The 64,156-nt window shown below is 42.0% G+C and overlaps 1 protein-coding gene across 3 annotated transcripts; it reads right to left on the bottom strand.

Moving 5' to 3' along the window:
• Positions 1-27,175: 27,175 nt before the first annotated feature.
• Positions 27,176-63,224, bottom strand: ADTRP (androgen dependent TFPI regulating protein). 3 transcript variants are annotated; one of them, XM_035317239.1, is made up of 6 exons: positions 62,692-63,203; positions 55,767-55,901; positions 54,235-54,336; positions 38,536-38,651; positions 34,301-34,452; positions 27,176-27,313 (listed from the first exon to the last, which is right to left on the bottom strand). In XM_035317239.1, the coding sequence occupies exons 1-6, from the start codon at positions 62,842-62,844 to the stop codon at positions 27,270-27,272; spliced, it is 702 nt and encodes a 233-aa protein (XP_035173130.1). In that variant the 5' UTR covers positions 62,845-63,203; the 3' UTR covers positions 27,176-27,269. The 3 variants fall into 3 exon arrangements, with proteins under 3 accessions (XP_035173130.1, XP_035173132.1, XP_035173131.1); XM_035317241.1 differs by lacking the exon at positions 55,767-55,901 and having other exon boundaries at positions 62,692-63,224; XM_035317240.1 differs by lacking the exon at positions 34,301-34,452 and having other exon boundaries at positions 27,182-27,313; positions 62,692-63,215.
• Positions 63,225-64,156: the final 932 nt, after the last annotated feature.

Here is a 64,156-nt window from a genome sequence, read left to right as displayed (position 1 = left end):
TTATTTTATTTTATTTTATTTTATTTTATTTTATTTTATTTTATTTTTATTTGCAGGCTTTGTATCACTGTTCTAATGTGCTATTTTTATTATTATTATTATTATTTTTTCCCAAATGTATTAATCTCTGCTAGTGTGCCTGAACTGGAAAATTAAGTCTGAGCCACTCTGAATGCTTGGGAAAACTCAGGATGCAAATCCAAACCAAAGAAATCATATTCTTCCCCAATGTGTGTGGAAGAGTTTTCTATGGCTTTGATTGGAAAAGCAGCCCAGGAGATTTGGAGTTGGCATGGGACAGAGGGAAGGTAACCAAGGCTTCTAGATAATATCTTATCCTTGCACAGCTCAGGTACTCACAAGGACTGTGTTCTCTAGTAGTAGGGAAAAAAAGAAAGGGGATGCAAAATGTCTCAAGTTCCCAAACCATCTAGTACTCTTACCTGCCAATGGGATGGACAGCTTTGTCAGTGAGCATGCCTCTGTGAACAGACATATGGGAGGAAGGGAAGGAAGGGAGAGGGAGACATAACAACTAATGTTTATTACTATGGCTCTGCCTTTCTTCAGACACACAGACTGGGAACGGATGAAATGGAGAAAGCACTGTTAGTATATGGATTACTGGTGAAAAAAATGACAGATTATTTTATATGTTCCTCTGAAAACAAAGTAAAATTAATGGCAACCTTTGGGTGTTTCTTCAGGAGACAGTTTGTCCTGGTTTCAGTTAGGACAGTTATTTTTCCTCCTAGTAGCTGGTAGGGTGCTATGTTTTGGATTAGGATGAGAAGAGTGCTGATAACATGCTGATGTTTTAATTGCTGGAGAGCAATGCTTACACTATGCCAAGGACTTTTCAGCTCCTCGCTCTGTCCTGCCAGCGGGCAGGCTGGGGGTGCAGCAAAAGCTGGGAGGGGATAAACCCAGAACAGCTGACCCAAACTGGCCAAAGGGGTATTCCATACCATCTGACGTCATGCTAAACAATATATAGGGGTGGCTAGCCGAGGTGGGGGGGCCGGCTGCTCGGGGTTGGGCTGGGCATCGGTCAGCGGGTGGTGAGCAATTGCATTGTGCATCACTTGTTTGTACATATTATTATTATTATCATTATTATTTTCTATCTTAATAAGCTGCCTTTATCTCAACCCACAGGCTTCACTTTCCCGTTTCTCTCCCCCGTCCCAGAGAGGGAGGGGGGAGGGTGAGCGAACGGCTGTGTGCTGTTTAGCTGCCAGCCGGGTTAAACCACAACAGCTCTTTTGGCGCCCAACGTGGGGCACGAAGGGTTGAGATAACGACAGATCTAATCAAAATGTTGATTGCTTTAATATCAAGTCTGCTGTGGCTGTATTCCAAACTGAATTTTATAGCACGTTACTTGCTGTATGTGATCCCTGTCGTGCTGTTTATCCTCTCCGGGCCCTGGTTTAAGATCGTTATGGTACTGTGCTGTGTAGCAATAGCTTACGATATGATGAAATATCTGGCCATGACTCTAACTTGGTATTTGTACGCAGCACTGTCGTCGACTCTGTACTTTGGAAACTATATCTCGGAAACTATTAACAATTACACCTACTGCCTTTTTCCATCAGGAAGCCAGTCTGTGAAGGGGACAGGGAAAGATATTTTTCCTTACTTGTTCACTCTCCCTTTCTCCTTCAGCACCCTCTTATCCCCCGAGCTAGTTACGATAGCTCTCCAAGATGTTGAATATCCTTGGGATACTCAGACCAGCATGTTCTTGTTGTTATGTCTCTTGAATGCGCTTCAGGTTTTGTTCAAGGTTAAACAACTACTTAGGAATCTCATGCAGAGATCTGTCCTGAGGCGGGATAATTGTGAGTGGCAGGGAGTGTGGGAGGATATGGGCAGGTGGCTAGAGCAGTGGGCACCTCCGATGTTTTGTAGATTCACCCCTGAACAACTGCAAAATCCTAAGAAACTGGTAGAATGCTTGCAAAAAGAGTGTCATGACTCTGGCAGTTCCAAAGTGACACAACTCACTGTAGCATGTTGGGGCCTGGCCTGTGCCTATCGAGCTGCAATTGATGCTACTATGAACCAAGTGACAGACCCTGCAGCCGCCCCAGCTCCAGCTCCAGCTCCTGCTCCTGCAGCCACTCCTGCAGCCACCCCAGCTCCTGCTCCTGCAGCCGCTCCTGCAGCCACCCCAGCTCCTGCCCCAGCTCCTGCTCCTGCAGCCACTCCTGCAGCCACCCCAGCTCCTGCTCCTGCAGCCGCTCCAGCTCCTGCCCCAGCTCCTGCTCCTGCAGCCGCTCCTGCAGCCACCCCAGCTCCAGCTCCTGCAGCCGCTCCTGCAGCCACCCCAGCTCCTGCTCCTGCAGCCGCTCCAGCTCCTACAGCTCCAGCTCCTGCAGCTCCAGCTCCTGCAGCTGCTCCAGCTCCTGCAGCTCCAGCTCCACCTCCTGCAGCCGCTCCAGCTCCTGCTCCTGTAGCTGTTCCAGCTCCACCTCCTGCAGCCGCTCCAGCTCCTGCTCCTGTAGCTGTTCCAGCTCCGGCTCCTGCAGCCGCTCCAGCTCCAGCTCCTGCAGCCGCTCCAGCTCCTGTGGCTGGGCCAGAGAAACGAGCCGTAGCAGTGCAAGTTGCCCCTGCAGAGGGTGTTCCAACCCCTGTGGCAGACCCTGTGGTTGGGTCAGAGAAACGAGCTGTAGCAGTACAAGTTGCCCCTGTAGACAAGGTGAAAAAATGGTATAGAGACTCAGGTCGTTTAGAACGCAGAGAGTCTTCTGCTAGGTCTAGGTGTAGAGAAGACGAGGTCGGACTATCAGAGGAGCAGGAAGATGAAGATGGGGATGTTGAAAAATCAACAGTAGTTACCCGAAACCTATACCAGCGTGAGCTACGAGATGTGCGAAAAGATTTTGGTCGCTGCATAGGTGAGCAGCTTGTCACCTGGCTGCTCCGGTGCTGGGATACTGGAGCCAATTGTGTGGAATTAGACGGCAAGGAAGCCAGGCGGCTGGGATCCCTTGCTAGAGATGCAGGCATTGACAAAGCAATTGGAGATGGAGCACGATCTCACAGCCTCTGGAGGCGTCTCCTGTATGCTGTAAGGGAAAGGTTTCCCTACAAGGAAGAACTTGTATGTCTGCCAAGCAAGTGGACCACTATGGAGAAGGGAATCCAGTACCTGAGGGAATTAGCCGTACGGGAGGTGATTTATGAGGACCCAGACAATGGACCCACAGATCCAGATGGACCCACAGATCCAGATGAAGTCAGGTGTACACGACCCATGTGGCGGAAGTTTGTACGGAGTGCACCATCATCATATGCCAGCTCATTGGCAATAATGGCCTGGAAAGAGGATGAGGAACCCACAGTGGGTGATGTGGCTAAACAACTCCGGCAGTACGAAGAAAGCCTCTCCTCTTCCCTACAGGCCTGCGTCTCGGCTGTGGAGAAACTTTCTGAAAGCGTCCATCAACTAAAAGAGAATACTTTGGATAAACTCTCTGAAGAGGTCCAGCAACTTAAAGAGAGATTATTTTCTTCCCCACCTGAACGAACCAGGGTCCACCAACTAAAAGAGAATACTTTGGAGAAACTCTCTGAAGAGGTCCAGCAACTTAAAGAGAGTTTATTTTCCTCCCCTCCTGTACAAACCAATGTCTCTGCTATTAGGGGTAAGCGCTCATCCGTGCAAGGAAGACGATATGGTGGATACACACCTCGGGCCATCCTGTGGTTTTACCTATGTGACCATGGAGAAGACATGAGAAAATGGGATGGAAAATCCACCGCGACCCTAGAGGCACGGGTACGTGAGTTGCAAAAGAAAACAATTGGGAAAAAGGGGGTCTCTGAAAAGTTTGCTGCTCCAACTTCCAGCAGGCAGTCCTTTAAACACAGGAATGAAGATTCTGACGAGGATTAGAGGGGCCCTGCCTCCAGCCAGGGGGAGGAAAGGGACAATCGAGTTTATTGGACTGTGTGGATTCGATGGCCTGGCACATCAGACGCACAGAAGTATAAGGCTTTAGTAGACACCCGTGCACAATGTACTCTAATGCCATCAAGCTATAAAGGGCCAGAGCCCATCAGTATTTATGGAGTGACGGGAGGATCCCAGCAATTAACTGTATTGGAAGCTGAACTGAGTCTAACTGGGAATGAGTGGCAAAAACACCGTATTGTGACTGGCCCGGATGCTCCATGCATCCTTGGCATAGACTATCTTAGAAGAGGATATTTCAAGGACCCAAAAGGGTTCCGGTGGGCTTCTGGCATAGCTGCCTTAGAGACAGAGGGCGTTGAACAATTGTCTACCTTGCCTGGTCTCTCAGAGGACCCTTTTGTTGTGGGGTTGCTGAGGGTCGAAGAACAGCAAGAGCAATTGCTATTACAACTGTGCACCGGCGGCAATATCGCACCGACCGAGACTCCCTGATTCCCATCCATGAGCTAATTCGTCAACTGGAGAGCCAAGGAGTGATCAGCAAGACTCATTCACCTTTTAATAGTCCCATATGGCCAGTGCGAAAGTCTAATGGGGAGTGGAGACTAACCGTGGACTATCGTGGCCTGAATGAGGTCACACCACCACTGAGTGCTGCAGTGCCGGACATGCTAGAACTCCAGTACGAACTGGAATCAAAGGCAGCCAAGTGGTACGCCACAACTGATATCGCTAATGCATTTTTCTCCATCCCTCTAGCAGCAGAGTGCAGGCCACAGTTTGCTTTTACTTGGAGGGGAGTCCAATATACTTGGAATCGGCTGCCCCAGGGGTGGAAACACAGCCCTACGATTTGCCATGGACTCATCCAGTCTGCGCTGGAGCAGGGGGAAGCTCCTGAACACCTGCAGTACATCGATGACATCATTGTGTGGGGTGACACAGAAGAGGCAGATTTTGAGAAAGGGAAGAAAATAATCCAAATCCTTCTGAAGGCCGGTTTTGCCATAAAACAAAATAAAGTTAAAGGACCTGCACGAGAGATCCAGTTTTTAGGAATAAAATGGCAAGATGGACGTCGTCAAATCCCAATGGATGTGATCAACAAAATAACAGCTATGTCTCCACCAACTAGCAAAAAGGAAACACAAACTTTCCTAGGTGTCGTGGGGTTTTGGAGAATGCACATTCCAAATTACAGTCTGATTGTAAACCCACTCTACCAAGTAACCCGTAAGAAGAATGATTTTGAATGGGGCCCTGAGCAACGACAAGCTTTTGAACAAATTAAGCAGGAAATAGTTCATGCAGTAGCCCTTGGGCCAGTCCGAATGGGACCAGATGTAAAGAATGTGCTCTACACCGCAGCTGGGGAGAATGGCCCCACCTGGAGCCTCTGGCAGAAAGAACCTGGGGAAACTCGAGGTCGACCCCTAGGCTTTTGGAGTCGGGGATACAGAGGATCTGAGGCCCGCTACACTCCAACCGAAAAGGAGATATTGGCGGCATATGAAGGAGTTCGATCTGCTTCGGAAGTGGTCGGTACTGAAGCACAGCTCCTCCTGGCACCCCGACTGCCAGTACTGGGCTGGATGTTCAAAGGAAGGGTCCCCTCTACACATCATGCAACTGATGCTACATGGAGCAAGTGGGTTGCACTGATTACTCAGCGGGCTCGAATAGGAAACCCCAGTCGTCCGGGAATCTTGGAAGTGATTATGGATTGGCCAGAAGGCAAATACTTTGGGATGTCATCAGAGGACGAGGTGGTCCGTGCTGAGGAAGCTCCACTGTACAACAAGCTACCAGAAAATGAGAAGAGATATGCCCTATTCACTGATGGGTCCTGTCGCATTGTGGGAAAGCATCGGAGATGGAAAGCTGCTGTATGGAGTCCTACACGACGAGTTGCAGAAGCTGCTGAGGGAGAAGGTGAATCGAGTCAATTTGCAGAAGTGAAAGCCATCCAGCTGGCTTTAGATATTGCTGAACGAGAAAAGTGGCCAGTTCTCTACCTATACACTGATTCATGGATGGTAGCAAATGCCCTTTGGGGGTGGTTACAGCAATGGAAACAGAACAACTGGCAGCGCAGGGGCAAACCCATTTGGGCTGCTGCATTATGGCAAGATATTGCTGCCCGGGTAGAGAACCTGGTTGTAAAGGTACGCCATGTAGATGCCCATGTGCCCAAGAATCGGGCTACTGAAGAACATCAAAACAACCAGCAGGTGGATCAGGCTGCCAAGATTGAACTGGCTCAGGTGGACCTGGACTGGCAATATAAGGGTGAACTATTTGTAGCCCGATGGGCCCATGAAACCTCGGGCCATCAAGGCAGAGATGCAACATACCGATGGGCTCGTGATCGAGGGGTGGACCTGACCATGGACACTATAGCACAGGTCATTCACGATTGTGAAACATGTGCTGCAATCAAGCAAGCCAAACGGTCAAAGCCTCTTTGGTACGGGGGACGATGGCTGAAATATAAATATGGAGAGGCCTGGCAAATTGATTACATCACACTCCCTCAAACCCGCAATGGTAAGCGCCACGTACTTACAATGGTGGAAGCAACCACTGGGTGGCTGGAAACATATCCTGTGCCCCATGCCACTGCCCGAAACACTATCCTGGGCCTTGAAAAGCAAGTGCTATGGCGACATGGCACCCCAGAAAGAATTGAGTCAGACAATGGGACTCATTTCCGAAACAACTTGGGCCAAAGAACATGGTATTGAGTGGGTATATCACATCCCCTATCACGCACCAGCCTCTGGTAAAGTTGAGCGATACAATGGACTGTTAAAGGCTACACTGAAAGCAATGGGTGCTGGGACATTCAGAAATTGGGATGCACATTTGGCAAAGGCCACCTGGTTAGTCAATACTAGGGGATCTGCCAACCGAGCTGGACCTGCCCAATCAAACCTGCTACGTACAGTAGAAGGGGATAAAGTTCCTGTAGTGCATGTAAGAAATATGCTAGGTAGAACAGTCTGGGCTACTCCTGCCTCAGGAAAAGGCAAACCCATTCGTGGGATTGCTTTTGCTCAAGGACCTGGATGCACTTGGTGGGTAATGCAAAAGAATGGGGAGGTCCGGTGTGTACCTCAAGGGGATTTAATACTGGGTGAGAATAGCCCATGAGTTGAGATGTATTATGTTAATTATTATATAATACTGTGTGTCATCACTACCATAGATGAAAATAGTGATTAACTAGAATGTATTGGAAAGAGTGTAACCTGAGCATGACATAAATGGTATGGAATAAGGGGTGGATATATGTCCTGGTTTCAGTTAGGACAGTTATTTTTCCTCCTAGTAGCTGGTAGGGTGCTATGTTTTGGATTAGGATGAGAAGAGTGCTGATAACATGCTGATGTTTTAATTGCTGGAGAGCAATGCTTACACTATGCCAAGGACTTTTCAGCTCCTCGCTCTGTCCTGCCAGCGGGCAGGCTGGGGGTGCAGCAAAAGCTGGGAGGGGATAAACCCAGAACAGCTGACCCAAACTGGCCAAAGGGGTATTCCATACCATCTGACGTCATGCTAAACAATATATAGGGGTGGCTAACCGGGCTGGGGGGGCTGGCTGCTCGGGGTTGGGCTGGGCATCGGTCAGCGGGTGGTGAGCAATTGCATTGTGCATCACTTGTTTGTACATATTATTATTATTATCATTATTATTTTCTATCTTAATAAACTGTCTTTATCTCAACTCACAGGCTTCACTTTCCCGTTTCTCTCCCCCATCCCAGAGAGGGAGGGGGGAGGGTGAGCGAACGGCTGTGTGCTGTTTAGCTGCCAGCCGGGTTAAACCACAACACAGTTATGCAGGCAAATTGTGCTTGCTAAATAGCTTTTTAACATTTTATCTGATCAGGTTGACACTTGGCGTATTCTTAATTAGAAGATGCTGGAGAGCTTGAAGATAATTTTCAATCCTTGCAAAATGACAATGACTGTTAACAAGTTAATCTTAATTTAATTTAAAAAAAATGATGGTCTAAACTGTGTCCTTTGAGGTCTTTTAGAGATCTGTCATGCAGTTGGAGTTGGAAATAAAGCCCTGCATAAACAGCAGTACAATACCCACAAATGGCATAGCCAGACGAAAAGATGTGTTAAGAAACAGTGCCAGAAATGGAAACTATTGCATAGGAGACTCCCACCTGTATTTAAGCTTTGATTTTGTGGTCTAGTGGTGTCATGCCCTTGCATAGCAGCTTCTTTTACAGTACCTTTTTTGTAGCTTTTTTTCTTTTTCATGTAGATGCGTTTCACACTCAATGTATGAATTCTGAATACCTTTGAGAAGCAAGAAGGCAGTGTTTACCTTAGTTTTGTTTAATGACTGTCCTAGTTCTCGGGGTTGCATGTGAGAGAGACTGCCTTGATACAGATGGCTCAGCTGTTGTCTTGATGGTTTTCCAGGCACTTTTTTTTTTTTTTTTTTTTTTTTTTTTTTTTTTTGGTACACAGTTTTTCTATCTGGAATGGAGCAGTTCTGATTCTTTTTTTTCCACATAATTTTTTTCTGTTCTTGATTTTTATTTTTTTTTAAATTCAGTGGTGATTAATTATTACAATTCACCTAATCATCTCTGGCTTCAGGTATTGACAGGAAAGCCTTCCACCCGCTGTGGAAGTGGTGTGTTGTGAGGCATGCTGTGACACTCTGCTATGGAAAAGTCTTTGACATCAAAGAATTTTTACAAAGCAACGCAACAAAGATCTGTTATTTACATTGGTACTGGCAGGAATATCTGGAACAAAGAAACAAATGAGCTCTTGAGTGCTTCAGATCTGAAATAATCTTGTGGTTTGCTGCTTCCAGCACTGATTGAAAACAAGGTGAGGTACTAAGATTGATCTGATTCACAGAAGTGCAATGTAATTCCTTTATGAATTCTGGAATGCTCTTGATCTTTCCTTCCTCAGTTCACAGGACACTGTGGGCAGTGGTTCTGTTAAATCTCATGCTCCCCGTATTTCATACATGAATGCTAGAATTTTGTCTACCAACCTAGAAAGGGTGTTTTGTTTTGGTCTCCCATTACCTCCCCCTCCTCTCCTTCAGCCTATGGTACTTAGCCAGTGACCCAGAATAAATAATTAACAACAAATAAATAGTTGCTGCAGCCATTTCATGATCTGTTTGTTTGCACAGACCAGTCACTGAACAATGGCAAATAATAAAAAACCTAGTAAGTATCTCGGGCTGTTTTGTACTCAGTTTATGAGCAGCAGTGAAGGGACTAAGTCTAAGGGAGCACTGCTTTGCAGGGACTCTTGCCGCTTTTGTTTTGAGTCCTCAGGAATGTGACATATTGTTATTGCAGTTGCCTAGGAATGCTTTAGTTGCAGGTTTATCATCTATTTCAGGCACATGAACTATTTCCCTGGGAACCACACTGCATTCTTAATTTGCATGGTGTCTCATTGCTAGCCAGTACCATTCAATTCCTGTCCTTTTGGCATCCTGTCTTAGAGACTGACCTTCTACTCTCTTTTAGTAGCTGTTAAGGTGCTATTGAAAAAATGTCTGCTGTTCAGAAAGGCGCACAGTGGTGTCTGACATGGGAAAACAGCACTGGAGTCTAGGAAGTTTCAGTGATTCATGCACATACATACTGACAGTCATCTCAGGAAAAGCAGAGATGTTTATGTTCCTGTCTTTGAAATGATAATACAGAAAAATTCCAAATGTGTACAGTATAAGACAGGTGCACAGAAATGCAGTGGCAAACACAAAAACAACATGTAAAACCCCAGCTTCCCAAACACTTGCTAGATTTATACTTTGCAAAGTGTCAAGTCATAATTTGTTCCCAACATACATTTAGGCAGATGCCAGTGTGTAGTTCTGTTTGTTTGTTTGTTTGTTTGTTTTTGTTTGTTTGTTTGTTTAATTTTATTTTTGTCTCTCATTTTAGTTTTTTAAATGATTAGTTTCTGAGATGAAGAATATTCTCTTTTTGGAAGTACATTGCCAAACAATCAAGGTTTCTTGCAGTTCTTAAATAGTAGTAGTGTAGACCTTAATTTAGGCTTTTGGCCACTTTTAGGCTTTGTAGGATCACTGTGGAACAACACTTTTAATCCAGTGTGCACTTTATCTTAATTGAGGACATGGGTAAAGCTATGTTACATATTTGGGAACAGGTGCACACCATCTCTTCGTTGAGGAGTGACCCTCTGGAAGTCATGCTGATAGGAAAAGCTCTTATATCCTAAGCATCTCAGAAAAAGTGTACAAATTGCAATTTTTCACCCATGAGAGTTTTTATAATGGGCACAGAAAAAAAACGTTTATTTTCATCTTGCATTCATTAAGCTGTCGTTCCAAACTAACTACAAAGTCCCGCTTGAGAAAGTAGAACAAAATTTTTGTGACAAGGTGATACTCTTAGTGGATGAGGGAAAGGCTGTAGATGTTGTCTACCCAGATATTTGTAAAGCTTTCGATACTGTTTCCCACAGTCTTTTTTTTTTTTTTTTTTTTTTCCTGGAGAAACTGGCTGCTCATGGTTTGGATGGGTGTATGCTTTGGGTAAAAATCTGACAGGGTGGCCAGGTCAAAAGAATTGCAGCGAAGAAAGTTAAATCCAGTTGGAGGCTGGTCACAAGCAGTGTCCCCCAGGCCTCAGTATTGGGGTCTGTTCTCTGTAATATCTTTATCAATGATTTGGACAGGAGGATTGTGTGCACCCTCTGTAAGTCTGCAGATGACACCAAGTTTTTCATGAGCCTTGCAAATCTTGCAGTACCCAAATTATCAAGGGAGTTAAGTGAAAACATGCATGCAACTGAATATGCAATGAGTTAAAGGTAGGTTTCATACTTAAATGCCTTGCTGATACATGTCTATCTTGTGCAGTCTAATCAGATTGCTATTGTCAAGAAACACAACCTAGCTAAGTCTTCTAAGAGCGTTGCTTGTAAGGAAACAGTCTGTAGGGATCATATACATGTGTATGGTGATTTTTAGAGTTTGTCTACATGGGTATGCATGAAGTCTCTGTAGCATGTAGACATGGTCACTTTAAAATATATATATATTTTCAAACGAGTCTAGGCTGAGGAGTGTCCTAGGGAAAAGAGAGCAAAGGAACAGTTTATTCCATCTATTGAACTCCTATGGGCAACACCCCTACCTGGGCTGCATAGCTGGGAATAGAGGTGCTACTAAGTAGGTTAGTGACCCTAAAAGAGCAGTTTGGCAGGTCTCTGACTGCAGCCCATTTCCTTGCACTCTCATTAAGGAGTGTCCTGAGGCACAGAAACAAGGCTTCTCCAGAGGGCTGTGTTTCCTTCTGTGGGGTGCCAAGTGCATAGGGTGCCATTTCTGCTTCTGTAATGGGGAATGCCATGCTTGTGTCTCAGCTGCAAACACACTTCTCCCCACAGGTTTGGTTCAGCCTTATTGAGAGGCATTGCAGTGCAGCTCTCAGTGTTTTGCACCTTTATTGAAATAGAAATATATGTTTTTTAAGTGTTTTTTAGAACATATAAGAGCCTGTCTGAGGAACAGTGGCCTAGGAAAGCCTGGCTTGCTACCTAAGCATTTCTTGTTCATGTTTCACTTCCAAAAATAGCTCTTGTTAAGGCTAATTTCAAGACAATAACATAATAACAATAATAATAATAAATCCCCACCTTTCTCAGAGATTGAGTGGAAGTTCATACCTGATTTTTCAAATATAGCCTTTCCCCATCATATCTTTAATGTAATTTGAATGTTAGTAGTGACAGAAAAAGATCTCATCATCATCCATAACTGAGCAGGATGATTTTCCGTTATCATTTTAATGTTAGAAAAATTCCAAACCATACACTTTTACTTTTTTTTTTTTTTTTTTTTTTCCAGATATTTATCTTCAACACTGACACAACCTACACCAAGAGACAGAGGCTTATGGGCTCACTCATGTATTTTTTCAGCCTCTGTCTCTGCAAGTTTTTCGCTGGTAATTAGGAAGATAAAACTAGCTGATATCAATCACCTGGATTACACTGGGAGACTGCTGATGGTAATTAAAAAATAAATAAAATGAAACAAACAAACAAAAAACTAAACACCCAGCTGGACTAATCCTGGCTCTCTGTACAATAACTTTTCATTCCTGACAATTAGATGATCTTTGCTGGAGATCTTTGCTTTTCATTCATCTGCCCGGGGACCCATGTCCTCATGTAAGTTTTTGGGCATGTCCAGCTGAGGTCATGGTAATTAGAAACAGAAAAGACCCTTTTGATCACCATGTCTTTCCCCCTGCCAATAAAATTCTATATTTTTTCCAGAGATCTATTTTCCAAACTTTGTTAAATCAACTTTAAAGTGAGGCAATTGTTCTTTGTTATCGAGACTTTTCCACATCTAAAAGACCCTAAGAATAATCTTTTCAATGATGTTTTCTTATATTTTTATTTGCTACAATTTATTTTTTTTCATCTGAAAAGCATGTGAGAATTCCACATAACTCAGTTTTGAGCTTGGTGTGTCATGAGCAACTTCTTGTTTCATCATGTTGTGCATTAGCTCTCTCCCTGAGTAGACGTTTGGTTCAGAGCTTAGCATGATGTAACCTTTCTTACCCTTTTACTTTTTTTTTTTAAAAAAAACAAACACACAAAGCAAAACAAAAAACAAACAAAAAAAACTTTTTATCGTGCTGTTGAGCCACTTTATTTCTTGGGGAACCTTATGCTCTCCTGGGCTTAAAGTCAAGTTTGCTATATGATCAAATGCATGCCAAACAAAGACACATCTGTAAGTGAAGATTTTGGTTTGCAAAAGGTTTGGGGAGGTGGTAGGGTAGGGAAGAGGAATGTTTTACTTCTATTTCCTGAGTTTCTCTGCTAATTTGTGTTAATAATACTGTCTTAGCTAAATGTTGTTACTGGTCAAAACTCCCTTTCTCCAAAACCTATTCTGACTAAGTTTAAAGGATGATTTTAAAATTGGCTGACGTCATTGTCATTCCATCTGATAAAATTATAGCCATATTGAAGGCAGTAAAAGTGTTTTTTTACATATTAATTTACCAGAAGTTAACTGGTACATCAGATGTGTTGACAGTTGAAAAATGTAACGTCCTCTACAGTATGTGCTGATGTATCTCTTTCCTGAGAAAGGTTTCTCTTTCCCTGGCTTCTCCACTGGGTACTAGAGGATGGGAAAGCTCCACGTTCATAGAATAGCCATAGTTGGACAGGACCATAAGGATCATTGAGTCCGACTCCTGGCTCCAAACAGGACTACCTAAAAATTAAGCTGTATGTCTGACGACATTGTCCTAATTCTGCCTAAACTGCGGCAGGCTTGGTGTCATGATCACCCCCCTGGGGAGCAGTTCCAGTGCCCAACCACCCTCCCAGTGAAGGGCCTTTTCCTAATACCCAGCTTGACCCTCCCCTGTCACAGCTCCATGCTGTTCCCTTGGGTCCTGACGCTGTCCCCAGAGAGCAGAGCTCAGCACCTGCCCCTCCGCTCCCCTTCTGAGGGAGCTGCAGACTGCCATGAGGCCTCCCCTCAACCTCCTCTGCTCTGGGCTAAGTACACCAAGGGACCTCAGCCATTCCTCATATGTCTTCTACTCTAGACCCTTCACTATCTTTGTAGCCCTCCTTTGGACTCTCTTAAATAGTTTTATATTCTTCTCATGTTGTGAAGCCTGTTTGGTCATTTTTAAATAAATACCCTTAGATTCTGTTCTCTGTATAGTAGGTATCTGAAACCCACACTATTCTCTGCATGGTGGTCATGCCTGTGCCCCACACTGTTCTCTGAATGATTGGTTTTCCTGGGCCCCACATTGTTTTCTGAAGGTCATGGTGACATAGCCTCCAGCCATTACCCCGTGGGTGAGAGAGATATGGCTAGGAGAAGGGCACTGCAATGAGGGATGACCACCACCTCTCAGGTGAATGCAGTCATGCATAGAGCCTTTTTCCTGGTAATGGCTCCCCCATGCCATTTTTCTAGCCAGAGAAAAAGGCTTCCCTTCTGGCAGTGGGACTGCCTTCCAACTTCTCTCATATGGCCTGGGCTCCAGCTATCAACCTCATCCCATGTCTGGAGTCCCTTGACTAAATAGTTACAAGAGATAACTTCTTTTTAATTTACAAACAATAAAATCGTAACTTAATTTCTTTTTATGACAAGTTTACCCATCTGTTTGACCAAGGGAAGACAGCATATATAATGTTTTTTGATTTCAGCAAAGATTTCTGTTCTCTCAGAACCTGCCTGGACAAAATGTACAGCTGGATAAATATATAGTATGATGTGTGAACAATTAGATGACTGTTTGGGCTCAAAGAGTTAGAATAAGTGAGGTTACATCAGGTTGGCAGCCAGTCACTAGTGGGGTTCCACAGGGCTCCATTTTAGGGTCAAATCACATCAAAGTTTTTATACATGACCTGGATGCATGACTTGAATGTATACCAAGTAAGTCTGGAAACAATACTAAATTAGTAGGAACTGTTGATTCCCTTGAGGGTGTTGAGGCCTTGCAGGGTGATCTTAACAAATTAGACAGCTGGGCAATCACCAGCAGCATGAATTTTAACAACAATAAGTGCTGGATTCTGTACCTGGGATGAGGTAGGGGATAAGAGGCTGGAGAGCAGCCCTGTGGAAAGGGATCTGTAGTTTCTAGTTGATGGCAAGTTGAATGTGAGCCAGGAGTGTGCCCTGGCAGCCAGAAGGGCCAGACATGTCCTTGGTTACATCAGGCACATCACTGCTAGCTGGCTGAGGGAAGGGATAGTCCTGCTCTGCTCTGCCTGGTGCAGCCTCACCTTGAGTACTGTATGCAGTTTGGGGCGCCACAGTATCAGATGGACATAAAACTACTAGAGAGCATCCAAAGCAGGGCTACAAAGGTGGTGAAGGGTGTAAAGCAGAAGATGTAGAAGGAGTGGCTGAGGTCACTGTGTTTGCTTGGCCTGGAGAAAAGGAAACTGAGGGGAGGCCTCATGGCGGCCTGCAGCTCCCTCACAAGAGAAGAGGAGGGGCAGGCACTGAGCTCTGCTCTCTGGTGATCTACAACAGGACACGAGGGGATGGCATGGAGCTGTGACAGGGGAGGGTCAGGCTGGGTGTTAGGAAAAGGTTCTGCACTGAGAGGGTGCTCAGGCACTGGAACAGGCTCCCCAGAGCAGTGGCCAAAGCACCAAGCCTGTCAGAGTTTAAGAAGCGTTTGGATGACACTTTCAAATACATTGCCTAATTTTTAGGTAGTCCTGTTTGGAGCCAGGAGTTGGACTTAATGATCCTTGTGGGTTCCTTCCAGTTTGGGATATTCTATGATTCTTTGATTGGCACTTTGAAGGTACCCATCGGGTAGCCTTCTCATCCTCTGACTGAGACATGTGCCATTCCTCCACTCCCGTGTCTACAGTACCTTGTGATGATTGAATGTTACATGTGAGGGCTAACTCAATCAGAGTCTAGATTCATTAAGTGAATGTTACTTATGCAATAATGTACGCCTGCCACTGCTCATTGAGAAGCAAAAAAAGCCTGAAATTGGAATATCCGATATTCTGGCCTTCCTCAGGAACTCTGTGTTATACTAGTTTAATGTTAAATTTTTGTGTCCATCATATTAAATTATGAACATTGTCAAAGTACAGAAATGAAATAGCTAGCAACAAGTCTCCAGCACAAAGCTAATCTCTGCCACTCATTTTTCATTCTGATGTGAATTTGATACAGTGACAGACCAATTTTATTGGAAATTGTATTTTGTTAGAAATTGTATAACTAACAATCAAATGAGTGCTACTCATTAAGCACAAACTGTTTTGTGATTTGCAGGAAACAAAAAGTTTACTTGGAATATGCAAGCTAGGGGGTGTTTCACTTATATTAAGTTAAATGAAATATGGGTGTTATTTACCACTGTGAGGCTATTTTGAATGTACTTTTTGTCTCAGCTGCCCAGTTTAGATATCAATCACTTTTATTAGTATTAAAGTGAGGGAAAGAATTTAAAAAGTAGGTATAATAAAGAGTATTTTTATTAAGATTAAAATAGTGTTTTATTTTAACTTCTGAACTGGCAAATTCCAAAAAGTCACAATACTGCTTGGTACCCACTAATCTAAAAGGATATTGCTGCTTATTTGTGTTTGAGGAGGAAAATTTGACCTCATTATGGGTGAGTAGTTGCAAGCAAAGTTGGATTAAATCAAAACTAATCAATACTGTGATTTAAAAAAAAAAAAATACCTGGGAAAAGAAAATATCCTAAAGGAGAGGAATATTAATTACTATTCTGTTTCTGATACAAGTTAGTTATTGCACTTTTTTTGAGGAATCCTAGGCCGCTTGTTCCCCTTATTTTTTGACAAAGATAAAAAATTGTCTGCCTGCTCTATCACACCTAACTTCTGATCTCTGAACAGAGAATTGCTTGTGTCTTTTTCCTTTATGTTTCTGGGGATTCCAAGAATAGTTGTCGCTAAGGACTTGGCTTCATCTGTTCTGAGATGCTGCTTGATCTGTAAAAGTCTGGTTTTGTCACATTATTTGTAACCCTTCAAAGCCTTGAGGAAAAGGGTAAGTATTAATTAAGCTGAATGTAGTTTTCTGTGGAGAAAACTTCCTGGTTGCATTCATGATGAAGAAGGTAACCACTCTGTTCCAGTCATGAAGTGTTTTACTAACAACAGGTCTGTTACCCTCTGTAGTGGCACATGAATAAACCTTGATTTAAAAGCATTTTGAGAAAGGTGACACTGCTGGATTTGAGGGTAGCTAGCATCCTTTCATCTCAAGCTGAAGAGCTCAAGGAGAGCTAATAAACAACTTCTCTATAAGGAGAAGCTGAAAATGAACAAACAAAAATGACAGGTGGAATATAAATGTAAAGTGGGCTAATCAATGATGCAGTCCAAGTTATGTGAAATGTAAATAAGAAAACAGCCATATGGAGTGGAGTGTCAGGTAATAATCACTTTCTGTATATTAATCAGACAATTAGAAGAGGAAAGTTTTCTCAAATGGCAGGGATCAAAATTTTTATATAGGTTTCAAATGGCTATTGATAATGCAACTAAGAACAGAATTTGTTCTACCATTTCAATCTTCTGTGTGCACTTTTATTTCAAAATACTTCTTTAGGTGTATGTGTGATTAAGCTGTTTGTTTCTTTGGAGGCTGGACGAGAATAAAAAGGGAAGAAACTCTAACTCCCTTTATCTCTCATTGTTTTGTCACAGGAAGAATTCTCAGTCTATTATGGTACTTGAATCCACTGGGTAGGAGCAGCCTGGCTTGAGGTTGAACTCATGCAGCACAGCTGAAAGCAATATACCTTATCAGTTCAAATGGTTTCTCTTTGCTATAACATCATTTACTGCCACACTGCTGCCAAGGCATGACCCTGTCAAAACGTCAGTTTAGATTGGTACAGAGAGAGAATTTTATTCAACTGTCTGCATGATGCAGAGTTACTGATCACTGCAAAGCAAAAATAAGCTGGTGGTAGGGTTTTGGAAGAAGGCAGGGCAGGAGAGGAAGGTGTATGTGAATAAAACACATATGGTGCTGTAATTGCAACAAAAGTACTGAGCTTGATTACTTGATAACTTTGGTTTTCATCTCTGTATGACCATGTGATCTTTGTGGCCAAAACTTTACTGAAACAATAGATTTAGGTGTATAACCTTTGCTAATTAAAACTATAATAATAGCATATGATTATGGGAATGCATAGTTGAGTGGATGGTCAAAGTTAAAGCCTGGTACAGAGGAAACCTTTTGCCTGCATTGATCCAAAGCCCAGTAAAGATAAAGGGATTGAAATGGGGGTCTTGTGCTGGGAAACCCAGATCCTTTTCTGTTAAGCCCTCAGTGCTCTGATCAGAACTTCTAGCTCTGTGTGCTTTGAAAGCAGCTCTTGGTTTATGATTTTCTATTTTACGGTAACACAGTATCAGACCCTCTATGGCATGGCCATCAAAAGTACTGTCAGGCAACCATTTTCCCTGTCTTCTGTTGTGCTGGGTTGCATTGAAAGTTCAGTCTAGATGTGTTTTCACATGCCCCCATTCAGAAGCAGTGGATATGATGGAGTGTCTGGGGTTTGTCTTTTCAAGTCTGTTTCCCTGGTTGCAATGTGACATTAAAGTCTTAATCTCATTTTCTGGCTTAGTTAATATTTTGGGGATATTTATATTTTCTCAAGTGAAAGAAACTTTATGCCAGGTCAGTGACTCCAGACATAAACTGACTTGATACCACTAACTTCAGATAGAGCTATGCTGACACACAGCTGAAGTTCCTACCCAAAGTACTTGCGGATCTATTCAAACAAAATATTGTTTAATATGCTATTAGGGGGAAGATCAATCTGCTGAAACATTGACTCATGCTTAAAGTTACAAGGAAGCCATGTCTCTGGGATGTCAAAACTCTATCAATACATAGCAAACTGTAAACCTTTCCCCGAATAGCTTTTCATTAGCTAGGATCTTTAATAACATTGCCATGCCTGCATCAGAGCTGAAGTTTAGAACTGGAGAGTAAAGAGGAGCAAGGCTTCCTTGAGGTCCTAAGGGGAAGGAAGAGGGAATATGTCTCTTTGTAGAGACTGGGTGATTGGCATCTGCTAGGGAGTCAAGTATGGGATGGCGAAGGAGAGTGGGAAAAAAAAAAAAAAAAAAAAAGTGAGAGATTTTCTGTTAACTCAAAATATTCAGTTTAAGACAGGCATGGAAAGGCTGACTTACCAGAGAGGAGCAAGGTGGTCCTAATGTTTCCAACATTAGGAGGAGAGGTTGCCCTGGAGGAGGAGCTGGAGGAGGAAGATCTCCAAAGTCAGAGCTTGTATTCAAACTTAAGTGCTCTCTTCAATATTTAGATTTTAGAAATGCCTTCAAGAATGTGCACAGGGATAAGTTGGATGATATGGGTTAAAGTGGTGACAGTGACCTTTGGACATCAGCAGTCCTGTCAAGGAAGAAACTGTGAAGTTTCTCTTGCAGGAAAGCTGGGAGAATAGAATGAAGAATGACTAAATGGAGCAGCTGGAAGCAGATTGTCATACTACTTGATGGTTGTTCTGGGTTATGTGTAACATTTTCTTATGTTTTGAGGGCTAGTTAAAAGTATGGCAAAGGGAATTTTAGTAGGGTGTACTCTGGTACAAATATGAAGGGGAAAAGAGGGAGATATTTGAGAACAGGACAAAGCTGTTCCTGAATATAAGGCTCAGAAAAGGTAAAAACAACAGTCATCTTTGTGGTGGCTTTGGCCATCAGTTCATGAGGTAAGGACCATTGGAATGTATTCTTGTGGAACTGGAGCATCATCTGATATATCAGAGGCTTACTGGTAGTGAACCATAACTAAATGATCCTGTGGATTAAAGAAAATCCTGCAAAGAAAGGGTTGCAAAGAGGGTATCTCACAGGCAAAAACCAAGGCCAGCTCTTGTGCAGGGGAATGCTGGGCAAACCCAACATATAGTGTGTGCAGAAATAAAGTCTGCGTGCAAACATGGTGAGGCAAGCTGTGCTGTAAGAAAGCACGGTGCATTTCAGGCTTGAAAACCTGAAATAAGAACATAATCTTCCTAAAGTGCAGGCCATAGGTAGCACCTACTGAATTTCTATCACAAGTAAGTGCAACCCAACTGAAGAACTGCATCCTTCTCATTATTTTCTCTTTCCTTCTGCATTTGCTGCAGGACAAACACATTCAGTGCAGAGATCAGCATCAGCTGGGTGAGGTGTTGTTCCTCAGAAAGCAGCATGCCAAGTGATGACTCCAGCACATAACAACATGCTCATGTCACTTTGGCATGAAGGGAGAAGGCTGCTCTCCTTCCAACCCCACCCCAAGCCATCCTGTCCTCACACAGGAATACCCTAATCGGGGAAATATGCACTGGCTGCTTAGCGGAGGGGTCAAATCCATTTGAATGAAATTCCACGGCTGCAGCGATAATGATGGCAGGAAGCAGGATCTTTGAGCTGGCCATGGTGTTTGACTGCCCTCAGTGGCAGGGTGCTGCAAGATTTGGCCTCCCATCTGCTGCTCCACGCTGCCTGTGCTTGGAAAGCCCTGGTTGTCCCCTGCACAACCAAGAGCTCATCACCAGTGAGGCTAAAAGGCAGGAACCCCTCAGTTAATTGCAAACATGACTCTGTGACAAAACCACTTGTCCAAACCTCTTTAACTCTTTGGGAATGGGGATTTTTATGTGTTTCATGTCATAGTGTGTTAGCAAGCAGGGAATTCCCCTTTGCTCAGTGGAAAATCCTCCTGCATGAATATCCCTGTAAGAGTGCATTGCAAGAATTGTAAACCTGGGTCCTGGAGATTTTTGGTCTGTGCTAGTAATTCACCAGTCTGAGGGAAATACATTCTGCTAATTGCCTCCTATGAGGCAATACACAAACAAGAAACATTTCAAGCTTGTTACTTAGGTTTAATATGACATTTTAGTTTTTATTCCCTCAGCTACTTTTTTTTTTTTTTTTTTTTTTTCCCTGAGACCGCATCTGGCATTTCCTGGAGCAGTGCAGCAATGCAAGTACTGTAGTCTGGGAGACATTTGCCAATCTTGCTCTGACCCTGAGATGACAAGGAGGAGCTGGAAGGCTAGTCCAAGTTGAAAAGATTGGATGCATATTTTTCATTTCTAACATGCCATGCAGCATTCCCATTGCTCGATAGCAACTGCATGGGAAAGTTCCACCTTATCAATTTGTTAAAAATGTCTTTCTCATCTGGGAATAGCAGACAGCACTCATATGCACAGACCGAGAATGTAGAGTACTTTGTGAATGCTCTGGTAACTGGAAAGCTCCAAACCCCAGTAACTAAACAAAACAAACCCAAAACTCCTAAAAGGTATCACCACAACCATTAGATGGAAATGCATTTTTTCTGTCAGCATAATGACCAGTTCAATCTCATTTCCATTGCGACTGTTTTGATTGTTTGTTTGTTTGTTTTGCCCAGCTGATGACAGCAGTGCATTTGTGGAACGATGTCCTGCACATTTCCTTCAGGTCATTTCCTTTTCTTCTGCTCTGGAAGGAGCTTACACTTTGTCACCTTGGCTGGTTGGACCTGAACCCATGTGCGTGTTTCTCCAGATGTATGGATATTGGTCCCCCATGGAGGAACTTGCTGCACCCATGGGTTCAGTGGAACATACTTTTCTGCTTACACACATCCCCCTAGGCTTTGGGGGAGACAACTAAATGGCAGACTTTGCCTACAGATTGGGCTTTAAATGTTGATATTTTTCTCCCTTATAAGGTATTTTTACATTTAAAGAGAGAGCCTCTGAGTCTCTGAGTCTCTCTCACAGCCTGAGTCTCTCTCACAGCCTGGTCATTCTGGCCACTTGGGGCCTGACATTTTTTCCCTCAATTTTTGTTTTTTAGTGTTTCTCTGCTATTCTTCTGTGACCTTCTAACACTGCAGATCATTTATCAAATATCCAGTAATGGCTAAACAGAGGGCCTTTATAGGAAGTATGTGCAGCATTTTGTCAGCAATAAACATACTGTGGTTAGTAAATATGGTGTAATTGGAGAGCATTACATGGAAATCAGCATCAGGGTTTGCCAGAAACTCAAACTATAATTTAAATTAAAAAATAAAAATAGCTCTCATCTGAGAGAGTTGAAGTGATTTCTTCTAGCCCATTTTGGTTTTCCTATACTTATGATTCTGAATTTAGGTTAAAGTTCATGTCTCTGTTTATGTTGGAGTCTAGAACTGAGACTTTGCATGACTGAGTCTGATGACAAGAAGAAATACAGATGAAGACTTTGAAAGACAAATTTTTGCACTATGAACTGTGGATTTGTTTTTTCTTTCATGGCGTTCTTCATCAATGAGATAAATGTATTTCTGATGGAAGGTAGATTGATAGTCTAGACACTGTCATCTTTATTTTATATCCAGAAATGTACAGAAAACAATATGAAGTTCCCATGGTTGACCAAGATGCCTCAGCCTTCGTCTGGACTTTTTGCTGTACAGTTAGGAAATAAGTTCAGTTACCAGTTGCTAAGGAACAGATTTAGAACAACACCCTTTCCACCCCCACACCTCACTTTTTTTCTTTTCCTGTATGCTTTTCTGTGAAGTTTTGAATTCAATATGGACCTTCTACAAGCCAGAGGCTATGTGTATATAGCTACATGTCTGTGATGCCAGTGATGTCCAGATATTTTGCCTTCAAGTAACTTTTTTCCTCAGCCAGGCCTGGTAGCCTTTGTATGGTTCCTCACAGTCATTCAAAATTGTGTCTTTAGAACCAACGCTGGCAAAACCATAGTAAAAGTTGAAGAATGGGAGAGAAAAGCTAAAGGAGAAAAGTACCCCAGCTTTCTGTATATTTTCTCCTCTTTGCAATTCCTTTTCTCTCTAAAATCAGAGCCATGTAAAAGTAGCATTTAAGGTGCACGTGTGTAACTGCCATGCTCAAGATTAATACACAGTTCTCACAAATCTGCATACAAACAGAGCACCTAAATACTTGTGTTCTGCTTTCACCTATGTAACAACATAAAAGCAGCTGCTTAACTTAAAACTCTTCACTAACTTTCAGTATAAAGTCTTCCTCAAAATGTTTTTATCTTCTTTCATCCCCTTCATACCCTACTAACTACTTTGTTATTCCTACTCCACCTACTTCCACTGTTTCTACATGCTTTTCAAGTTGTTCTGGTTGTCCTTGGTTTATTTGTGTTGATCACCATCCCCCAGTTAACTCTGGAAATAAGTACTTTTGCAAGGACAACAGTGGGAACACAGTTGCACATCATATTATTTTTGGCTAGCTACTTCAGGAACGATAGCTATTGTTTGGCAGCTTGCAACAAGGAGGCTGCTTTGTGATGTTGCAGTTAGAGCCTGGGCACTATTCCTCCCAAGGCTGAGATCCATTTTATGGTATGTGCAATTTGAGGTCAACATTATTTGGCAACATCTGTTTAAATATATATTTGAGACTGTGAATAAAAATAATGCCCTCTATTAATGTTGTTTCTTTCCTCTTGTGTGCTGTTACATCACAGAATCATTAAGGCTGGAAAAAACCTTCATGATCATCTGGTCTGACCATCACCCTACTAAACCAAGTCACTAAGCACCATGTCCCACCTTTCCATGAACACCCCCAGGGATGGTGACTCCACTGCTTCCCTGGGCAACCTGTTCCAATGCCTGACTACTCTTTCTGAGAAGAAATGTCTCCTAATTTCTACCCTAAAACTCCCCTGGAGCTACTTGAGGCCATTCCCCCTCTTCCTATTGCTAGTTACCTGTGAGAAGAGGCTGACTTCCAGCGCCACAGAACATCCTTTCGGGTAGTGGTTGAGAGCAATATGGTCTCTTCTCCTGAGCCTCCTCTTCTCCAGACTAAACAGCCCCAGTTCCCACAGCCACTCCTCACAGGACTTGTGTTCCAGATCCTTCACCCGCTTCATAGCCCTTCTCTGGACACGTTCCAGGGCCTCCATGTCCTTCCTGTACTGAGGGACCCAAAACTGAACACAGTGCTCAAGATGTGGCCTCACCAGAGCAGAGCACAGGGGCGATGATCACCTCCCTCGTTGCCTGTATTCACTGAAAAGACCCACTTTCTATTTATTATCCCTGTGATTTTGACTTAATAACATGCTGCTGTGTGTGAGATGATGCACATGGGGCAGAACGTGTTTTTTTGTTTGGGGCCAGGGACAGTTTGCGTGTACGGACACATGGTGTGTGTGGTGCATCCAGGCGAAACCTCCTGCAGGGAGATGTGACACTGCTTGTGACGTTGAAGCGGTGAACAGTTCCCCCCCCCGATGACGTCACGACCCACAGCAACAGCTGGGCTCTGTACGTGACGTCATGGCGATATGATGACTCCAGAGGAGCCCATAGGAGGCCCAGCTGGCCCTTCAGAGACGCGGCCCCACTGGGGCTGCACCGCAGGACGGCCACAAGATGGCGCCGTGGCGCCTCAGAGCTGCGGGGCCGGGCACCCCCTGCCCCTCCGCTCGCAACGGCTCCTGAGCGCCGGGAAATCCCCCCAAAATGTCCCGGTGTCGGCAGCCGACACGAAGTGAGGGTGCCAGTTCAGGGTCCCCTTTGCTGGGAAGGGGGCAGGTGAAGAAAGGTGGCTCCCGGTGCTCGGCAAGGCGCAGCTGTAGGCTGGGCAGCCGGTGAGGGCTTCCCCTGGGACGGGCTGATGATCAGCGAGGATGGATGCTGACAAAAAAAGTTTGATCCCATCCATATATGAACGTGACCGCTTTATTCTGATGGTTATCGTATACCTTGCCTGGGAAATTGGTCTTTGTTTGGCTCTCAGGGTTGACTGAAAGCTTTCTCTTCCCAATACCCGAGAGTTGCTGGTTAATTTCATGGCACAAATTATTTAATAATGTGCTCCACCAAATGAATGCAAGGTCTCCAATTAAATTTTATCCTCACCGGGCAACTATTTTAGATGCTTTGGTACTGCATGCCAGATCCTGGCCCCATATCCATCAAAGTAAATCTTCAGAAACTTCCACTGAAGGCTTAGAACAGCCCTAAGTTATGTTTTTGAGGTCAGATTGTGACCCTGAAACCCTGGCAGAGACCCAGACCAAGAAATCTGTGTGGGAAATTGGGGAGGGAATAAATTAGCTCTTGTCTATGCTTTTTGCAGGAGTAAACTGTTAAAAGGTGTACACTGGAGTGAAAGCTCCTCAACATGGTGGATATTGGTTTCTAGATGTTTCTGCTGGAAATAACCCTGGGTGAGTGTATGGGGTTAGTCCATATTTGCTGGAGCTACTGTGTCACATACAACAATCAGTTTTCTGATCTATCCCACCCTAACAACACCCCACCCTAACACCCCACTCTATCTATCCCACACTAACAAACAACAACAACAACAACAAAAAAAAAACAAAGAAACAATTTTATAAAAAGAAAGTCCAGTTTATATAGCTTATATCCAGGTTATATATTTTGTGTGTGTGTATGTTTTTGTTGTTTGATTTTTTTCTCTCTGCTGAATTTAAACCTTCATTTTCTCTCTCTGCCACAGTGGCAGGTCTAAGGAGTATTAAGTAACTGCGGTTGTCATACTGCACATGGTACTGAGGAAAAAATTAATTGCTGTGTTTTCGCCCAAGGGTCTGAGCAGCAGTCCTTTCGGTTGGCTGGGAGCAGGCCATTTTCTTCCCGTTCTAGACTGTGTACAGTGGAGCAGCATGAAAGGATTCCTCTACAGCTGCACTGTGTGAGTGAGCAGGCATCTCATTCAGTAATAACTTCTAATTTATACAGCCGTGAAAATCTGCTGTTATAAATAAACAGTTCTGACTGCCTTTTCATGCTTACTCAAAACAAAATGAGAAAGAGACTGGAAGAGAAATCTAGTGTAAATGTCATAAATGTCCTTACTTGGCGTACATCATTAAAACCTTTTGAAATCATGGGGGAAATATTTGTTTGCGATCAACAATATATTCTTTCTTCCTTGCATAGTTTCATGTGTGTTAGAGAGAACAGAGCAAAGCAACCTGAGATACCAGCACTTGTGTTTTGGAGACAAGCATTCCCAAACTCCTGCACATAACTCAGACCCAGCCTCCCCCTTCTCCAGCAGCATGCAGAACGTAACAGAGAGCAAAGCCTTCTCCAAAGCAAGAAGCAATCCTCCTCACACTTCTGCAGTCCATCAAGAAAGTCTTCGGCCTCAGATGCCACAGCTAATCATAGCACAAACAAGAGCTCAGGTCTACCCTTCAGCTCCTCTGGCTGAAGGTATGGGGAAAGAACCAGCCCCTTCGTCAGGCTTTGTTTTGAACTTCTGACATTTAAAAAGCTTGCACTAGACTATCAGTGCAAAAATAATAACCATTATAAAATACAACCATATAAGGAATCTCCTGAACTTTCTCCTCTTCCCTAATTAATTTCATGGTTTTCATCTGTCTGTCTCTGAAATATTTCCTCTGACCAGCATCTTTCAGCTGCATCCTTTCCATGCTCGCCTTCAACTTCAACAGAAAAACTGGGTGTAATTATTTGTATTCCCCTTGCAAAGTTAGCTGGAGTGAGTTACCTAGATAAAATGAGAACTGCTGAATGTGTACATCTCACTGAGTTAACTTACTTTGCAGGTTAGTCCTAGTGTGTCAAGTACACAGACTAGAACTGTATCAGGTGCTTAACACACGAGGAGAACAATCTTATGTACACACATTTTATTTTTTTTTGTTGTTGTTGTTGCTCATAAGCAGCTTAAAATGTGTTTCATTTTTGCTAAGCTACAGCAGCATTAAAAAGATGAAAATAGCACCCCAGTGAACTGAATACATAGTAGCTCTAAGCTATGGGTTTTGGCAATAAAGATAGAGTTTAGACACCAAAGTACTGCAACTAGTTTCAAATCCTCATTTAAATGCAATGCTAATCTTAAATATAAAAAGAGATCATTCTTTTTCACATTGAACATTAAAGAACACTTCCACTACTGTCAGTTTTGCCTGTTTATTGGAGTTTACAAAGCACATCTCCAGTGTTTTAGATGTTAACAAGATGTTGGGGCTAATAACAGAAATCAACTATATTGAACAAGATTAGTAAACATGTGAATGGAGTGTAATTATATGGCAGGCAGCTTTATGTTAAACAGTGTTTTAAATTAACATGCTTTCTGTCAAAGCAGTCATAGAGTTGGTATAATTAGGTTACTTTTGCTGCAAAAATAACTGAAAAAAAGTGTTGCATTCAGATTTCATACTGAAATGGAGGGGAGATATTATGCACATTAGTATTCCAGAATGTTTCTCATTAGAAGAATTTGGCTTCATGGTGAACTTTCTGAGCAGACATTCCAAATTGCATTTCTTATTAGCCCAATTTGTTATCTATCTAGCCTGGAAGTCACAGCAATGTTAAAATTATCCCTCCTCTTATTTTTTTTCAGACCTGATTAAGGGCAATCCAAACAAGAGCTGGCTAGCATTTACAGGTCCCTTACAGAGTGGTGCCAAGCTTGTGATGGAGTTTGTTTACCAGTGACAAGTTTTAACCATGGCACATCCTCATGTATGTTGTGCAAGAGACGTGAAATATGTGTAAACAGATTAACACCATTTTCTGATTCATAGCAGTTGTGGAGTTATCATGTAAGAGGCAAACATTTCATATTTTCCACCAGTTTTCCATATTTCTGATGACATGGCTTCACCAGAAGCTGCAGTGCATTGGAGAAAGAATTGATCACAGCTGCATTTATTTTGCACTACTTCATGACTTCAGCATTCATGGAGAGATTGGCTTGAAAAGGAGCATTCACTTGCCTTTCTGCTTGTAGTCCAGTATTACTATTGAATCTCCTGTTCCAAGGCAGAGGAGAACAGATTGTTTTTTAAAAAATAAAATAAAATAAAATAAAAAATAAAAGCACAATATGAAATCCTTTTATGGATCAAACATGCTGTTGGGCAGAGTATGCGAACCTGTCCCCAGCCTTTCAGCAACCCTGGGGAACTGAACCTGCCTGAGATTAGGAGAAAGGCAGTTTGGACCGGCTACTACTGCCTAAAGTACTGCAAAAGTCAAAGGAGCCTGGGATGTCCCTGGCTCATTGAACGACACCCAAGACTAGCCTATTGGGCCAGAGACAGTGTATTAGCAAGCACCTGTTGATGTCGGGCCCCTAATGATGAAAATGTAAGCCCTGGGTAGCCGCAGCTTCCGCCCACGTATCCCCCTCCCTCCAGTGGATCATCAGATAAACCTGTCAGCACTGCTAGGGCATGTGACGGATGGTGCAGGTTTCCTTTAAATAGCTGGACTTCTGTGCCAGAGGGGTAATCTGCAGCCCAGGGGAGTGACAAATATGAAGGATATAAATATGCCATCACAAGACTGTGGCACAACAAGGATGAATGGATGAGGCAAAAGTAAGTATTTGTATGTGGTTTACAAACTCTGGGATGTTAAATCCTCTTAAACTTGAATTCCATTCATCACTGGCAATATAGTGATACTGTAGATGAAAACATTATTAGTTCGATTAAAAAAAATGGATACACCCTGGACTGTTATACTCTGTTTTTAAAGGCAAGATATAATAAATAAAGATGTATTCCATTAAGGAGGCTCTGTTTAAAAATCCCTGCTGGACCCTAAAGAAGTAAGAGGACTGTAATAATGAAGGATGTATTCTGTGTCTAGACTGATAATTGCCTGCAAAACATGAGCTTTTTAATGTTCTTACAAAACCTGCTGTTCGTAAGCCTGTGCCAACACACCAGTAGAATAACGTCTCACCCCACACAGCTACCCTTTGCATCCCCTCATTGCCACTTGGGTTTCTGCAAGCTCAACTCAACTCAACTCAGCTGCAAGCTGCTGGGAAAATGAGAGCATCAAAAATTTGATTGCATTATGATTTTACTTTATTTTGCATGGACCCATCTGCCATTATACAGGTTGGGTTTCCCAATAGCTGGCCACTTGGTGTTAAGGGAGCTTGGTTTCCACAAGCACATAAGTACAAAAATAAAACCCAGGGAAAACAACCAGCTGGTAAAACACATTATGTGGTTCTGTAAAATGCATTTCACACAAAAGTACTGCAAAAAGAAGAGGGAAAATATGTTCAAGAAAAGATTGTCCTCTAACAAAGGCCAAAGCTCATCTGGAGCTCAATCTGGCTACTGCTGTTAAAGACAACAAAAAACGTTTTTATAAATTCATCAGTACAAACAGGAGGACTAAGGAGAATCTCCACCCTTTACTGGATGTGGGGGAAACTTAGTTACCAGAGATGAGGAAAAAGCTGAGGTGCTTAATGCTTTCTTTGCCTCAGTCTATAGCAGCAAAACCAGTTGTTCTCTGGAAACCCAGTACCCTGAGCTGGTGGAAGAGGATGAGGAGCAGAATGTGGCCCCCACAATCCACGAGGAAATGGTTGGTGACCTGCTACAGCATTTGGATGTATGCAAGTCGATGGGGCCGGACGGGATCCACCCAAAGGTACTGAGAGAACTGGCGAAAGAGCTGGCCAAGCCGCTTTCCATCATTTATCAGCAGCCCTGGCTATCAGGGGAGGTCCCACTTGACTGGCGGCTAGCAAACATGACGCCCATCTACAAGAAGGGCCGGAGGGTAGACATGGGGAACTATAGGCCTGTTAGTTTGACCTCAGTGCCAGGGAAGCTCATGGAGCAGATTATCTTGAGCGTCATCATGCGGCACTTGCAGGGCAAGCAGGTGATCAGGCCCAGTCAGCATGGGTTTATGAAGGGCAGGTCCTGCTTGACGAACCTGATCTCATTCTATGACAAAGTGACACACTTAGTGGATGAGGGAAAGGCTGTGGATGTGGTCTACCTTGACTTCAGTAAGGCTTTTGACACTGTTCCCCATAGCATTCTCCTCAGGAAACTGGCTGCTCATGGCTTGGAGTGGAATACGCTTCATTGGGTGAAGAGCTGGCTGGATGGCCAGGCCCAGAGAGTTGTGGTGAATGGAATCAAATCCAGTTGGAGGCCGGTCATCAAGGGAGTCCCCCAGGGCTCAGTACTAGGGCCAGTCCTCTTTAACATCTTTATAAATTATCTAGATGAGGGGATCGAGTGCACCCTCAGTAATTTTGCAGATGACACCAAGTTAGGTGCGTGTGTTGATCTGCTCGAAGGTAGGAAGGCTCTGCAGGAGGATCTGGATAGGCTGGACCGATGGGCTGAGACCAACGGTATGAAGTTCAGCAAAGCCAAGTGCCGGGTCCTGCACCTGGGGCACAACAATCCCAAACAGAGCTACAGGCGGGGAGATGTGTGGTTAGAAAGCTGCCTGTCAGAGAAGGACCTAGGAGTATTGGACCTAGGAGGTGGTAGTTGGTCTATTCTCCCACATGCCTGGTGACAGGATGAGGGGGAATGGGCTAAAATTGTGCCAGGGGAGGTTTAGGTTGGATATTAGGAAAAACTTTACTGAAAGGGTTGTTAGTCACTAGAATATGCTGCCCAGGGAAGTGGTTGAGTCACCATCCCTGGAGGTCTTTAAAAGACGTTTAGATGTAGAGCTTAGTGTTATGGTTTAGTGGAGGACTTGTTAACATTAGGTCAGAGGTTGGACTCGGTGATCTTGGAGGTCTCTTCCAACCTAGACTATGCTGTGATTCTGTGAACTTCAGTTCAGCCTTGAGTGAGTACAGCTTAGTCTTTCCAAGACATTCAAGAGCTCCTAGAAATTCTGGAAGAGCACATCCATCCATGCCCTGAGCATGAGAAATGTATTCCACTTTAGGTTTCCTTTTTCCTGAGAGCAACTGTTCTTGCTGTGCATGCAAACCTCATTGTACTGCCTTATCCACTGCAATACACCAGATTGCCTCCCCTACTTTAGAAATATTTTTAGTACTAGCTTTTCCCTGTCCTTGGTGTTTCTCAACCAGCTGCTGCCCAAAGCTTTCCCTTGCAGAGAAGAGTGATCCCCAAGGGCTGGAGTTGGCTGCTGGGACTGCTAGAGCTGCTGCCCCTGCTCTGACAGCCAGCCTTCGTCTTCTGCCCTGGGGTTCTCACCCAAAGGACAATTTGGCAAGATGTCCTTGGGGATGAACGTTTTCTCTGGATCTGGAAGAGACCTTGTGGGTGCAAAACCTTGCAAGTGATTTGCATGGTGTCCCTCAGCAGGCATTTAAACCACTTGCAGAGTGGGAAGCTGTTGCTAGTTGCTCAGCTATTGCTCATATTACCCTGCATTTCAAAATATTGAAATGAAGTAGCTGCTTAATATTTTATCAGGTCTGCTAGACAAAACGCAAATTAATCCCCTGCAGCTTCAAACACTGGTGCCAAAGAAACCTCATATGAAATTTTACTCTGTCTGATTTTGAGAACTTTGATCTGAATGTGTCCTGAGGATCTGTTTGTGTCACCAGGAGCAAAACCCGAGGTAAAGCTGCTTTGCTTTGCTTTCCTTTGCAAAGGGTTACAGTATTGCTGGTCAAAGCAATGTGAGATCAGTTGCCTGCATGGAGTTTTCTACCCATGGGGAACAAGAGAAGCTATCACATGGTACATCTTTGGTACTTAGGCCATGTGGCCAAATTCTTGGCTGAGGTAAATTTATGGCAGCAAAAGAATCAGCCCATTGTTTCCAATTATCCTCTTTGGAGTTTCTGTATTTTTCAACATTGGAGTTTCTGTATTGCTCAACATTGTCTAGTACTCTAGAAACTCTGGGATTTAAAACAAAACAAAACAAAAAGTCATTACATGGTACTATTTTCTGTGCCTCTCAGCCTGTGCAGCTGGGTTGCCTTAGTTACCACAAATCTAACTGTGCAAGTGAAGAGAAAGGCAAATGAGAAATAATACATTTTTAAAACCTCTAATACTATGTGAAACAGTTTGTCTATATATAATAAAACAAATTTAGGATCTGGCATCTTTTGGCTGTTCTGAAAAGGAAAAAAAATGTATATATTATTAAACTGGATTTTCTGCTGGAAATGATACTACATCTTTTTGGTGGTGCACAGGACATAGCTTTAAAAATTCCTTGCTCAAAGCTGAAAGTTGCCATCCACGGACTCTGCAATAATTTGGAGCTAAATATACTTTTATGGGTGGAAAAAAATAAACATTTGTAGCTGGTGCTCTTCATTTTAGCAGAAGTGGTAGTGGCCTCAGGCTACAAAGGAACATGGAGGAGAGTCTTTACAGAGCACAGCACTGTGGGACAAGCTCCATTTACAGCCTACTATCCTCCACAGAATACAAGTCCACCAGGAAATCAGGTTTGATGCTCTTGCAGAGCTATTTATTAATCACTACTTGCCTCCTTGAATAAACACAGCTTATCTCAGTTGCTGTGGGCACAGTCTCAACCAGTTTATTCCCTTAAGTGGTAAGGAAAGCAAAAGAAGTAGCTGCCCCTGAGCCTTTCCCTTTGGGGCAAAGGGTGGTCACAACAGCCCAGATGGGCTTTGTCCTTTCCCACCACATAATTATATATATATATATTTTTCTCATGTGTGTTTTTTCCACAGGGTTATTTTAACTGTATTATCTTTCCCACTGGGATGGGAAGTTGAGGTGGGAATGAGTAGAATGAAAAATGTGTATGGAGGCATTTTGGCTGCAAGAAGAAAGGTTTGTTGGAATCACATCTTAATTCTATTCACAGCTGTTTTTACTCTGGCAATGCTGAACAGAAGATTTGTCTCAGTCAGGAATATATTAAGACTCTGGCACACTGTAATTTGGAATGGCTTCCCTCTGGCTGTGTTTCAACACTATTGGGATCTTGTTATCAATACCAGCTTAAGGAAGTGCTGCTTTTCTCCTGGGTGGACACAGCTGGAAAATGGATCAGGAAAATGACCTGAGTTAAAAACAACCCCTGTCTGCAAGAAACAGGCATTTATGGTGGAGTAGGAAAGAGTGAGGAGTGGTGGGCAGGAACTCATTGCTCCCAAAAGCTCCCAGGTTATCAAACTGCAGGCTCAGATACCATGGAGTGGCCAGATATTGGGGTGCAGCTTGCCGCTTCCTGTATTGGTGTACAGCAAACGTAGGGAAAGTCATCAGTCCTGGAGGTAAAGAGCTAAGGATGCATTTAAAGCAACGAGAAAAATAGAAGTATGCATGCACAGACAGACCCACCACACACAGAGGGACTCCCTGGATTGTGAGAGTACGTCAGACGTCGACGAAGGATATCATGTGTACTGTGCTCATATATATTCTCTGAGGTTACATTAATACTATCACAACTGGGAGTGCTTTTCAGCCTTTCTGTGTGCCTTTCTTTACAGAAAAGTAAGTTGTGTGTTTACTCCAGTTTTCTAGAAATCTCTTGAATTAACATCTTTCTTACATGAATATATTTACCTACTCAATTGCTCAAAATGCATCTATTTTTTTTACAATTGATTTGATCTCTGCTTGGCACAACTTTTAGTCCGGTCAATTAACACCTTAGGAATCAAATTATTTTTATTTTGATTATCTTTACCAGGCATAGTCAAGACCTGAAATTACTAATACTTACTCATGAAAAAAATCTGATACTTAAATTATGTAAGTCCTGATATCTCATATAAGACCTACACTGTGGTGGTGGCTTTGTGTTTGAATAAATAGAACGGGCAAAAATTAATGGTAGTAGTAGTTGGGATTTATGTGATGCCTCTTAAATCAGAGCTAGTGCAGAATGCTTGCAGATCTGTTTTCAGTTACCAGCAATCTTCATCACATATCATATTTATGCAAGAACAGAATTTAGCCAAAATTTCCAAACATGGACATGTAGACCGAGTGTCTTATTTGCAAAGGTATGAACCATTGAAGTTATTCAGCACATTTGAAAGTCAATCTGCTGCTTTTAGGTAGCTGAGTACGGATGGTGAGAGACTAGCAACAGACACTCTACTTTGGCTTGACAAGCATGTGAGACTTCACAAAATGGATCAGGCATCAAATGTTCCCTGAGAACAGAGGGAGATTGTCTTGTTTACTTTCAGAGGTGTTTCTGCAGGGCTTTTTCTTTCATCAGAAATCTAGTTTAAGAAATTGCAAATGTTCACACACTTGTCCTAAATAAAATACACACGTTTTCCTGACAGAAGCACTTTAATCCTCAAAAACTTAATCTTGAATGAAAAAGAAGGGAAAATAATAATAACAATAAAGTCCCACACTTCATCAGTTCTCTTTCCTCTTCCGACTGTCATCCTTCTAAACTACCTATTTTTTTTCTGACTGCCCACTTGTCCAAATAGCCTGACTCATTTTCTTTAAATCATTACTGATTGTACCACTACTGAAACCAAAGGGAGATGTTCTCAACAATCTGTTAAAACTTTCCAGAGTGCTGCTTTAGCCACAGAGCCACTGCAGTGTTTTCACTTGGATAGGCTAATGCCTTCCTATAAAATGTTAGTAAACCATTCCCAACTAACATCACGTTAGTTTTCTGAAAAACACCATGTGATGCAGGTGTAAGATTTTTAGCCAGCAATTTTTTACTTCTCTGGACCACTGTTTGAGAACAAATTCAAAATCCAGTGATTATACTGGTGTGAGGTGCTTCTCAAGCCATATTAGAGAAAAGTGGCCCATGTGTTTGTTTAGTAGGGTTGGGAATCTTTCTCTGGTTTGTTTTGTTTGTTAGTCACTACTCAGGACCAGGCAATCTCAATCACCCAAATGCCACCTCCACCCCCAGTGTACATGGGTCCTCCTCCTCCTCTCCCCACCTGCCCCAGTAATCACAGGAATTCATTGTAGATGATTTTTTTTTTTTCTTTTTCTTTTTCTTTTTTTTTCATACAGATAGATGTGAAAAACCAAATTTGGACTGACCCCATATCATACGGTTGAGAAACTCTCCAAAATTGTAGAAACAGACGATGATGGCAAGGTTACCAATGAAAAAGGCTCCTAGCCCAGCTGGGCTGAAGGAAGCAAAGAGAGGGTATATCCACTCTCCGGTTACAAAATAGATCCACAGGACCCTAGACGATGAGAGAAATGACCTTAGGTTAGGACCATTCAGTTTAGAAGAACCACTTGTTGATTTCTAACTGCTAAAGGGGCTGAGTTATCAAAACAATCTTAATGCAGAGAAAATTAGTTCAGCTGTTGATACATCTCCTCGGCATTTGGGCTATTTGCTGTGAAGCACACTTGAATTGCTGCTAAATTAGATGCGTTTCAGTACAGCCTGAAATGCACACTATGTTCTGCCATAACCCTGGTGGCATTGGCTGTTACAGCAGTAAAATAACATTAAAATAGTAAAATACTCAGAAATACAGGTGTGCATTTCACTATGCTAAGCGAGGCTTATTCAGATAAGCTCTCACTTACGTACCTCCTCTTCAGTTACTGCAGCTTGTCAGTCCCAGTCTAGATCTTCAGTGTCTATGGTGACAAAAGAGTGTTTTCTCACTGTCTCTATCCTGCTGCTGTTGAACACTCTTTTGGGAAGTGGGAAGAAATGGGGAAGGAGTCAACAGGGCAAGCATAATTTTCTTTTCTCTTGATCCAAAATTAGGAGAGGACAAACAAGTGGGTGGGAAAGAGATGTATCTGCTTTGCTCTTTTGTTCCAGAGCCATTTACAAGGTATCGTTTCAAAGATGGAAAGAAAGAAGAGGATGAGGATGAATATGTTTGCTTTATTGGGCTTCTTTTCTTCTACTTAGGCCCTTTCTTTCTGCCTGCTTCTTCTCTCCAAAGGAGTCTTGTAGTAGCTGCCAGTTCACTGACATTAATTTCAATATTTACAGCTTTTAAGAGTGGCTGCTGGCAAGTGTCTGAATTTAAGAACATAAAAATGGTGTCTAGATATAAACCATAGAAAATTCTATTTCTGTAGATTAAATTATATATATTTGAGTTGAGTACATAAAGAATATTAAAAATATGGCAGGTCTCCAGTGATTGCTATGAGGCTGTGTTTCTAGTATAGGGCAACACTTTCTTAAAAAGATCCTTTGGGTCAAAAAAGTCCTAAAAGGTTTAATTCTTGACTGGAAAACACACCGGTGGCATTTGCCTTACTTCCCACCACTATTGCGTGCCTGGGATGGGAATACAATGCCACTCTCTCTGAAGACACCCTGCCTGCCACCTTGCCAGGAGTATTATGCCTCAAAGTGAAGCATCCAACTGGCTGACCCACCAGAGTGAAAACATGTCACCAAAATGAGACACTGAGGAGTGCTAAGGAAAATAAATAAATAAAAATAAAAAAACACGCGGCTGAAAGAATGGCTTCTTATTTCTGCCAGTAAAGAAGGAAGGAGTAGGGCATAAAAGTGGCTGGGTTTTACCTTGGCTGTGAAGAGAGATATGTTAATCCCCAGCTAAGGGGTAGATTGGAAAGTTGGACGGGATTAGTGGCTGAGCTGTCTGGGCTGAGCATGAAAATGTGGGGTGTAGAGACTAATTTTTCTGATTCAAGAGAGGTTCTCTCACCAGAAAAATAGGGCTGCAAAACAGTAATAAAAAAGAGAAAAGCCTGTGCAAAGGCCAGGAGGAAGCTGAGCAGAAATACCAAAGACCAGGTGCAGATGTCAGCAAGTGTTCTTCACCTTGTGGGGTTGCTATTTTTTTAATGTGTCTCTCACAGTATACCACAGAGTGACAAATATCTTTGTATAATGAGGAACTAGATTATCTTGATCTAGTTTGGACAGCTGGAGTGCCTGATAGGAAGAACCTTAACTTGTAAATTTGAACTTAAAAAAATTGCTGGACTGTTCAGAAGCACTAAAGCACTTTCAGCTTTCTGATCTGGTGGAAGCTGCGTGCATCCAGGGTTTTATATTGGAACATATCTTCATATTCTTGAGTTTACTTATTGATAGTTTTTGTTTGTTTGTTTGTTTGTTTTGCTAAGGATTTCATAAAATGCACCCCACAACTTGCAAATGCATATTGCTTTTCCTTGTGGGTAATCACCTATTAAACATACAAGTAGGATTCAGAGGCTTATTATTCTGAACATTTTGTTTCTCCACATTTCTATTTTTTACCAAGATTTTACAGCAATAAGTTATTATACAATGCCCAGAATTATGGAGAAAATAGATTGAAATAACAGCCTCAGTATAACCAAAGCTATCAAAGTGTTGCAGGACTGAAGGAGACCATATAGATACCAAGGGAAGGTGATATGCTAATGGGAGCTCCACCTTTGCTGGAGGGAAGAAAAAAAAACTGGCAGTTCTTAGCCCACCGATAGGAGGGAGGGGACAGTGTGATGACAACGGTGACAGCTCAAGAAGAGCTTTTTAGAGAGGACTCTGCATTGCTTGTGAAACATAAGGCACCCACATAGAGCTATTTATTCAGCAGGTTGCAAGACCAAGAATAAAATTTCTACATGTGTTAAGATTTGGGTGCACAGACTGAAAACCTTTTCTATTAGTGGAAATCATTTGTCTCTGGTTGCAGGGAAAAGGAAGGCAGATGGGAGATTCTTCAATACCTCAGGAGGAGAGAAGGCAACAGCACTGAAATCCTAATGAGCTTTTATCCAGGTACTAGGGTCCTGGGACACGGGACAAGCACTATAAGGAACCCAGGACACCTGCAGCACCATGCAACACCAATTCAAAGAAGATACTGTGATGACTCAAAGGTGGAGGATGATCAACATCTGTACGGGTTCCACCTGTGCTTGCCAGCACCACTAACTTTTCCTGGTTGGAAATCTGGGGCGGGAGGGGATTGTCTTGTGAGCATGGCATGCTAGCAATTTGCTTTTGCATCAATGTGTGACCTGCAAGGCCAAGGCAGGACTTTCACTGGGGAGCCAGGAAGGTTGGTGGTTCTGTGGATAATTCAAGCTTACTCCAAGATGTCTGGCAGGATTGACTGAAAAGAACCTAGGGGGTCAACACGTGTCTCTCATGATTGTAATCATATTAGGCTGTGGCCTGGATTAGGATAAATGGCTCCAAACTTGGTTACATAACGTAGTGCTAAAGTCCATTGCTTCCAAAGCTACTCTCACAGGTTTTAAATTGCAAGAGTGTTTCATCTGTGACACTTATTGTTTATTCCAGTTTGTCATTCAATGCAATGAAGATGCTTTCTTGCTAAATGACGGCAGAAATGGGAAGGTTGGATCCCCACATAGTTCCAGCTGCTTCTCAGAAAGATTTGTGTGAGCATGAATCCCTTCTCTATTGACCAGTTCTGTGTCCTTCACCCTAGGCCCTAGGTGCTTCCTAAGCTCTGGAAACTGTCTGATAGCACAGAATACCCTGAAACTACACAGATCCACTCCAGAGCTGAGTCTCCAACTGGTTGGAAATGTTGGCAGCTGCCTGTAGTTAGATGGGATGGGCCATTCTTCTGTACCCTGGCACTAGAGCGTGAATGCTATGAGCAGGAATGGATGCAGCTCCAGGGCTGTATGACACATAAAGGAGGTGGATAGAGGACTATGGACAGAGCAGAGGCCCTGTTAGATGTAGTTTGACAGGTTGGAGATAAATTGGGTCATGTCACTGGGAACATAAGATTTTTACAATGATGGAGTGGGAGGAGGTAGTAGGTCAGATGCCTCCTTGGTACCCGTCAGTTTGCTCCTGGTTCTGAATATCACTTTCTAACTCAAGTTTCTAAATATAGTTGTGTCCCTGCCAAATACCAAAGTGACTGCTATTCCTCCTCTGCTCCCATGACTCCAGGACCTTTGAGATTTGGTGGTGTTTCAGTAGGCAAGACAACAAGCAGGGGTATATTTGATGGTACTGGTAGAGATGAAAGGAGAACTCCAGCCCAGCAGAAATAACCCAAAGTGCCCTGCAGTTTATGGCAGTTTAGCTGCCTTTCTAAAGAGAATCCAGAAGAGCAGGAGATAAAAAGTGTGGTCTCAGGACCTGTATTAAGTTTGAAAAAACCTGCTCTGCCTTTGTCTGGAAATAGTTATCATGGATCTCACCTGTTTCTAAATGACTTACCCACAGACCAGACTATTGTCTACCATGTGTGAGAGGGAACTTAGTCTAAGTACAGAGTTTGGCCTTGTTTTCAAAACAGATTACTCAAAGAAAATGTTTTAACATATGTAATTCTTACCAACTGATATAAAGAAAAGCAGCACATCCTAATAGGATCAATCCCTTCTTCTTTGCTGGGTAGCGATGAGGTGTGGCAAGGATTTCCAGGAGAGCAACTGGCAATATTGCAATGTGCTGAGGAGAAAAGAGAGTGTCACAGACTGGTCATGATGCCTCATGCTCATACATTGCTGCTCACAAAGCAGCATGTGGGCAAAGGGGTGTTTAACTGAGTGTAATTGCATACATATACACTTACTTCATTTTTCATAGCAAAGAAGTACCCCTACAGTAATCAGCACTGAAATTTTCTTGTTAGTATTCTGTAAAAGGTATTGTAATGAGGTCCACCCATAGAAAGATCTGTGTTATTTTGTAATGGGTGATCTTTCCTTTACATTTAATAATGCAATAAAGCTTTTGATAACTCCCATTAGAGTACAAAGAATGTTGAATTCCATTGTTATGTGCATTTGAGGATGACAGAAGCCTTGTTCTTGAACTCATTAAGCAATTGCTGAATTGTCTTCATGTTTTCTTCAGGTCATTACTGTATTTTGTATGTTATCATTTACTCTCTTGCAAATATAGTGTTGTTCTCTTTGTAAACAGAAAAATGTGGTGATAAAGGACAGAGAACTTAAGTTAGCTGTAATTCAAGATGGTTAAGGATCCCCAAGAAGCTTAACCAAGAGTCAGTAAAGACTCAGCTTGCTGCAGGACCTTTTTTGTTTTGTTTTGTTTTATGTTGTCAGAATTTTAATTGTATGAAATAGCATCAGTGTCAAGGCCCTTTATGAAGGTAACTGTCGGAGCAATGAGGATTTTTGACAGGAACACTGACTGTTTTGTGATTGGGGAGCTGCCTCCAGGAGGATGCTCCTCACCTGTACACCCATGGAGAGGATGGGCACAGCACAAATCCAAATGGGCAAAGTGGGGCTCTTGGTATGCTAATGCTGCACCTTGTTGTCTGATTATTCAGAAAATAATATGTCAGGATGACCTTTCCCTGCTAAAACTTTGTAATTTTCACTGTGCAAACAATAGTTATAAATCTCAATACCTAGGATAGATAGAGTAAACAATGTTGGGAAACAACACAGAAAAAAAACAGTCAATGAGGTACAATGAGAGGAAGCTATCACAGAGATTGTTGATTATCAATTAAAATGCTAATAATTAAGCAAATGTTTTCATGAGTATATGATAGGGGGAAGGGAACAGGACAGCAGAAAAAGATACATAGGCTTTAAAAAAAACACACAAACAAACATGAAACTAATAATTTTTTGTTTCTCCCTTAAAAACCCAACCTGCTGGGTGTATGATATGAAGTTTCCTCTTGTCTAAAGGGAATGGTTCTGCTACCTTCAAGGTATATATTTGTCAGAAACTATGCTGAGTATATGATATGGTAGCATGGTGTCAAAGTTTTATTACTGTATATTTATAGTATGAGATGCCAAAAATACATAGGAAATTCTTTACATGTACATCAATCTTAAAATGCATGCATGAAAACATTTATATTTCTAAATATTTTTATTTTGAAACATTCTTATTTTTATTTCTTTGAGAGGTGGGCATCAGTCTTTTCTGTCACTGCCAAGCAACAGCTTACTGGAAGCTGTACGTCCTCCCTCAACACATTCCCAGGAGTTGTTTTTCGTGTGTCGCTGTCCCATTACCAAAACCCTTCCATCTCAGTTATCATTTCTAAGAGAAAAGAGAGAGAAAATATTTATTTCATGTTCCCATTTCTCTCACTAACTGGCACTGATTTTTTTTTTCTGTTCTGTTTCACAAAGATATTCTTCAGCTCTACAACCCTGTTGGCTGATAAGATATGTCTAGTTGTATCAGTATAAAAGATTCCTTCATTAATTTAACCAGAAAAATGCCTCACAGTCTGTTTTCATATGTAATCCTTGTAACTGTCTTTTACTCCAAAATCTACGTCTTGGACTGCTTTTAGAATATTAATAATAATTGTTTGATTATTTTGTTTTGTTTTCCTATAGGTGAGAAATAGTTTGTCTTCAAACAAAACTACCCATGGAAGACAGCAATGATAGAAAACTTCTGCTCTATCCTCACAATTAGGCTTTAGCTGTTTACAGTGGATTTGTCCCTTATGCAAAGTGGATATAAGTCCTGGTTTTCATCTGGCATGAAATAGCCTACAAAATTCATTTGGGAAACATAAAACGTCCTTGCTAGACATTTAATTGATTTAAACACTTTTAACAACTATAAGCTGGTTGCTCCAGTTGTATTACTAGTGTACGAAGAAGAATTTAGCAAGAATGACCTGGTGAAATAATCTTTTGTTGATGCATATTTTTCATGTGGGGGGTTGATTTATATACTTAATTCCTTGGTTTGAGTCTTTTTGTCCTCACAATGAATGCTAAATAAGTACGAGTCACCAGTATGATGCTGCTTTAATAGAAAAAGTACTTGGCATGCTGGGACGATATTAACAGGAATATTGTGTGTAAGATCTGGGAAGTAACTATTCAACTCTACTTGACATTGATGAGGTTCTGGCTGGCACTCTGCCTATGATTTAGGACACACCATTTTGACTGGTGCAGACAATTTGGGGCACACCCAGAGAAAGACCAGCACAAACAGCAGGAAAACATGAACAAGAAAGCAATCCAAAGACAGCAGTAGAAATCATGACTGAATGCATTGTTGCATCTAGAGAGAAAAGTAAAATGAGAGAGGAGTCAGAGGAGGGCTCAAGGCACCCTGCAGCAGCACATTAACAACATGTAGGAAGCAGCACAGTGCTCTCTGATATGGTCACAGTGAGCAATCACCTGGGGGTGGCGAGGGGAAGCCCACTACACTAACATATGCATTGGCACCACAGATGGCAAGGAAAGCAGTAGTGGTTGTGAAAGATGGTTGGGAGCTCTGCTCAGGGGCCTGTAAATCAAAAGAATTTTGAAATTCACCGATAAAGCTGAAAGTGCGTGTGCTTTTGGAAATGGCCAGGAGTTTAGTGGTGAGGTGCCGGTTCAAATTTCTGCTCTTTATGATTCACAAAGGCTGAAGCTGAACTTCCCACTCACTGAAAGAGTACTGCCACTTCCCAAAGCAGCAGCAGTGCTGTTCAGGCATCGGGCTGCCTGCCTCTTGGTTTGTGAACAGTTTCATACAGGTCTTGGATTTATCCTGATGTGGAAAAAGAAAAAGGAGAAAAAGGAAAAAAATGAGAAAAAGAAAAAGAAATGAATATGTTGTGGTGTAGGAAAGCTGTTTTCCTCCCAAGTCTAAAGATGACACTGGCACACAACTTATTAATGTAAGTGCTGTGTCTTCTGTGAAAATAATTGTACCTTCCTAAAAATATTTTGCTATATATTAAACCATTTTTATTTATCTATATATTTTTAAGCTTTTTACTGGTTAGAGAATGCACTGTATGTATGAACTAGGTAAACTCTTTCTAGGGCCATTTGAAATTGCCATACAAATAACTTCTCAAGACAGATTATTCTCAGTTACTTCATGCACACCCAGAATGAAAATGTTTTGGTTTAACATTTTACTTTTTGGATATCAAGTTTCTTTTTCTTTACACATACAACCCGGCAACCAATTATATATCCAGAAAAAGTCCTGGAAAAATTTTCCCTTGCATTTTTGTTATCCTAGCATCTGATGGTGATGTCATATATTTCTGCCAAGGCAAGCTTGTCCATTAGTGGCAAAATCACAGTGGAATTTCTACTGATTAAACAAGTATGTTTACAAGAACAGATGAGTTTCTCGTCATACTTATTTGTACAGCAGATATCAGAGGAATGGATGGTTTGCCACCAAGTGCAGAGCTTGCTCTTTGCATACGTGGTTAGCTTTCCAAATGACTTCCCTCTCTTAGCTGATAGGCGTTGATTTTGGCAACATCATTAGTGATAGATGATGTATCATAGCTAATCATATCTGCTGAAAGGCTTTAAAGACTTCTCACACTCTTATCAAAAAGATGTATTTTTTTTTCTCTCATTATTTTTGCCATAGGTCTCTAGTTCATAGAATCATAGAATCATAGAATATCCGGAGTTGGAAGGGACTCATAAGGATCATCAAGTCCAAGTCCTTGCACTGCACAGGTCTACCCAAAAGTTTAGAGCATGTGACTAAGTGCACAGTCCAATCTCTTCTTAAATTCAGACAGGTTTGGCGCAGTGACTACTTCACTGGGGAGCCTGTTCCAGTGCGCAACCACCCTCTCAGTGAAAAATCTCCTCCTGATGTCTAGTCTAAACTTCCCCTGCCTCAGCTTAACCCCGTTCCTGCAGGTCCTATCACTGGTGTTTATGGAGAATAGGTCACCCACCTCTCCACTCCCCCTCACAAGGAAGCTGTAGACCGTGATGAGGTCTCCCCTCAGCATTCTCTTCTCTAGGCTAAACAGGCCCAGTGACTTCAGCCACTCCTAATGTTTTCCTCTCCAGGTCCTTCACCATCTTCGTCGCCCTCCTCTGGACACTCCCCAACAGTTGAATGTCCTTTTTGTACTGTGGTGCCCAGAACTGCACACAGTACTCAAGGTGAGGCCGCACCAGCACAGGGTAGAGTGGGACGATCACTTTCCTCCACCAACTAGCAAAGCCGTGCTTGATGCATCCCAGGATATGGTTGGCCCTCCTGGCTGCCAGGGCACACTGCTGGCTCATATTCAACTTGCTGTCAACCACAACCCCCAGATCTCTCTCTGCAGGGCTGCACTCCAGCGTCTCGTCGCCCAGTCTGTATGTATAGCCAGGGTTGCCGCCTCCCAGGTGCAGGACCCGGCACTTGCTTTTGTTAAACTTGACGCGGTTGGTGATCGCCCAGTTCTCCAACCTGTCCAGATCTCTCTGCAAGGCCTTTCCACCCTCGTCTGAGTCTACAACTCCTCCAAGTTTGGTGTTGTCAGCAAATTTGCTCAAAACACCCTCCAGCCCTACATCCAAATCATTTATAAAGACATTGAAGAGGACTGGCCCTAAGATAGAGCCTTGAGGGACCCCACTAGAGACCTTCCGCCAGCCTGATGTGGCCTCATGTACCACAACCCTTTGAGCCCTGCCCGTCAGCCAATTGCTCACCCATTGTATGATTTTGTTAAGCTGTATGCTGGACATTTTGTCCAGTAGGATCTTATGGGAAAGCGTGTCAAAAGCCTTGCTGAAATCCAAAAAGATCACATCAGCTGTTTTCCCTTGGTCGACTAGACGGGTGATCTTATAATAAAAGGAAATCAAATTTGTTAGGCAGGACCTACCCCTCATGAACCCGTGTTGGCTGGGACGAATGACTGCATTGTCCCTGTGAAATATGTTTCATTTGATTCGTGTCAGGATGAAACAATGCTAGGGCCACAGGATGAAATGTAACTTTCTGTCTAAGAAAAACAGAGTGGTTAGTGTACATAGTTCTTGTACTGTGCTAACTAAAGGCCTAGCAATTTGTGTAAATAGAGGGCTTCAAGGACGAACACTGAGACTCGAGTCTGAGAGATAAGAGGACCAAGAAGTTTTTTTTTTTTTTTTTTTTTTTTCGGAAACTGCTGATTTCTGCATGAGACGCTGCCCAAGCCTCTGATGTCTGGCAGAGGGATTCACCAAATAAGGAGAGAGGGGGGAGAGCTGAAGGACAACTGAAAGACAAAGCTTGGGAGGCTACGAATCTCAGCACAAGAGACCCCCAGGAAGACCACCAGAGACTGATACGCATGCGCCCAGAGGGGGTCCGGATTCTGGGAACTAATTATAATAACCCTGCCTTTTCTAGGAATAGTGATGAATATGTATTAGTCTAATAGTATAAAAATCAACTACGTGATTTAACAGGTGTGCGTCCTGGTGGAGCAGAGACTCCCGGCACACCCAGCGCTGTTTGCTTGCCTCTATTTACTTAATAAATCACAAACTTTGATTAAAATCCTATTTGGAATTTTAGTATTTATCTCATCCCCCAGGCACTGACGTGAGACTGACAGGCCTGTAGTTGCTAGGGTCTTCTTTCTTACCCTTCTTGAAAATTGGCACAACATTTGTCAGCTTCCAGTCTACCGGGACCACTCCAGATTCCCAAGATTGCTGAAAAATAATTGAGAGAGGTCCCACGATGACGTCAGCCAGCTCTTTAAGCACCCTGGGATGAATCCCATCCGGACCCATGGACTTGTATGGATCCAGGTGGAGCAGCAAATCCCGCACATGTTCAGGGTCGGTTGGGAGTTTGTCATTCCCACTGTCACGGTCCTCCAGCTCAGGGCACCCTGGGTCCTGAAGTCCATCATTAGCGTTGAAGACAAAGGTGAAGAAGGCATTAAACGTCTCTGCTTTGCCTATGTCCTTGTCTGTGAGGAGACCTTCCCCATCAAGCAGCGGACCTATGTTTTCTTTGGTTCTCCTTTTTCTGTTCACATATCTAAAAAAAAACTTTTTTATTGTCTCCCACAGACATGGCCAGCTTCAACTCTAGTTGGGCTTTGGCCACATGAATTTTCTCCCTACAAACACGAACAGCATCCCTGTATTCCCTCCTTGTCACCTGACTCTCCTTCCAGCAGCCGTACACTTTCTTTTTTTCACCTAAGTTCTAATAGAAGATCCCTGGTCAGCCAGGCTGACCTCCTGCCCTACCTGCCTGACTTCCAATATTTTGGAATTGCCTGATCTTGTGCTTTTAGAAGGCAGTGCTTAAAGATTGACCAGCACTGATGGACACCAATGCCTTCAAAAGCCATTGGTGTCCCAGGGGACCTTGCCGACTAGTTCCCTGAGCAGCCTGAAGTCTGCTTTCCCCATATCCAGGTTTTGGTGGCAGTTTTCCTTCTGTCACCATAAATTCTAAATTCAGCGACTTCATGATCACTGTGACCAAGATGGCCACCAGTTGCCACATCTCCCACAAGACCCTCTCTGTTCTCCAGCAACAGATCTAGGAGGGCACCTTTCCTAGTTGGCTCCCTTAGCACCTGCATCAAGAAGTTATCATCTACACGCTTTATGAACCTCCAGGACTTGCTCGTGTCAGCTGTGTGGTGATCCCAGTTGACATCTGGCAAGTTGAAATCCCCCATAAGGACAAGGAGAGTTGACCTCGAGGCATCTCATTTCTGCAAGGAATAATTCATCGTTGTTGTCATCCTGGCCAGGTGGTCTGTAATAGACTCCCACAATGACATCCCCTTTATTTGTTTGTCCCTTAATCCTTACCCAGAGGCTCTCAACTTTGCCATTGTCAGCTTGAAGTTCCACACAGTCCAGCCTATGCTTCATGTACATGACCACCTTGCCACCTTGCCTACCCTGCCTGTCCCTCCTGAAGAGCCTGTAACCATCTATTGCAGCACACCAGCCACAGGACTCAACCCACCAGGTTTCGCTTATGCCGATGATGTCGTAGCTGTGGGACTGGGCCAAGACTTCTAGCTCATCCATATTATTCCTCATACTGTGTGTGTTTGTGTAGAAGCACTTCAGATGAGCCTCCCTACATGGAGCACCTTGTGGAGCTGACTGAAGGTCCTCACTGGCATGCAGTCCCTCTGATTCTAGCACACCATCCCTTAGATCATCACCGGCATGCCTGGTTTTATCCCCTTCCCCCTTTAACTCTAGTTTAAAGCCCTGTCTATCAGTCCTGCCAACTCCTGACCAAAAATCCTTACCCCTCTCTGAGATAGGCGCATCCCATCTGGTGCCAGCAGGCCTGGTGTCATGCAGACCTTCCTGTGATCGAAAAACACAAAGTTCTGCTGATTACACCAGTCCCAAAGCCACATGTTAATGTGATGAGCCCGCTTGTCAGCATCGTTCCCCCTTATCGGAAGGACAGAGGCAAACACAACCTGTGCCCCTGATCCTTTAAGTAGCCGCCCCAAAGCCCTAAAGTCCCTTTTCATCACTCTTGGACTTCTCGTTGTTACCTCGTCATTACCAGTCTGAAAGACCAGTAGTGGTTAGTAGTCAGTGGGCCGTACCAGGTGCTTGACTTTCTTAGCAAAGTCTCTCACCCAAGCCCCAGGGAGGCAACAGACTTCCATGTGGGTTGGGTCTGGTCAGCATATTGGGCCCTCTGTCCCTTTCAGGAGGGAGCCCCCCATGACAATAACCCTTCTTTCTTTTTTGACAGATGATGTAGCAATGCAGGGGGTAGGTTGCCTTGCCTTAGGCACTCTCTCCAACTGGGACAGGCTTTCATCTAGTTTGTTGTTCTGACTGTCATGTTCTAGACCCTCATACCTGTTATATAAGGGTAGATGGGAAGGTGAGGTGGGAAGGGACAGGGCTCGCCTACCACCCGGAACAGGAACCTGCCTCCATTTCCCCCCTTGGCCTAGGTCCCCTCCTACTGGCTGGTGGGAAGAGGGAACTTTTATCTTCTGTGTAGCAGGAGACACTTGTGCTGTGGCAGGCTCGTGAGTCTGTCTCAGAGAGAGTAGAGTACACCTCCACCAGTCAATTTTCGTCTCTGACTCCCTAATGCTCCTCAGCCTGCTCTCCTCCTCCCAAAAAGGTTCATTATGGTTCATTAAACATGCTTTCAACCCTTTTTTGAGTATGCTTTGTATTGTTAAACTGATATTTGACTAAAGAGTGCATTATATTTATGGGGCCAAATTCAAACACAGAGTCTTGCCTCTTGCTTTAAAAAAAAAAAAAAAAAAAAAAAAAAAAAAAAAAAAAAACAATCATTAAGCTCAGATTGACACAGATCAAAATATTGGCAAAAATTGCTGGAAACAGTGACTCACTTTTTATTTAAATTAACAGTTTCTCAGTTTCACATATAAACAGTGAAACTGTCAAAAACAATTATCACAGAGGGAGAAAAAAAATCCACTGCAAGGTAAGGAAAACTGGGTAAAACTATAGTTGTGTGCACTGTTCTGGCTATCAACGAACTGAACTGAATTATAGAGCCTTTTTTCTCTTGGTAGGAAATCTCCTAGTACTTATTTTTCTGTTCTTTTAAATATTAATATAATTACTTGTCTAATAACCTCTGTTTGTTGAGAAAAGCTTTTAGCTTACAAATTTTGTGGGAATAGAAACATTTTGAATGTCATTTGTATTTGTATAGTGGAAAGATGAAGGTTATGGGACTTTCAAAATTATCATTTTGTTAACTAATCAGATTTATCATCCGAATGCTTTTTACAATCTTGGCTGAAAAATCCTCTGTGGTTCTTTTTGTCATGTATGATTTTCAGCTTGGGTTTGGCTTCTTTGCTCTTATTATGACAAATTCAGGTGAATTTGAATTAATTATAAAATTGTGAAATTATTAATGTTTCTCATGAACTTTGGCTTATGACTACAGGGAAAAAAGTTTCTTGAATGTATGTTGAACTCCATCTGAAATATTGGCATGTTAATTCATCTCCTGCAGAGAAGGATGAAATTATAACATTTTCCTGTTTCTCTCTTTTTTGTTCCCTACCCTATGTTGTAAGTTGTTTGCTAGGATACATTTCAGGGTCATGCATTTAAACTGAGATAAACAGACCTCTCTGGATATTATTTCCGCCGTTGGGTGAGACCACATGGAATTTTTACTTCCCATACTTATTATTTTGAGTAATTTGCCTGTTTATTCAATGTTATATAATTGTTGTTGAGAATATAAGTAAAAGCAAGTTTCATAGGGCCAAGAAGACAGGGTTGGGTAGAGCTTTGTTCAGCTGCAGACTCCAGCCTATGCTGAGTTTTAATCACATGAATAATCTCCCCAGAGCTGCTGAGATCATTTGTATGCATAACGCATGCATTTCAGTTAGACTCAGTTTGACCCTGTTTGACTCCAGAGCTGAGGAAATGATGCCATGATTGACCATAGTTTTTTGTTTCTCATTTTCTGCTTTTACATACCCTCCATGTCTGCTTTCCATCTGTGAGTTTTTAGCTGGGGATTTTTCACAAACAGTTACCACTGGTGAAACTAAAGTTCATTGGGCACAGTCAGACACCATCAAGTGCTTTTGAAAAATTGCCCATCTTTTTTAGACAAATTCTCCAGAGCCTGTATGCTGAAAAACTTTCATGGTAGATACCCAAATTTGTATCTTCTCCACCAGTATGTCACTGCCAGTAAAAAGCAGAAACCCACTTCAATGTGGTCTTCTGAGATGCAAAACGCCAATGTTCACTGGTTGACTTTTGAAGTGTTTACTCAGTTTTTTAACTCATTTTTGGGAAAATTCCTATTGTCATTTAAAATTTCCTTGGGTTATTATTATTTTTTTAATAAATATTTACAGTATGTTATCTGAAAATCATAAAACTAAACGGCTTACTGACAACATAGCTTCTATCTAGTTTTATACTCCTCATAATTTTCTGGATCCCTGCGTGCTGTCACCCTTCTTGGCTTCATCTTGGGGTAAATTTCATCTTTTGATTTATTTTGCTATTAAACTGTTTTCATTCAAATGCCTCCTTTAAAATTTTATTTTGTGGTTTGTCCATAGGCTTTTTTTTCTTCCTCTCTAAACCTTCCCTTTTTTTTAGGGTGGGAGAGGTTTAAGCAGCATTGTTCACTTATTTATTTAAAAGGTACATTGTTTTGATTAAAATACTTAGCTATATAACCACTCTTCTCTCAGAGAAAATCTGTCTCTATCACCTTTCTCTTATATTCTCAGCCATCAGTGCATGTTCAGGAAATCACAAATTATTCAAAATTTTATAGGTGGAGCAGGCTGTACAAGAAGCCCCATTACTGAGCAGATGTGGTGCGAAATTGGTTGGGAAGCTATTGCTCAATTTAAGTCCTGCAGCGCTTCACCAAACTTTCAGCTACTACTTGTGTCTGCCCTTTCCAATTCCATTCATGCTTGTATGTCTTAAAGGCATTATTTTTTCTGTGTTTTCATAGACGTGTAGGTAGTTTGGGAGTGTGACTGGGAAAACAGATGAGACATCAGAGCAACTGCACAATCAAAAGTATAGTGGCAGCAGAGGTAACATTTCCTACATGCATGTATGCATTTCTGTCCTGCCTGAGTATCTGCACGCTTACTAACAAATGTTTTGTATCGGTGTAAAAGACAGAATTTTAATTGCACTTCTCCCTGGCATTAGATGCATAGTCTAGGAAGCTGAAGTTGCACTGCAGCTGGAAGCTGACATGGGACTGGAATGACACATTCTTCGCTGCAGAATACTTTTCTCCAGCTGTTCCTTCACAGAATGGGTTATGGGGACAGCACATGTGCATGCTCGGGTAGCAGCAGCCAGGGAGGATTCCCTGCCATAATATTTGTCTGTGAAACAGACAAATATTCCCTGAGGAAATGGGCTTATGTCAACAAAAATGGAAACTTCAAAAAACATATGTAGTGCTGGGAAAATCTAAGTATCTTTGCATAATGTCCCTCACACATTCTTTTTCTTTGCCAAAAGCTGAATATAATTGGAGGCTTATGAATGTCCATAGTCACCAGACAGCTTAAATTTGAGATACTGTGAAATGCAAACAAATGAAATATTTCTCTCTTGTGTAAATATATAAGAATTATTAAGAGTTAAATACTATTGTATAAAGAATTATTTGAGGTGGTCATAGATGAAACTGTGCTTGTGTACATGCTTCAAGCAGCAGTCTGGTTGGAGTGGCCTGGACAAGCAGGTTTTGCTCTGTGCATTGATTTTGCACCCCTTTGGCTGGTTAGTGTTGCAGCAGCTTTCCAATGCAGTTACAGAAAAATATAATCCTTCATATAGATGCCCTCATATATGAATAAGAGTGGTTTGTATTCATACAACTTGTTTGCTTTTGTAACCATACTGATACAATACCACATTTCTGTTGATGCAGTTGTGTCCAAACTAGAAAGGCAACGGAAAAGGAAAAGCTAGATGGATATCAGAAAAGCAGCTTGTATATTCCCAAAACCTCCAAGATGAAGAAACACATGGGATGTCTTGCTGGTGTTACTGTCAGGGCATCAGTGCCTTGCTTCAGTGAAGGTCAGTTATACTTATCCACCCAGGTTTTTCTTTGACTGTCAGGTTTTTTTTGTTTGTTTTTGTTTTGTTTTTACTTTCAGGTGCTGCGTAGCTACTCTTCATCAGGGCAAAGTGCCCAGATGCTTAAGAGGCTCAGACAATATAGCTTTTGTTGTCTTCTTTGCTGAAAGGCAAGTCATTTTTCTTTGCCTCTATTTGCCATTGCTTCTTTTTATTCTTAGCTGTTTAGTTTACTAGATCTTCAAGACAGGAATTGTTCATAATTATGTGTCAATAAAGTGTCAATAAAGGACACTAAAATGGTGATTTTTTTTATTTTTTTTTTTTCAAGGAGAGGGGGTAGTATGGCTACAGAATAACTTGGGGAAAAAACAGCTAGCTAAACCAAACTTAGCTATGGCCTAAAAACAATGGAAAATGTAGTTTTTACAAGAAAATATATGTTTTACAGGAATTGTGCCTTGCAGACAGAAAATACAAACCTCATTTATGAAAAGACAATTGCACTATTACCCTTCTTGTGAATGCATCTGGGCGTTAATGTTGACATGTATTTTTTCTTTTGCTATAGATTAGAATGCTTTGAGTGATCTCTTCTGATCTGCCATTGCTTGTTTTTGTTCAGCATTCAATCTTGCCAGCTCCTTCAAAATGCAGTATTCCCCTCTATTGCCATTAAATTGAATAACACATGAATATGATTTTATCCAAGCCGCCTCCAGCAGTTAGTGGCTTTCTGGAGAGTATCCAGATGTTGCTTGAAAAGAGATGACTAGGATAGAAATAAACAATTTTGTTTGACAAATGTACCAGTGCACCTTTGTCTCAGCCATCTCAGCCTCTCAGCCATTCAAAAAAATATATTATTGCGTTGGAGACATAAGTAGTGTTTTTTTTTTGTTTTGTTTTGTTTTCCTTCATCTGTGAATCTCAAAGTTTTGTATAAAGACAGCAAAATTTAATTATTCCAGACAAGTAGAAAAGGAAACTGAGACACAACCTTTGTGGTAAACTCAGTAGAAAGGCAACGAGAGAAACCTAGGTATCTGCTCCTTTCAGCATTAGCCGTCCTTTCTGCAGAACGGGGAATGTTTCAATTGAGGCTGTAAAAATATGCCTAAAATGTAATGCACTGGATGACTCTGAACTACCTGGTGGGCAATGACAGCTTCCCACTTTGAGAGCAGCGAATGTGAGAAAAATAAGTGACTAGTTCATTTTTGGAAGGAAAGTGCTGAAGCATCACTGTGAATTCAAGAGCTTCATATTCCTGAAGTGTTTTTGTATGCTTATTTTTTAGTTTTACTCTTTGGTTGCATAACAACATATGCTTTCCCTATTTACAATGTTAAAATAGACCAAGATTTTTTTTTTAAATAAAAACCAATAAAAAAAATTACTCCCACTGCAAATGATATGGCACTGATGTATATTGCTGATACACTGGTATCTTTTTCCACCAAAGCCAGATAGCTTCTGCCTCAGTCTGCTATGAAATGTCTGTAATCTCAGAGGCATAAAGAATAGCAATGTGCAAGAAAATGAAACCCCTCCCCCCCCCCCCAAGACAAAAATAAAAAAAAAAAAAAAAAGGCATCTGCTTGGCAATCAGTACTTGGAGATTGTCCCTTAGAGTGTCAGTAGGTCCCCATATCTTTGCAGTGAATATTTTGGATTGGAAGAAAGAAATACCTCAGCTAAGACTGAAGACTTGAATGCTATTGGGCTGGAAAGAAAGCTTTCTGCAGTGCTAGAAGAAAGCTTCCTTCTGAAGTGCACTAAAGATTTATTTTCAAATCTTTATCACAGCATTGTTAGATTTGCCCTCAACAAAAACAGCTTTACTACCCAGCAGTGGGGGAGGTGGTAGGACTACCACATACTTTAATGGGACTGAGCAGGTCATTTCTGAGTGTCTGGCTGGTGCTGTGGCTGCATCCTGGCCCTTGCTTCAGAGCCATGCAGTGGAGCACATTATAGCCTGGTAGGCTAGTGTACAGGTGATTTCTAAGGTGCTCTGCTGTGGAAAAGAATCCCAAACCATATGGATAGTCCATGCAGGTAACAGTCTGAACTCATGGCAGGTATCTTGCACGCAATAGCTACTGGAAGGAAAGTTTCCCACCCAGGAACTGTCAAGCACAAGATGTATGCAGTGTATTAAGAGTTTTAGAAATAAAATACTGGGTTGTGATAGAGGTTTGCTTTATGTGAAATTTCTCTCATCAAAATAATTTTGAGGAAGAATTGTTTTCCTTTTTTAACACCTGTTTTTGACATTTCTGAAATGGAAAAGCTTTTTGTTGTTGTCAGAATGACTCTGTTACGAAATGTAGATGTAGGTAGGGTAAGAAAAGTTATAATGAATACATTTTAGGAGTTTTTGTGAATACTTCTTCCTCGTGATATTAAAATGTAAGTTCTAGCACCTCCTAACCTTCCCATCTCATAAACAAATGTGGAAATTGAAAGGGCAAATTCTCAGATGTGCATCAGGGTTAAACAAAAAGCAAAGCCCATCTCCTCTCAGCACTATGCTGTGCCCTCCCCTTCACCAGTTCATCTTCTGCTGTGAAGATTTTAAACTTTGACCAGTCACCAATATCAAACTCTGGACTTGAAACCAGTGTGATATAGCGGGCAAAAAGAATCTTTTCTGGTGGATGATGGTTTTAAGAAGGAGCAGTGCCTTTTTGCATCTGCTTGGAGGTTAGGATTCCTTAAGAGCCACCCAGGTTGGTGGGCAGAGAGCAGGTGATAAGGTTAAAAGTGCACAATGACTCCAGTTTATCACTTGAATATCAGCAATGCAGACATGCCTATGTGATTTTGGATTCCAAAATAAGCTTATCTCAATCAAAGGGCTGTTCAAAACCTTTAACAAGTTTACCTTTCAAATGCATTGGGAACTGCTGCAATGGGTTGCAAAGTGTTGTACTTAAGAAATGAAATCTGGAGAGAAATAAGACTGGACTTGTGTGTGCTTATTTCATACTTTCTGGCTCCTCTGATTCAGTCTAGCACTGAACCTCTCCCTTCTCTCCCCCTTCCCAATAGATTTATGAAGCCTCCCTGACCTTACAATCCACCCACAGTTTCCATGTTACTGTCATCCTTTTTACACTTGACTGATGAGAAATATGTGGTTATTCAACACATCATAAAAACAGCCAGAGCAAATGAAGGAGAAATCTGGAAAGTATTTATAGAAATCTGTAAACAATCATTTCAATTCAGCTGTTCAAAGCTGTGCACACATTAGCTTATTAGCTGTTGAGCCATCAGATGTTCTTTGGTTCTTTAACTTTTTTTAAAAATTAAGAAGCACTTTGTTATACTCCCAGACATTTTGTATTTCATGTATTTCTATTTGCAGAGATGATTTGTTTTTTGAGCTACAATAACCAAGAAGTTTTTCAAGATTTTATTTTATATATATATATATATATTTATTTTTTTTTACCTGTGACTGTACAGCATTTCAATGCCTTCAGAGGTTTGACAAGCAATGATTCACTGACATTCCTGGTGTGCTAAAAGGCTTCTTGAGACAACTTCAAGCATGCATCTGTTTGTTGTGTATAGCTCAACATAAATGTCAGAAAAGTAGGAAGGAGGAGGTGAGAAAGAAGAAGCTGTAAAACTTTTCTGGAAAGATACCTAACACAATGGTGGGACACACATTGCAAAGTCTCTCTTCCGAGCAAGACGCAGGGGTGTTTCTTACTCACCATAGCGTGATTTAACCAGAGTGGAATGATTCCATCAAGGCTTTTGGGGTAAACTAGCTCTCGGTTGTAGGTATACAGTGTCCAAAAGGATATAGACACAAACTGGAAACAAAATAAAAAAAGAAAGAAAGCTCAAAATGAGAGAAATGTAATTGATGGGATTTGGATAATGTTTTCATTTCTGAAAAGGCAAATATCTCCTACATGGAAAATGTTGATATTGCCAGGAAGTCTCTTGTATCTCAACTTACTACATAAAAAAAAAAAAAAAAGGAATTTACACTGAGGTGCCGTGTTCTGTATTGATATTGTGAGAAAATGCTCCTTTATAACTTGCCAGCACTGACATTTTCTGTGGAACATGTAATTAGCTTTAAACTTTTTTTTTTTTTTTAAGATAGAATTTTTGGATAGTCGAAAAGTTCACCTTTGAGGGATTGGCTGTCAAGCCACAGCATTTGTTCAGCTCAGTAACAAAGTAAAAAGAGCCCTTGATAACGCAGATCACCTAAAACTTATCTTATATTCACAATCCATATGTCTAATTAATTATCTGTTTGCAAATGCAAGTTTCATGGTTGGCACCCATCTTTTGCAATATTTTGTAGTGGGAGAAGCTAATGGGAGGAAACACACTCCGGTACCAGCTAGTAACACCTGAAAGCTGATCTGCATTTTCATGGCCTGGCTTTGTGTTTGAGCACACTTTGTGCCTCCTGGAAATCAGGGGTTTGAGATGCTGGAGAAATGAGACCACCCTGTGCCTCTGTCCTGGTGAAGATGCCTGGGGGTTAGGATAGCAGCATGGTGAATACTGCTGTGCAGTAAAGATAAATTACCAATTGCATTGTCTCCATCTCTGGCAGGATTTCTTTAGTGAGCCAGCTGGCTGAGCTGCCTGTGGACAAGTGCTAAGAAGTGCTTCTTAGCTCTTTGAGATTCAGAAGTGATTGCAGGCTTCTCTCACAACTAGCAGCCCCTACATGTTAAAGTAACCCATTGGCTCCAACACCCAGCACCAGATGAACAGCACTATCTGTGAGGGAGTGGGTGGTCCATGATCTGATGAAGGCTATGACTATAATTTGTGTCCTGTGAATCTGTTTCTCTCTAATGCATACTTAAAGTCATACCAGAGTCAGAGAAGGAGGCATCAGTTTTTGCTGCATCCTAGGCACCCTCTCATATCCTCCTGGCCCCTGTTGCCCTTCAGAGAAATTGTCTAAGTGGATAACTCCAAAGCTATTTGGAACATAAGATTAACAGAGAGGTTATACTTCACCCTTTGGGGTCAATCTCTATTCGTTCAAGGACAACCACCCTAAAGTTTTTACAAGAGGCTTCGCTTTCAATCATGAATGTAAAAGGCTTACACAAAGATCTGAACACCGTCTCTTCTTCTAAATGGTCCAAATCAATTTTGAAAGCATAAAAGAGTCTACAATCCTGTTTTACATATCTGTTTTACATATTTGCATGTTTTGCTATACACATTTGTGCAAACATTATTTTTATATACAGAGGTTACTTACTGTGGACACTGGGAAAGCCAGGACACTGAAAAGAAGGTCTCTGCTGGAAATTATGCACTTAGCACATCGCAGTTTCTTAATTAGTCTCAACACATCAGCCAGGAAGGACACCCCATAGAAGACAGCCTGCAAAACCTAAAGTAATTACATCTAATGAGGGAAACGCATCCAGCTTTAATTAGCATGTTCCTCAATGAACTCTGTTCTTGCTCTTCAGGGAGCTGTATTTTTTTGTGAGCTGCAAGCCCACGTGAGCTTTTGGCTAAATCCTTTATCCTTTTTTTTTTTTTTACTAACTGATATTGATTAAATAAAGTATGCTGAGAGATAACTTCAACAGTATCTTGTTTAATAGATTGAACAGGGATGTGTGATGTGATTCAGATGGGAGGGGTGTAAGGTTATGTTGAAAGCCAGCTCCTTTATGCTTTATATGTTAATTGCTGTGTTCAATGTATCTGAGGAGGTGTACTGGGTCTGGCTGGGATGTTAACTTTCCCTGCAGCAGCCCATACAGTGCTGCGCTCTGCACTTGTAGCTAGAACAGCAGTGGTATCACACTGGTGTTATGTCTGCTGCTGAGAAGTGCTGGCACAGCATCAGGACTCTCTCTGACCCTCCTAGGGGGTAGGCAAAAAGTGAGAAAGAAACATCATCAGGGCAGCTGACCTAAACCAACCAAAGGGATATTCCATACCATATGATGTCACACTCAGCAATAAAAGGTGGAAAAAGGAGGAAGAGGGGAGGGGTGGGCTCTCATTGTGAGAACATCTGTCCTCCTCCCGAACACCGGCTACATGCGTTGAGGCCCTGCTTCAAGGATGTGGTCAAGCATCGCTCATTTGTGGGAAGTAGAGAGCAATTTATTTCCTCTGCACTTCCACATAGCTTTTACTTGTTTTGTTTAGTTACTCCCTTTCCCCCCTCCCTCTTCCCCTTTCCCTTTTTCCCCTTTAGTTGAATTGTTTAATTAATAATATTTCCTTAATAACATATATATATATATACATATTTTCTCTTTAATTAAATCATCTTTATCTCAACCCGTGAGTTGTTCTTTTCTTTACTTCTTCCCCTCCTCATCTGAGGAGGGGGAGTGAGAGGGCGGTCATGGTGTTCAACTGCCTAGCACGGTAAAACCACCACAGGAGGACCAGGAGAGAACAAAATCTGGAATATGCTAGGAAATGCTTCCTGTAAGGGAACTGCTAGATAGCTTCTCTCATGGCTTAGTCAACATAGGGCCTTCTTTCTGGGGACTCATGGTGCAGCTGATCTCGGAGTCATACAAGCCAAGTAGTTCAAAATGCTCTAACATGAAAATTAATTGCAGAAGTTACCAAAACCAAAACCTCTTTTGCTGAACAGGGGGATTCAGAAAAGTTGTTTAAGTGTTTGGAAGGAGAGATACAGACTTTACTAACTAAAACTGAATAAGTTAAACTATTTATAACTAATTAATTTTGGAGTGGGGAGGGGTCTTTAAATCATTTGCAAGTTGTGAGTGTGGGGATGTTTGGGGAGGGTGCTAGGAGGATTTTGTAAATAGTCAAGTGCACTGTGACAAAACAGAATTCTGTGAATTTTGTATGAAATTATGCATGAAATTGTCAGAGTATTGTGGTTTAAACCAATGTTGCTTTTCTGAATACTTTGCCTTCTCTCTACACAGCACATCATGCAGAACCAGATGTGTCAGACACACAGAGCCTACCAGAAAAGCACTTCTTCTGCTATCTTGCATTCAGATAGCTGAGTCTAGTTTGGTTTTCATAACTCATGGGGTAGTCTCTTCTTTTTAAGGCTCGGTTGGTTCCAAGTGATTCAATATGGGAAATTCAGCCTACTGCAAATGTTGGATCAGACGTTGATGCATAACTGGAAAGAGGCTGTTACAGCTTTCAGGATGAGATCTCTTTTGCCATGATCTTACTCTGAATCAGATCTTTATTTTGAGAAAAATATCTAAAGTTGTGGTTTATTACTTCATTAATTTCTGAAGGAGAAGAGAAGGGTGGTGCTTGGGAGGGGACAGAATTAGTGCAATGCCTTTCCATCAGAAACCCCTGTTATTGAAATGTCTGAGGGAAGGCAGGGAAAAAAGATCTAATTACACCCTGTAGAGTCAGCAGTAACTTTCTGTAAAAAGCATGAAAAAGGTACATGAGGGTGGTGACAGTGTGGTGACACATAGTGACTAAATACCAATAAAGCAGTGAGGGAGAGGCATTGTTCCCAGAGGATGGGGCTCTTATTATCTTGTTCATGGTCATCCTTACATTAATCATGGGACAGGAGTAGGCTTCTCCTTCCCTCCCGTCCCTTCAAAATTAACTAAAACATCTCTGGAAAGAAACAGATAGTCCCAAAACAGCCCCATTCTCAGTCATATGCGGGGGAGGACAATGTTATCTTCTGAACAGAAAATACTTATCTAAATATGTAACTTGACCCATTTCTCATGGCTGAGCATTGAGAAGAGCATCTCACGAAGAAGTAGGAATTCAGTCTCGGCAGCTCATTTTTGTGCTGCTCATAGCTCTACCCATGTCCAGCAGTGTGGGTTTCAGTCAAAGGGTTTCAGTCACTACTCAGGCTTGTTCCTGTAAGAAAGGTATATCCGAATCTTGCAGCCCTTCACTAATGGGAAAATGTTGACATTAAAAAAAAAAAAAAAAAAAAAAAATGAAAACATTAAATTATTCCAGATGTCCTGTGAATTTCCCAAACAGCAGTGCTGGCGCTCACCAAGACATCACAGATGACTGTAGACTATAAATCCACTGGCGGTAAATAAAGAGGATCCCCTAAAGTACTTCCACATGAACAGAAGGAAGACTAGAAGCATTCAGAAAGCTAACAATTAACCCAAGGAGGAGAATACGGTTATGATTATCCCTTTTGGAGAGATAGTGTTTTCCTCTACAGACCCTGTACAACTTCATGGCACTAGGTGCTGTAGAAATGCTTCATTTGGCCAGTTGGATTTTTTTGCAAACTAAGAATAATGGTGACAAAGGAAAACCTTAATTTTTATCTGTTGCACTGATCAAAGGGGTGTTTCTGTTTAACTAACCTGTCATGATTTGCTTTCTGAGATCTAGCCATGTCTGTATATTGAATTCTCAAACTAGTACAAATAAATTGGGCTCCAAGCTCTTTATACTTTAAAGGGATATAAATCTAATATTCTGAGGGGGCTATTAAATATAACAGTCAACATTTAGTGTAGACAGCCATGTATTCACAGGACAACAACCTGGAAAATGTGTGTACTAAATTCTGGGTCTATTTGGAAAGAAGTAAAAAACAGCTTTCAGGAGAATTTAAAATTTTTAAATTATATGAATTATATGAGACAAAAACATAAGGAATCAAATGGGACAGGAATGCAATTTTTAAGGGTGTAGTGTGCTCATTATGCAATTATTTACTAATAGATTTACAGCAGCAAGCAGATTTTTATGAGCTCAGCTATTTAAGGCAATGAATGATACAGCTTGTGCTGTTTTGTATCACAGACAAATGAATACAAAACTCTTTTTATCTATTATTTCTGCTGATTTAATAGTCAGTCAATTAACTTCTTTGGTAGAAAATCCACTTATCTTTTTTTTTTTTTTTTTTTTTTTCCTACAAAAATATTTCCTTTCTGAATCTTGACTGCTATGATCATTAAATAGATAAATGAATCTGAAGTAACAGTAAGGATGTCACTCTCTTGGGAAATTCACATGGTTAGAAAGGTGTTGAATGAGGTGCTAGAAGAGGATCACATCTAGAAGAAATTCCTCCAGCATCCTTCCAGCAGTGCTAGGAGTCAAACTGCATTTCCATCCCCTGGAAAAATTGCATTTCCAAGTATTTCCATTTCAGATCAGAGTGAGCCTGCTACAACAGCTTTTTGCTGAATGGAATTTCTTGCCTTTTTAAAATGAAATTCCAAATTGTTAGGAGGAAATTTTGGGGAAATTTCTAAGTGATTCAGCTGGCCAATGCCAGAAGCCAAGCAATCATGGTCTGTCAGGAAACAGAAGAACTGGACCAGAGCTCTAAGCTCCTGGCTCTGGAAAAGCTTCAAGGGCATGGCCCAGCCTGGTGGCTCTACTGCATAGGCACAGTCCATCAGGAACCTCTGAAACACAGCCCAGCTGTGGGCTCCATCCCATGCAGAAGAGGGACTACCAGACATGAAAGAGTAATCTTTCACCTTTAATGTGTCAGAGCACAGCAGTGTCTTCAGCTCAAATCATCTCCCTCTTGGCTTACACCTCCATTTTGGAGTTAGAACCAGATCAGTAAGTGGTTAAAGAAGGGAGACAAAGGACTAGAGAAGTGCAACAAGGCATTTATTGAGACCTGAGCTGTTCAGCAGACTTGGAAATGAGCTGGGCAACAGCAAACAACAGGCAAAAAAAGTGTTGGTAAATGTAATGCAGTGCATTTCAGAAAAAAAAAAAAAAAAAAAAAAAAAAAAAAAAAAAAACTTAAATTATATATTTTGGAACAGTGGTTTCTAAGTTAACTATGATGATTCAGGAAATAAATTTGGAGCTCACTCTGGATAGGTCTCACACTGATGGCTCCTTGCTCACTGTTTATCAAAAAAAAGAAAGCAGAGAGTTAAGATTTTTTTAGAAGAAACAAACAGACTAGGAAGCACCTTAGGCCACTGTATAAATACATGCTGTGCTCATAGCTCAATCACTGCAGGCTACCCTACTTACCTCTTCCTGAAACTAAAAAAATGATGGAGAAGGGCAACAAGGATGTTTTAATGAAAAAAGCATCCATTTGTGAAGAGAGAGAAAAAAGACTGAGACTTTCAGCTTGGAGAAAAGAATAACTGGGGGAAGGAAGTCTTGCAGAGGTCTCTAATGAGCAGCAAAGAGAAAGTGAACAGGGACGGACAATTAAATTGTAACACAGAAGTGAAGGGGCACCCTATTCAGCTGTCAGGAAGCAGGTTTATGCCAACAGAATGAATTGTTCTTTCACACAAGGAACAATTGTGTTGTGGAACTCATTGCCACGGGATATGGAAGGTACCAGAAGTACAAACAAGTAAGTTTATCCCTTATGCCTTTTGAAAGGTAGTCTTTGAATAAGTACTAGTTCTCGTAGCCTGGATTTACCTCCTGTCTGGGTCAGTCTGGATGCCATTGAAAGGCAAGCTCAGAGGGTAGAACTGTGGAAAGATTATTTTACACCTACACATACTCTTGTCTTGTGCAGCCTTTACCTGATCACTGTTTGTCACTAAGGGAAGCTGGATAGTAGTTTCAATGGATATTTCTGCTTCCCAAAATGCCAAGACAAGGGCCACTTGCTTTCTCCTCTTGATCTGCTGCTTTAGGGCTCTGTCACATACTGGGTGGTAAGTCTCATTATAACTGTGCCTGGGGATGTGGGATGGAGGTGCTCTTTTGCCTGGGGGTATGGCTGGTGCTTTAGTGGAGACAGCTTTACCCAAAAACACAAAGAAGAGGAACTAGACCTACAGGAAGCAGCCTGTCTTCCATTGGGCTTGGCTGTTGGTGTTTTAGTCTATTGACATACGTTCCGGCAGGAGGAACTGAATATTCTTAAGGTTGTTGCATCCTTTCCATTCAACTGCTGGCATTTCAGAAAATAATAATAATAATTTCTGAAAACTTCACAAAAAGTCTAAGTGTTCTGTTATGAAGCTAATTTAGCAACAAACCACACATAATCCATCCTGACTGCAATGCCCTCATCCTTCCACAGGGTGTTTGTCCACTGAGAAAAATCCCATGGGTCCCTGAAAACTGGGCTGGTGTTGGCCACCTCATGTCCTATTCATTGCAGATATTTCCTAGAATCACAGAATGGTTGAGATTGGAAGGGACCCAAATTTCTCAGATCCCTGAGGGTGTCTGAAAGCCAGGGACCCCTTAGACTTCCATTGAACATCATCATGGTGTGTCTCCTTCTGAAGAGTAAAAGATGGGTAAACTGCTGTACCCAGGTCTCCCACTGGTCTTTAGCTCTGACAGTCACACACAATGGACAAAAGACCAAAGGGACCTTCATCCCTTCAGATTAGCAAGTGTCCCAGAAATTTATCCCTTGAAGAAACCTTCTTCCCATGCCCAGGTTTCTCCCCCCACTGCCACCACCCCCACAAGGCACTGATGTATCATTTGGATTGTGAACATGCTCTCCCCCTCAGACTATCTCACATCCTTTCATTTTGATTTCTTCCTCATGAAATGCTAGCATAACAGGAGAACACATTATGGACTACATTTTTCCCTGTAATTTTAGGAAATGTAGCAAAGAGTTGATAACACTATTAAAACACACACAATTATGTCACAAGCATACCTCTGTGGGCTGGAATTTCTTTGGCTCATGCTCTAAACTAATTTTCAAACTAAGCATGTACTCTGACTGGCTAAATTAGCACTGTGCTTTGCTTTGTTTTACCTTTTCTTGAATATACAGGTCACACACAATCTTTTAGAAATGGAAGACAAACTGCAAGCAGCATTATAATGTGTATTGCTGTTGCTTAACTGTTAATTAACAAACATTTAGAGAGCATGCATCAAAGTCACATATCCTGGCTGAACACGTTCTACCTTTGTGCCTCTGTTCTTACTGATAGCTCGTCTCTTTTACAAAGAAGAAGCTAGCTCTGTAGTACATACTCTTTAAAAACCAGCAGCTTGCCAATCCATATTCTTTCTGCATAAAACCTGTGAATACATTTCACTGCACAAGCATAGATAGATACCTATTTAGTTTCCAGTATACCTATTTAGTTTCCTTTGGGGCATAAACCATTAAAGGAAGCAGTTTAACAGCAGCAAATCTACCAGCTGCATGTATCTTGAGGCACAGATGGCAGACAAACAAATAGACATACTGGTATCACCGTACAACATGATTTGCTTACCAGATTGAGGACTGTCAAATATTTCCACTGGCCACCGTAAAGGAACACTTCAGATGGCTGTTCTTCTGTTCTTAGACATGTGATTGAATAGATGACAAAAAAATACCAGACAAAAGCAAGGCAATGGTACATTGTGAGAGTAGAGATTTCCATGCTTTAACTAAGAGCAAGTGATAATCAGTCTGAAAGAAGCTTTTCTCTTAAGGTCCTCAGTGGCTGTGCATGGGAAATGGCAGGACAGGAGAGTTTGCTTTGGAGCAGACTTGGGCCCCTTTGCCACTTTGCTCTCGATAGGAATATTCACAGCACTGTGAACTTTGCTTCTGTTTTTTCCCTTTTTACTGCAAAGATGGGGGGGAGAAGAATAGGCTTATTCCCTAGATTTAAATGCCTTGCTCAAGATTAGTGAAGATTAGTTGCAGAATTACATAAGTTTTTTTATTTGTTTGTTTGTTTAAGAAGACGGGGGAGCTTTACTACTTATTTAACTGGCTGTTGTGCTCTAGGCAGTGAGTGAAGATAAGCAGCACTTTACTTGTCTGTAGCTAGCAGTGTAGGCATGTCTCTGCCTTACTTTGAGAAGCCTTGGGAAACACAGCGGTCTGTGAAAGAGAAACTGAGCTGTTAATAGGCTACGGAGGTAGAAAGGAAGCTGAGAGGATTAGTAGGCAAAGGTTCTCTGGGCTGAAAAACACTGTGAGTGCTGACAATTTTTATGGGAAAAGGCTCGGCCTCCTTCGTGCTGCTGTGTGCAGCTGGAGTCCCTCACAAATGTGTGCAGCAGGGCAGCCAGAGCCTGAGTGACTCTGAACCTCCGGCAGGAATGGAGACATGGAGTGAGGGCTTTGGATGACAAAATCTGAACCCTGAACAAGTCTTCTTGCCTACCACCTTCTTTTCTTGCTGTCTTCCATCTTCAGACAACCCCTCTTCCCTGACGTGATTGGACGGGGCAAGGGTAAAGCAGAGGAGAAATTGTACTCATACCAATGATCCTAAAATTAAGTTCCCATGGAAAAGCTCATTTTTCCCTCCCCTTTCACCCTGCCAAACTGCCCTAATTACCACTGGAAAATGCACACAGCTTTTCTCATCTTGGCCAGAGTCCCTGTAATTGCAGTGCTGTTGGCAATATTTGCCACCCAGGTGTTTTGCTGTGCCCAAATCTTGCCCAGACCTTCCTGTGGCAGGCAGGACATGGCAATTGGGTGCTCCTCACACTCTACAGAGGCTGTCCCCCTGGGCAGGGCTCAGCTTCGGCCAATCAGACTGCATGAAGTGATCTCTCTCTCTCTCTCTCTCTCTCTCTCTCTCCATTTTTATTTTATTTTATTTTATTTTATTTTATTTTATTTTATTTTATTTTATTTTATTTTATTTTATTTTTCCCTGTTCTAACTGGCCTGGATGGAGTATTGAGCAATCTGCTGTGTTTTTTTTTTTTTTTTTTTTTTTTTTTTTTTTT

This window comes from Oxyura jamaicensis, chromosome 2, assembly GCF_011077185.1.
Source record: "Oxyura jamaicensis isolate SHBP4307 breed ruddy duck chromosome 2, BPBGC_Ojam_1.0, whole genome shotgun sequence".
Classification (NCBI taxonomy): Eukaryota; Metazoa; Chordata; class Aves; order Anseriformes; family Anatidae; genus Oxyura; species Oxyura jamaicensis.
Note: the sequence above shows the minus strand (reverse complement) of the source record. Positions and strands in the feature narration are given on the sequence as shown.

Coding starts and splice junctions, on each gene's coding strand:
- ADTRP (XM_035317239.1), bottom strand. CDS start 62,844: ATGGAAATCTCTACTCTCACAATGTACCATTGCCTTGCTTTTGTCTGG. Junction 38,652..54,234: donor TCTGGTTAAATCACGCTATG/GTGAGTAAGAAA, acceptor TTTTCTCCTCAG/CACATTGCAATATTGCCAGT. Junction 27,314..34,300: donor TCTCAACCGTATGATATGGG/GTCAGTCCAAAT, acceptor GCCTTGGAACAG/GAGATTCAATAGTAATACTG.